Source organism: Pipistrellus hanaki, assembly GCF_964339955.1.
Source record: "Pipistrellus hanaki genome assembly, chromosome: X".
NCBI classification, from domain to species: domain Eukaryota; kingdom Metazoa; phylum Chordata; class Mammalia; order Chiroptera; family Vespertilionidae; genus Pipistrellus; species Pipistrellus hanaki.
Genome location: NC_140524.1, coordinates 23113728 through 23174675, shown reverse-complemented (window position 1 = coordinate 23174675; position 60948 = coordinate 23113728). Strand labels below are relative to the sequence as shown.

General features: G+C 39.5%; 1 protein-coding gene across 3 annotated transcripts; it reads left to right on the top strand.

Moving 5' to 3' along the window:
• Window positions 1-428: 428 nt before the first annotated feature.
• Window positions 429-38939, top strand: HPRT1 (hypoxanthine phosphoribosyltransferase 1). 3 transcript variants are annotated; one of them, XM_084870263.1, is made up of 9 exons: window positions 429-585; window positions 14342-14448; window positions 15959-16142; window positions 26433-26498; window positions 30551-30568; window positions 34847-34929; window positions 36619-36665; window positions 37623-37699; window positions 38226-38939. In XM_084870263.1, the coding sequence occupies exons 1-9, from the start codon at window positions 559-561 to the stop codon at window positions 38271-38273; spliced, it is 657 nt and encodes a 218-aa protein (XP_084726389.1). In that variant the 5' UTR covers window positions 429-558; the 3' UTR covers window positions 38274-38939. The 3 variants fall into 3 exon arrangements, with proteins under 3 accessions (XP_084726389.1, XP_084726390.1, XP_084726391.1); XM_084870265.1 differs by lacking the exon at window positions 429-585 and adding an exon at window positions 1214-1303; XM_084870264.1 differs by lacking the exon at window positions 30551-30568.
• The last annotated feature ends 22009 nt before the right edge of the window (window positions 38940-60948 follow it).

Sequence of the window (60948 nt, the reverse complement as noted above, 5' to 3'; positions counted from 1 at the left end):
TGATAACCAGCTAAACATTTTTGTGACATTCAGGCAAGCCAGGAAAATGGAGTCCACCGCGCAGTTCAAGGTGATGGGAAGAGGACGCCGGGCAAGAGGCACCACGTGGTGACTGACCCCGTTGAGCTGGATCGGGTCTATAGGGCCACTGGGAAGACATGCGGGCGGCGGCTGGTTTGCAAACGTGGGAGCCATCTAGACGGGGGCCTGGGGGAAAGCGGGTCAAAAGTTGCACGTGCAGAGAACCCGCTCCACTTGTTCCGCAGGAGAATTCCCAGGGCCGCTGCATGACCCTGACGGTGAGCGCGGCGAGGGGCAGACAGAGGCGCGCAGGGAGCGCGGGCCGGGCGTGCGAGCTTCATTGGGGGCGGGGGCGGGGCGAGGGGCGGGCGCAGGGGCGGGACTTGCAGGGCTGCGGGAGGACGGTTGACACGAGCATTGGGCAAACCTCCCCGCTTCCTGCAGGCACCGCCTCCTTCGCCCCCGCCCCCTCTTCCGCGCTGCGCCGGTTCCTTCCTCTCCAGCCTGCCCTCCGCCGGTGCATTTGCCGGCTCCGTTATGGCGACTCGCAGCCCCAGCGTTGTGGTGAGCGGCTTGGCCGGCCCTGCCCGGGCAGGCGGGGCCAGCCCATGGGGCACGGGGCTGCAGTGCGGGCGTGGGGTAGGGTGGCCCAGGGTGACTCGGAGAAGCCCGGGAGCCGGGTGGGTGGTGGGGTTGGGGAGGGGGGGCGGCCTTGGCTTTCTGGGTTCAGTTTGACGTCACCCCAGGGCGGCGGGGAACCGAATGGGGATGCCGGTGGGGGTGCGTCCTCTGAAGGGTCCTGGGATCGCGTGTGGGAGAGTGTGTGTGTATGTGGGAGGTGAGGGTGGCGTGTTGGAGGACTTGTGCCATTTGCGATTGTGCTGGGGGAGAGGGGCCATGGGCCAATTCCAGAATGACCCGGTGGGGTGAGGGAGAGGCCCTCTTCTGTACATTTGGGGGATGGAAGTGATGGCTTCCGGGTACCTCTTTGGGGGGCCCAGACAGGAAACCACCACATGGGGAGACACGTGGGTACCGATGCTTTAATCTAGTTCAGCAAATATTTGTGCCTCCCTGTTCCCGACCGGACTCTGGTAGCGGTAACCATGTTTACATTTTGACGCACGAAGGAGATAAGGAAATGATACTAGGTGATTTTGCTTGCGTAGAGGTGGCCGACCTGGACTTCAGATGTGCTTGAAACTGTATCCCATGCTCTTTGAGGTTGCAGGAAACAAAAAGAAATGTCAGTCTGATCCTTATCTTCGGGCACATTCATTCCGTAAGCAGCCTCTCACGATGTCTTCAACCTCATTGGTTCTTTTTCTTATTTCTAGAACAAACCAAGCTGCTCCCCTTCCCACCTCACCTTTCTGATCATGCTTGCTAAAATAGCCAACCCCTTCCTACTCTGAGCCTGCATCATTATCAACTTTATTGTTCAAGCAGTTTCCTGATTATCTGTTGATGGTCTCCTATTAAAACAAAAACTTTATAAGGGAAGGAATCACCACTGTAACCCCACCTTTATAGTACAGCGTTTGACATGTAAGACATTCTCAGTAATGGTTTGTTGAACGAATACTTCCAGTAATGTTTAACAATTTTTATTGATTTTTATAGAGAGAAAAAGAGAGGGGGAGAGCAAAACATCTATCAGCTGTCTCCTGCATTCTCCCCAACCAGGAACTGAACGGAAACCCTGGCTTACGCCCTGAATGGGAATCCAACCAGTGATCTTTTGGTAACCTTTTGGTGCATAGGCAGTGGCCCAACCAACTGAGCCACATCCACCGGGGCAATAAATAAAATAATTAACCATTTGAGCCCTAAAAAAGAAAGGATTCTATTTCTTACTAGGCATTGTGACTTCAGGTAAAGAGCAGAGTTCTTTTTTTTTTTTTTTTTTTTTTTTTTAAATCACTTGAGGACATGTTTATTTTTAGAGAGAGAAAAGGTGGGGGGAGAGAGTGTTAAGAGAGAATTACCAATCGATTGCTTCCCATACGAATCTGGACTAGACATTGAACCCAAAACCTAGGTATGTGCCCTGACTGGGAATGAACCTGAAACCTTTTGGTGCATCGTAGGATGCTCCAACTAACTGAGCCACCTGGCCAGCTAATGCAAGAGCAGTGTTCTTTTTCTTAAAATTTATATTTTATTTATTTTTTACAGATAGGAAGGGAGAGGGATAGAGAGCTAGAAACATCAATGAGAGAGAATCATCCACCAGCTGCTTTCTGCACACCCCCTACCAGGGACGTGCCCACAACCAATGTACATGCCCTTGACCGGAATAGAACCTGGGAGCCTTCAGTCCGCAATTTATTTTACTTTTTTGGCTTAAGTGTTATAGAGGAGGAGAAATAATTTCCCTTCTACCTTCTAAATTCTTCTGGCTGGACTAATAATCAAATTAGCATGAGGCAGATTAACCGGATTTATTATGTATGTACATACATGGGTTCCATAGTAATTGAGGCTTATATGTGATCTTGAGCTAAGGAGAAGAGGAAGTTGTGGTTTGGGACTTTAAAGTAGGACAGCAGTTTTCAGGAAAAGTAAATGTTTGGTAAAGAAACACATGCTGGGCCAATAACATAGAATCCTATTACACTTAATTCATATTAAACTGTAGCTATCTATGATGATTGCTCCCCTCTATCTAAATTCTTTTAGGTAGTTCCAGGGAAGGCCAAAGGTTTTTTGTTTTTTTTCCTGAGTCTTTTTTTTTTTTTAAATATATTTTATTGATTTTGTACAGAGAGGAAGGGAGAGAGCTAGAGAGTTAGAAACACCGATGAGAGAGAGTCATAAATCAGCTGCCTCTTGCACACCCCCTACTGGGGATATGCGATATGCCCGCAACCAAAGTACATGCCCTTGACCGGAATCGAACCTGGGACCTTTCAGTCCCCAAGCCGACGCTCTATCCATTGAGCCAAACCTGTTTCGGCTTTCCTGAGTCTTTTGATTCTTGAATATAAGGATATACTTTAAAGTAATATCCCCTAAAGGTCTATTTTGGGGTGGTAAATTCTGTTTCCCCTTGGTGTCTTTAGGTATAACTGACGTGTTAGCTACCTCATGTTTTATTGAAAGAATTATAAGATGACTTATGGGAATCAACCTTTGTGTGGGCCCTGACTGGTAATAGTAATAATGTTACCATTGTGTTTACCTACATAGGCCTACCCTCAAAACAACTCTATAGCAGTAATATGATTATTATCATTTTACAGAGGAGGAATCTTTAAAGCTTCAGAGAGGTTAAGTAATTTGACCTCAACATAACAGCCACATCACACAGTTATTAAGAGGAGCTCAGACTTAAACCCAGGTCTCTTTAGAAGCCCATGCACTTCAGTGTTATACTAGTAGTAGCTACTCAAAAGATGGTGGGGGTCGTTTTTATTCAGTTGCTGAAGAAGTTAGATGCTTTTACTTTTGAGTATGACGCCTGCCCCAGCATAGGGTGAATTATTCTGGCTAGAACTGGCTGGTGCTAGTTTTGTTTGTCTTTTTGGTTTGCAAATTCCTGTTCCTTTTTTTTAATTTCCTTCCTAGAAATTGTCTACATGTTAGCAATATTGCTTGCTACATATATTGTTACAGTTTGATATTTAGACAATAATTTATGAGGCTCAAGAGAGGTTTGAGTATATTGCCCAAGATCACTCAGGAATGCTAGGATATGAATCTAAGTTATCTGGCCCCAGAGTCCGCTCTTAACATCTCTACTTTTAGGTTAGTAGTGACAGTTGTGACTAATTATTTATAACTAGAGGCCTGATGCACGAAATTTGTGCAAGGGGCTTGGCCCTCGCAGCCAAGCCTTGGTCCTTGCAACTCTGACTTCATCCAGAAGGATGTCCAGTCTAATTAGCATATTATTCTCTTATTATTATAGATTATTTAGTCAGACATTGAGGTAAATATTTTGCAGACATTATTGATTGTAACTGTCCCAAAGTTACATAATAGGTACTTTATGATGTAGGTAAACGCTCGCTAGTATGACCTTGGTGACACAAATTGGTGAAGTAACAAATCCAACCGCACTTCAATGAAATTGTCCCCAGATATGCTTAATATAACCCATGCTGCTCGTAATTATCATTAACTGCCAGGATGAGTTTGGATATATTTGAACTAAGAGCAAACTTCTGGAGTTTTGCAAATTAATGTGAAACATCAAATATGCATTATGTGGATATTATGACTTCTAAATTTCAGGATGGTAATGCTAGAAATTAATTCTGTACTAACCATATTTATCTTACACTGTCAATAATTTTCACAGAATTGATAAAATAGTGCATTTTTGATCCATAATCCTATCTTTTTTTTAGAGAGAGAGACAGACAGAGATTGATTGGCTGCCTTCTGTATGCACCCCAACCGGGCATTGAACCTGTAACCCAGGTATGTGCCCTGTCTGGGAATTGAACCTGCAATTTTTTTGGTGTATAGGATGATGCTCCAACCAGCTAAGCCACCTGGCCAGGGCTACCCTATTTTATTTATAACAGGGTTTAGATTGACAATAGTCTAGATCAGTGGTTCTCAACCTTTCTAATGCTGTGACCCTTTAATACGTTTCCTCTATTATGAATTGTAATGTAAATATCTGTGTTTTCCGATGGTCTTAGGCGACCCTGTCACAACCCACAGGTTGAGAACCACTGCTGTAGAGCCTAAGACCATCGGAAAACACAGATATTTACATTACAATTCATAACAGTAGCAAAATTATAGTTATGAAGTAGCAACAAAAATAATTTTATGATTGGGGCACACCACAACATGAGGAACTGTATTAAACGGTCGCAGCATTAGAAAGGTTGAGAACCACTGGTCTAGACCAAAATTATTCTTTGTGACGACCAAAAAATGGAGCAGATCACTTGGAGGGTTTTATTCTGCAAATTGAGTAATATAGCACACTAGTGAATTTTATGCACATTAAAAGGGGATTAATTAGCTGAAGCCGGTTTGGCTCAGTGGTAGAGCATTGGTCTGCGGACTGAAAGGTCCCAGGTTCGATTCCGGTCAAGGGCATGTGCATTGGTTGCGTGCACATCCCCGGTTGGGGGTGTGCAGGAGGCAGCTGGTCGATGTTTCTCTCTCATCAACGTTTCTAGCTCTCTATCTCTCTCCCTTCCTCTCTGTAAAAAATCAATAAAATGTATTATATTTAAAAAAAATAAATAAAAAGGGATTAATTAGAGGAAATATTTTAATATTTCTATTTGACCTTTCTCTATAATAGAAGTATCAGAGATGAAAGAAAATTAGTAAAATGTATAGGAAAACCTTCCTCCTGTCAGAGTCCGGGGCACCCCGTGGTACCCAGAGTCAAGTCCCTGCCCACCTGCAGCGCCTCAAAATCATGTGAAACCCAGATCCAGCTGGCCCCACCCTCGTCAAGCCCCACTAGGCGCAGCCTCAGGTCCACTGGCCCGGTGCCGGGTTGGGGTGCAACCTCAGAGGCCCAGTAAAGCCCCACAGGGCAGGGAGCACAGCCTGAGGTATCCCGTCAAGCCCTGCTGAGTGGGGGACATGACCTGAGGTTCCCTGGCCCAGCACCAGGGCAAGGGGGTGCACCTTGAGGTCCACCGTCAAACCCTGCCCGGTGGCGGAGGGCGGTGGGGGGCATGGCCTGAGGTCCCCTTTCAAGCCCCATGGGGGGTGGGGACCGCTGTCTCAGGTCCCCCTGCTGATTGCTCGTTAAGGCTAGTTACAGGCCTCCGCTGTGGGTGCAGCCATCTTGTGTTACGGAAACCCCTGCCTCTGCTATGGGCACCACCATATTTGTGTCAGAGTGATGGTCAATTTGCATATTCCTTCTTTATTATATAGGATAGAATAGTTATAGATCCATTTTAATTGTTTTCCATTGTTTGTATATGTGTACTCGTATTGCAGGAGGTCCTTTGTAAGGAGGTTGGGAAAAAGACAAAAGGACCAATCACATTAGCAGAGAAGAGGGGCCTTGTAATTTTCTGTAGTTCATTAGGCAGTAACTGGGCCATGCCATTTCCCCCTGTGTGCAGAGATGCTAAAGATGAACTATATATTCTTTGTCCTTTCTGTAATTTTATATTGTGTGGATTCAGTAAATGTATATGTTCTGAAATTATCAACCACCATTATTAATATCAGTCTGTTTTCTTGCCAGTGGTGACCAAATTGCTAGCATTTAGAATAATTTGCAACTATTAAGAATTCAGACAGATAATTCAAATTGCTATGGAATTACTATCTTCCACACTGTGCTTCTGATAATTGATAATAAATGAATATACTTATTATTCCACAGTGCACACTAATAAAAGGAAATACTATAGTGTTGTATAAATATATGTCTTTGCACATATAGTAGGTATGAGCCCACTTATCTAGGAGCAGGTAATTATTTATCCCTGGATTGAATAGATAAGAATGCTGATTTTAATTTTATAATGCTTACATTGTTATAAAAATTTTAATTCTTTAACCATTAAAGGGAACGCAAGCAAAGTTATATGTGTAACTTATTTGTAACATTCATAAAATTGGAAAATGAATACACTACTAGCTTAAATTACTTTCACATTTAGGAATATGTGTATCAGTAATTCATAATTTTGTTTTTATGATACCCTGGGTATTGCATATTATCTTAAGGGGATGACATATCGACTTTAGTGTGTTTTGAGAATTTTAAAGCATTTGAATATAAAAGGGAAAAATATAAAAATAAACCACCTAGCAATTTCTGTCCATTCTAGCTTATTTTAAGATTCACTTCTTCACTTCCATTCAGCCTTATTTGGTCCTGTAAACATTGTCATTTTTTTTTTTTTTTTTTTTTTTTTTTTTTTTTTACCACAAAGAGACTTAAGCAATCTAGTCACAGATGATAAATTGATGTTGCAAGTGTTATCTTAGCTTGAGTTAAATTCCTTGCTTACTATAATTTTATATATCTTTGTAATTAGAATTTTTATGTATATTTTTCAATCTTTTATATTAATAAAAGTACCTGTCTGGGTTTTATTACAAGTGTATTACAGGTAGGTTAGAATTTGAGAGCTGTGTTCTAAAGCTCTGAAGAGATGCATTCAGGTTTCTGAAATATCTGGGTAAATGTTAAGTAGCTCAGAGCTATTAACCTATCCTTTGACTTCCAGTTCAGCCAGAAATGGCAATAATGGGAAAGGTGGATCTGGAAAGAAATTGCATTTTCATTTGTCACCACTTGTGGTACCTCCAGAGCTCTCTCCCCAAATATTTTAGGGTTGGGTCCTCCCCAGAGCCATCCAGAACCTTCTTTGTGATCTCTAGCCATTTTATGTTGTTTTTGTTATGGAATAAATGTTTGTTCCCAACCCACCCCCCAAATGTCTTGAAGCCCTAACATCCCCAACATGATGATATTTGGAGATGGGCCTTTGGTAGAAAATTGGGATTAGAAAAGGTCATGAGGTTGGGTCCCTTTTTATTTTTTTATTTTTATTGATTTCAGAGTGGAAGAGAGAAGGAAAGATAGAAACATCAATGATGAGAGAATCATTGATCCGCTGCCTTCTGCACACCCCCTACTGGGGATTGAGCCCTCAACCCAGGCATGTGCCTTTGATTGGTATCATCAACCCGGGACCTTTCAGTCTGCAGGCCATATCCATTGAGCCAAACCAGCTAGGGCAAAGGTCCCTTGTCTTTTAAGAAAAAGGACTCCCTCCCTCAACCCCATCCTCCAACCCCAGTCTGGATTTATAGGAAAAGGTAGCCCCCAATGTGACAGGTAGCCACTTAAAATTGAGAAAAGAAGCTTCAGCCCTAGCTGGTTTGGCTCAGTGGATAGAGTGCAAGCCTGAGACTGAAGGGTCCCGGGTTCGATTCCAGTCAAGGGCACATGCGTGGTTGTGGGGGGGTATGCAGGAGGCAGCCAATCAATGATTCTCATCATTGATGTTTCTATCTCTCCTTCTCCATTCCTCTCTGAAATCAATAAAAATATATTGGGGAAAAAACCCCCAGGAGATTTCAGAATGAAACCTACTTTGTTGGCACCTTGATCTTGGACTTCCCAGCCTCCAAAGCTGTGAGAAATAAATTACTATTGTGAAAGCCCCCAGTCTATGACATTTTGTTATGGAATCCTAAGCAGACTAATACTATTCTTTTAGAACGTATCAATAATAACCACATGCTTAGATATATGACACCAAGTCACAAATAATAAAACATGTGACTTACATTCATACAGAATGTGGATACTGCTGTTACCTAGGTGACTTAGAAGGCTGTGCTAATTCAGTGTCAAAGATATGCCAGTCTACTCAATTTACAACCTAGGCAACAGAATATAATAACTTTGAGCTTGATATTTCTTTTGGAAGGAGTCACTGGTGTTGGGTGACCTTGGGTTCCAGGTTTATCTTTAGTGTACATATAACTGTTTTGATAATCACAAGTTTCCGGGCTTGTCAAATTAGATTTGGGTACAACTTACAAGCTTTATTGTGCCATATAGTTAGTCCCATGTATGTATGTATGTATGCCTTTTCTACTACATTTCAAGCTTTTTTTTAGTACTGTATACAAATTAATAATCTTTTTTAAAAATATATTTTATTGATTTTTTAGAGAGGAAGGGAGAGGGATAGAGAGTTAGAAACATCCATGAGAGAGAAACATCCATCAGCTGCCTCTTGCACACCCCCCCACTGGGGATGTGCCTGCAACCAATGTACATGCCCTTGACCGGAATCGAACCCGGGACCCTTCAGTCTGCAGGCCGATGCTCTATCCACTGAGCCAAACTGGTTTCGGCTAAATTAATAATCTTTGTATCCCTCTACAAATATTGCACAGTGCCTTAATCAAGGTGGATACTGAATGCCATTTAGTATAATTGAGTATATTGAAATCCCTTCCTATCAAAGCAGCCACTGTACTGTTAACTAATCCATATTATATAAGATTAATTAATATCAGATACTAACCAATATCAGATGGGACAAATAGCTTATAAGATTAAAGGCCACCAAATATATTTCTAGCTCTTGTAGAGATTGAGGTTATGGGCCTATTTAACCAGAAGCTTCGGTATTTAGGATGATTAAAACAAATTCCTGTTTATTGGATTGCATCTTATGTTATTTCTTCTCTTTGGTCTAGGTGCAGGTGAGGCTTCTGAGTGAGTTTGAGTACCCCTTTAAACTCCCACAATGCTTAGCGGTTTAACACTCACTCTTATGATTATTCATGTACATGTCATGTCTTACTACACTGTATGCTTTTTGGCAGTAGCTTTGTCAATGTTTACTAATTCTCTCTAATATGTAAAACATAGTAGGTACTCAGATATTTGAGTATTAGTAATAATACAGGTCTGAGTAAGGACCTCACCATTTAAAATTAATATTCTACAGAATATGTGGTGGGGTGCTTCTCCTTCTTCCGCATCCCGCACGGAAGGGGAGAAGGACAGGTTCACGAGTGGAGGAGCTGGGGATTGAGAAGAAAAAAAAAGAAAGAGACAAGAGACAGAGATAGGTTCAAGCTGGGTGCCGGGTGGAGGTTGTCACTCTGATGAAAGGACAGCCACCCCCACCACAGACAACACAGCACATTTGGGGGGTTAAGGTCAAAAGGAGTTTCGGGTGTGCCCAGGTCCTATTCATCGAGACCTGGGTAAGTTCCTCATTTTTTGGTACAAGGACGAAATTTAGCATATCAAGACCTGGGTAAGTCAAGATCCTATTTGTTCCTCATTCCAAGCACATGGATAAAGATAAGAAATTGTACTGATTACAGTCTCCAACATTTTGGGAGGCTGTTTCCTGGGGACGGCTATGCCAGTCACCTCAGACTCAGCTGACATTAATATAAAGGTCATCCATGTGCATTCCCAAAAGGCCCTCTACAACAATATTTGATCATTAACTATGAATTTATTTATTTTTATTTTTTGTTAATCCTCGCCCGAGGATATTTTTTTCCCATCAGTTTTTAGGGAGAGTGGAAGAGAGAGGAAGACAGAAAGTGTGAAATGGTACTTCGTCATCATTTAAATAAGTTGTTTCTTATTTAACTTGATTTTTGAAACATCCACAGATTAGCAATTAGTATAGGGCACCATTAATGTACCCATTGCCCAGTTCAGACAATTATATATCCATGGACAATCACATGCTTCTGAAATTAGGACTCCCATAAACATACTCTGTTTATAGTGAATTGTAACCAAGTTGTTGATTCATGCCTAAAGTACTTCAAGTTATGCAAGATTTTTAAATTCTTGTTTTTGCCTTTTAGGAAGAATTATATGAACATGTTTTTTATGCTTGTTCTAATAAATCAGCCCTTTGACAGTGAATGTGATATACAGGGTGTCCCAAAAAATCTATATAACACACTTTGTGTAATTATAGAGTCAGTGTTTATTAAAATACATTTCATTTTCATTTAGCAGCTATCAGCTATTAAAGTGTATATACATTTGGGGGGGTGTCACCCTATATAAATATAATAACATTGAAAATAAGAAATTTTTTAAAAATTTATTTTATTGATTTTTTTACAGAGAGGAAGAGAGAGGGATAGAGAATTAGAAACATCAATGAGAGAGAATCACTGATCAGCTGCCTCTTGCACACCCCCTACTGGGGATGTGCCCGCAACCAAGGTACATGCCCTTGATCGGAATCGAACCCAGGACCTTTCAGTCCACAGGCCAACGCTCTATCCACTGAGCCAAACTGGTTTCGGCGAAAATAAGAAATTTTTGAATTGTAAATTAACTTGGTATGTTGACAGAGATAGAATCCCTACTTTGGGATATATCCCTGCTGGTCTGTCTGTAATAGACTAATAGCTGGGGTGAACTCTGGGCAGAATTCACATTGACTTTGATTGAGATAACTAAGACTCTAAAAGTTCTTAAGCTGTTTGCAAAACCTGTAGTCAGACACTGAGCCATTTTCATAGAAGCAATAGTCTTTACATGTGTTGCATATTTCAGGTCCTGGGTGGGTCCTGGTTTATGCTTGTGTCAGAAGCAGTAACTGGGAGCAAGGGGTAAGCTTCAGGGAAGCCATTTTGGCACTCTGGATCTTGATTTTTAAAGCACTGTGAAATGGTGCATTTTCATTTATGTCAGGTAGTAGCAGATATATATGATGAACATGAAATGAATGTTTATTCTTTCATCTATAGGATCTAACAAGTTCTTTCTTTTCCCAAAACTTGAACTAAATTTCAGTTTATAAAATTTATAAAAGTAGTACTTGTTATAAGGTACTCTTAAAATACTCGTGTAGGTGACAGAAATGTCCCATTTCCATTCTTTGTGTAGTGAATGTTTTGAAATAAACATGATATATTAGAACTTCCTCTATGAGGATCTGGCAAAACCTCCCTTCCCCCAGTGGAATTTTTTCTGCTTATGAAAATAATACATGTTTGTTTAAAAACAAATCGATATTGACTTCCAACTGCCCTCAGACCAGCTGCTGAGCCAGTGTCTGTGCACTACTTGCTGTTGTCAGACCATGCCCAAGCGGCATGAGCTGGTTTACCTACCTGAATCATAGTCAGCCTTCTGGCCCTGTGTGCAGACTGAAGTGGTGTGTAGATACTACCAGCCTGACATCCTTGTACCTACAATTCCACCAGAATCTGGAGGACTCAAAACAGAATTTTTGAGACTGAAAGTGAGAAAACATGAACCTCAAATTTCTCAGAATAGAATTCTGAATTCTGTGAATAATATTATACATCTTAAATATAAATGTTTTTTAATTTACTGAAAGCCAAGCTACTTGTCCGTAAGCACCTACCTAATATGATGCTGACTGAAGGAGAAGAGATGCTTAATAGGTATTAACAGATACATTGAGATTTAATGATGATCTGACCAATATTTCTTGAAAACTGCCTCTTGAATGTATTAGGAAGTTATTTAGTCTTGAATATCATGTGAGATAGAGTATTATAATTCTGGTTTATTTCTTTGAATAAACATCAAGTATTATGGTAAATGAGAATTATAAATCAACTACTGTATAATAAAAAACTGAAGTTGAAAAAAATAAGTCAATATTAAAGTGTACAGAGTGGCAAGTACCCACTTGTATTTGACTATTGTGTGATATATTCCTCCATACCCACCCACCTATCCTTTCCCCATCTTTCCCTCTTCCTTTTATATCTTGTATTAGTTTTTTGTTTGTAGATTTTATTTTAATATACCTTTAAATTTTCCCCATACTTTTTGCATATATGTATAAAAACACATTGCCAAAATGATTTATAAGAAAGACTATTGTATTTTTAAAAAGCAATATATATATATTCACTGAAGGAAATTTGGAATATAATGTAAGGAACTAAGTGAAATCTCTGTAACTCCCCTCCCCAAGATAATAGTTTTCATGGTTTTGTTATATATTTTCTATGAGTATAGATGCACATATAATATTTATAAAATTAATCATTGTATATTTTACCATTGCAGGTTCAACATCATTAGTGTTATTATTAAATATTTTGTATGCTAAAGGCTGGGCATACCAAAACAACCAATATGTAGTCCTAGTCAAACCATCTTGGAGTTTCTACTATGAAGGCACTACTATGAAGGCACCTCATGAGTGGGTTATAACAATTTCAGACTTCTAGGAGTTTGGGTCTTTAAGAAATCACTTCCTATTTTTATCTTCATATTTATTAAATTGATTGGGTGACATTGGTCAACATGAACATTCAGGTTTCAGGTGTGGGTTTATGTTACAAGATCTGTATATTGCACCATGTACCCACCACCCTAAGTCAAATGAAATCACTTAAATTTTTTTTCCTGCCCTAGCCAGTTTGGCTCAGTGGATAGAGTGTCAGCCTGTAGACTGAAGGGACCTGGGTTCGATTCTGGGTTCAATTCTGGTCAAGGGCATGTACCTCAGTTGCAGGCTCCTCCCCGGCCCAGGGCCTGGTCGGGGCACATGCAGGAAGCAGCTAATCGATATGTTTCTCTCACATAGATATTTCTCTCGGTCTTTCCCTCTCTCTTCTACTCTCTCTAAAAATCAATGGAAAAATATCCTTGGATGAGGATTAAAAAATAATAATAATAATAAATAGTTTTTCCCTATTGTGAGATTGCAAGAGGGTATTTGAATTTGGGATGGGAAATAGCACTTTTTCTTTGTTCAGTGATATTTTAATTTGATAGACTATAGTTTTTTAAAAAAAATATTTTTTATCGATTTTTTCACAGAGAGGAAGAGAGAGGGATAGAGAGTTAGAAACATAGATGAGAGAGAATTATCCATCAGCTGCCTCTTGCACACCCCCTACTGGGGATGTGCCCGCAACCGAGGTACATGCCCTTGACCGGAATCAAACCGGGGACCTTTCAGTCCGAAGGCTGACGCTCTATCCACTGAGCCAAACCGGTCCCGGCTATAGTGTATTTTTTAAAACTAAATTTTCAAACATATTAAAAAATGGAAAGAATATTATAAGTCTCCATATACTCATGACTCATATTTAAAATATTATCAAGATCGTCGGGACCGGTTTGGCTCAATGGATAGAGCGTTGGCTTGGGGACTGAAGGGTCCCGGGTTCGATTCCGGTCAAGGGCATGTACCTTGGTTGCTGGCATATCCCCAGTAGGGGGTGTGCAAGAGGCAGCTGATCGATGACTCTCTCATTGATGTTTCTAACTCTCTCCCTTCCTCTCTGTACAAAATCAATAAAATATATTAAAAAAATAAAATAAAATATTATCAAGATTTGCCACATTTGTCTTAGCTCTTCAATTTTTTTTCTCTTTAACGAGCTAAAGGAAATTTCATATCATGTCATTTTACTTTTACAACCTTAACTATTCATCTTTAAAACATATGGTTGAGCTCTAGCTGGTTTGGCTCAGTGGATAGAGTGTTGGCCTGTGGACTGAAGGGTGCCAGGTTCTATTCCAGTCAAGGGCACATGCCCGGGTTGTGGGCTCGACCCCCAGGAGGGAGCATGTAAGAGGCAACCGATCAATGGTTCTTTCTCATTATTGATGTTTCTATCTCTCCCTCTCCCTTTCTCTCTGAAATCAATACAAATAAAAATAAAAACATTTTAAAAAATAAAACATATGGTTGATGGTTGATTTCTGATATAAGTATAATTCATTATCCTACTAGAAACTTACTGGAAGTTCTTGATATCTGATACCTAAATTTCTCTGATATGCTGTTTTTTAACATCTAAATCTAATTAAATGTTTGTATCTTGTAATGCTCTTATCAAAATAGCCATATTTCTTTTTCAGATTAGTGATGATGAACCAGGTTATGACCTAGATTTATTTTGTATACCTAATCATTATGTGGAAGATTTGGAAAAGGTGTTTATTCCTCATGGACTAATTATGGACAGGTTAGTAACAGATTTTAAATTGAAGTTTGTGTCTTATATTAATTTCAGGTGTCAGCAGCTGTTTTAAGTAGTTGATATTTGATCATAAACTGGACCAGCTTGTAAAAAAAAATAGATTTAAAAAAATTTAAAAGCCTTTTTTACAAAAAAAGGCAGGGAGGGCTTACTAATAACACAGCATAAATTATAGTATACTGGGAATCTGTAGGGAGTAGAATAAAGTAAATATTGAAAGGAGATTGGAAGAATGAACTTTAGTCACAGCCTTTGATTTCTCAACCCTGAACAGGGTAATGGACTGGGGCTGAATCACATGAAGGCAAGGTCAGATTTTGATTATTATGCACATCTAGCTTGAAATTTTCCCCTTAAATAAATTGCTGTGAGAAACTTTGGTATTTAAATATTTGCCTTGTGTATCAGGTTATTTTGGTTTTTATTTCAAATTATAATATCGATACATGTATACTGTGAAATTTTAACTGTAGAGGCTTTAGATAAGAGTAGAGTTCTCTCCTTTCAGCCTGAAGAGCATATATCCTTCCTACATATGGGCTAATCACATATATGTAAATGTACACATATATTTTAACACATGGATGTGTACTATCATGTAGGTCAAAAATTTGTTGGACACTTTTTCATGTTAGTATATCCAGAGCTATCCTAAATATTTTATTTTTTATTTTATTTATTTTTTAAAATATAGTTTATTGATTTTTCACAGAGAGGAAGAGAGAGGGACAGAGAGTTAGAAACATTGATGAGAGAGAATCATCGAACAGCTGCCTCTTGCACACCCCCTACAGGGGATGTGCCTGCAACCAAGGTACATGCCCTTGACCGGAATCGAACCTGGGACCTTTCAGTCCGCAGGCCTATGCTCTATACACTGAGCCAAACTGGTTTCGGCTATCCTAAATATTTTAAATGTTGCATAGCATTACATTTTCTAGCTGTATCATAATTTACTAGCCCACTATTGATGGACATGCAAGATTTGTCCCTTGTCTTGCTATTATAGACCATACTAGAAGGAGACATCCTTTTGTAGATATTTGAATGCTTCCTCAACTTGATCCATGTGGAAATTTTGGGTCACGTGGAAGGTGTTTATTGAATGTTTTGATACTGCCAAATTATCCTTCAGAAAGTTATGTTAATTTATACTCCCAATGATATATGCAAATACTGTGTTTCTCACAATTTCTTCTTACATTGTAGATTGTCAGGTAAATTTTATTTTATCAGAATTTGTCAATCTGATAAGCGAAAATGGTATCTTATTTTAAATCGCATTAAAAATTTATTATAAATGTTACAGCGAACCAGGCTTTTGAGGGTTTTTGCAATGTTCTCTTTGCTTTATGAAACAAGGATATACTTCATGGGGACAAAGGATGTATTTTGTGGAAGTTAGAGGTTAAGAGATGTTTGTTGTAAAGTTTACATGTATTTCTATTACAGTATAAATTACTTTCTATTTAAGTTCCTGATTTTATTTCTGTAGGACAGAGCGGCTTGCTCGAGATGTGATGAAGGAGATGGGAGGCCATCACATTGTAGCCCTCTGTGTGCTCAAGGGGGGCTATAAATTCTTTGCTGACCTGCTGGATTACATCAAAGCACTGAACAGGAATAGTGATAAATCCATTCCTATGACTGTAGATTTTATCAGACTGAAGAGCTACTGTGTAAGTATATTTAATATATGTTTATTCAATAACATGTTTAAAATAAAACATGGTAACTATAGGTTTTCTGTATGTTTTTGAAGCTTTGCAAACTAAAGTCACATGTTTATTTCAGTTGGTTACAGTGAGATTTTCTGATATATTCACCAGTACTTTATATCCAAGTGAATTTTGTCTTTTTTTGGGGGGGTTAATCCTCACCCAAGGATATTTTTCCATTGATTTTTTAGGGAGAGTGGAAAAGAGAGGGAAAGACAGAGAAACAATAATGTGAGAGAAACATATCAATTGGTTGCCTCCTTCATGAGCCCTGACCAGGGCCTGGACCAGGGAGGAGCCTGCAACCAAGGTATGTGCCCTTGACTGGAATCGAACCCGGGACCCTTTGGTACACAGGCCACTGTTCTATCCACTGAGCCAAACTGGTTAGGGCAATATTGTCTCCCCCCAAATTAGTCACCTTAGAGCAGGGGTCTTCAAACTACGGCCCGCGGGCCACATGCAGCCCGCAGAGGAGTCTGATCCGGCCCGCCAGGTTTTTTGGGCAGTGAGCGCAGCCGAGGTGTTACAGTAGGAATTAGTAGTTCATATAGTCCGGCCCTCCAGCTCTCTGAGGGACCGTGATCTGGCCCCCACTTTAAAAAGTTTGAGGACCCCTGCCTTAGAGGTTATATACTTATTTTAAAGGTATTTTATTATTTTGGGGTTTTTTTTTTAGTTTTAATTTTAATTTTAAAAATAATATTTTTATTTCAAAGAAGAAAGGAGAGGGAGATAGAAACATCAGTAATGAGAGAGAATCATTGATTGGCTGCCTCCTGTATACCCCCCACTGGGAACCAAGCCCGCAACTGGGGCATGTACCCTGACCTGGAATCAGCCGTCATCTCCTGGTTCATAGGTTGATGCTCAACCACAGACCCACACTGGCCAGGCTGTTTTTTGGAGTTTTTAAAAAACCTTTTAAGAATTGCTGTTGGGACTTGAGTGTTACTCTTTTGACTATATTTACTGGTGGCAAATACCTTCTCTGGAGCTAGATTGGTTTGCGGGGAAATCGAAAGGCATTTGGAACGAGGTCTGATAAAATAAAGTGGGTCCAGAATTATTTCCTAGCCCTAGCCAGTTTTGCTCAGCAGATAGAGTGTCGGACTGTGGACTGAAGGGTCCCAGGTTCAATTCTGGTCACGGGAATATGCCCAGATTGTGGGATTGATCCCCAGTGTAGATAAGTGGTCTTCTTCTTCTTTTTAAAAAAATATATATTTTATTGATTTTTTACAGAGAGGAAGGGAGAGAGATAGAGTTAAAAACATCGATGAGAGAGAGTCATCAACCAGCTGCCTCTTGCACACCCCCTACTGGGGATATGCCCACAACCAAGGTACATGCCTTTGACCGGAATCGAACCCGGGACCCTTTGAGTCCGCAGGCCGACCCTCTATCCACTGAGCCAAACCGGTTTCGGCATGTGGTCTTATTCTTAATGAAATAAAACATTCACATCAAAGAAATTGTGGGTGAAATTCATGTGTAAAGATCACACTGAGTCCTAGCCAGTTTGGCTGTGGCTAGAGCATCAGCTTGAGGACTGAAGGGTTCCAGGTTTGATTCCGGTCAAGGGCATGTACCTTGGTTGCGGGCATATCCCCAGTAGGGGGTGTGCAGGAGGCAGCTGATGGATGTTTCTCCCTCATCGATGTTTCTAACTCTCCCTTCCTTTCTGTAAAAAATCAATGAAATATATTTTAAAAAAAAGAAAAGAAAAGAAAATACCACTTTTGATTCACTGTCATTATGCAGTGTTACACTATCTCAAATGCTTCAGAATATTGACACTGGATGGACCAAGATCCAGTGATCTTTTTGTTGTTGTTGTTGTTGTTATTCACCTGAGGATATTTTTCCATTGATTTTTAGAGAGAGTGGAAGAGAGAGATGGAGAGAAATATCGACATGAGAGAGACACATCAATTGGTTGCCTCCTGCACACACCCCAACCAGGGCTGGGGAACCTGCAACCAAGGTACATGCCCTTGACCAGAATCAAACCCAGAATCAAACCTGGAACCCTTCAGTCCTCGAGCTGATGCTCTATCCAAACTGGCTAGGGCTCTGTGATCTTTACACATGAATTTCACCCACAATTTCTTTGATGTGAATGTTTAATTTCATTAAGAATAAGACCACTTATCTACATTTAGCTTTCAATCTTCATTGTCTTTGTTAATCATCCATTTGACTAAGTCTTTGACTTTTGTCACATTTTTATCAGTCTAATAGGTGATAAGACAACCACTTAAATATTATAGACATTTTCCCTATTCCACCAAAGCCCTTTATGCTCAAACATTATGATGTTACTTTGTATTTATAAGCTCCTTTTAACTTGTCAGTCTTGTTAAGCCTTGTTTAAATATAAAATTTGGATTTTTACTTAACACAAGCTATTTATTTGTTTGTTTGTTTATTTATTAATTTATTTATTTTGCTGGTTTACACTCAAATTTAATGTTAGGCAGCATAGCTGACAACAGTATAGCTGCCCAGTTTTTATTTTATTTTTAAATGATAACCTTTTTATGTTTTTATTTTGTTAAGCCTCACCTGAGGATATTTTCCCATTGATGTTTAGAGAGGGTGGAAGAAAGGGAGAGAGACAGAGAGGGAATCATGGATGTGTGAAAGACACATCTTTTTTTTTATTTCTAGTTGATCCTTTATTATTTCTAGTTGATCCCTTTTCATATCTTCATAGGTCTTGTTTATTTTATCGGCCTTTTCTAGGAGATTCTTGAAAAACCTTATAAGCGTGGTTTTGAATTCTATATCCAGTCGCTTTTTGTCCTCCGTTTCTGATCTGTTTCCTTGTCTCGGCATTTTCGCTGCTTCCCTGAGTTGGTAGGGTGTGAGGATCAGCTGTATCTATGCCAGGAGACAGCCTTATTAGACTAGACTTGGAAAACTGCAAGAGCCTCTGTGCTCAGCTTGGATGGGGCAGAGTTTCAGGGTGGAGCCTACAGCCTTGGCTTCCGATTAGGCCCACCCTATGAGGCTCCTGAGTCTCAGTGTTCCTCAGTGTCCTTTGGTACTCCAGTTTAGTCTCTCCCCCAATGAGCCTGCAACTGGGGTTCAGTGCAGTTGGAAGTGGGGTTAAGAGCAGTCCGGAGCTTATGTCTCCTTCCCGAAAGGGCAATCCAGCGGCTCAATCAATAGTCTGTCCTCTGTGCGAAATGTGCGTGACACAGGGCCTCTGCCTTTTGCTGCTCCCTTGAGCTTCCGCCTTACAGCCCAGATTTCCTCTGTATGAGTCTGGGGCCTGAGGGTCTCACCCAGAAGTGGGGTTCAGTGCAGTCGGAACTGGGGCTCAGCACAGTCCGGAGCTTTTGTCTCCTTTCCGCTAGGGCAATCTAGCAGCACAGTCAGCAGTCAGTCCTCTGCGCGCAATGTGTGTGCCTCCGGGACTCTGCCTTTCGCTGCTCCTCTGAGCTTCCGCCTTACAGCCCAGGCTCCCTCTGTATGTGTCTGGGTCCCCAGGGTCTTGCTCAGAACTGGGGTTCAGTGCTGTCGGAACTTGGGTTCAGCATAGTCTGGAGCTTTTATCTCCTTCCTGCCAGCCAGGCACTTAGCCGCCCCTCCTCTGGCTCCATCCTCTCCGCGCTTGCAACGTGTCTCCATACCTTAGGCTTTTATAGCTTCTCTGATTTTCCTTCTGGTTTTCTCTTTCCTTCTCGTTGAATTTCCAGTCAGTCAACTTTCCTGTAGTTCTGGATAATGTCCACTTTATATTTTAGTTGTTTTTGAAATTGTTATGTAAGGCTGCAGATAGGCGGTTACCTATGCCGCCATCTTGGTTTCCCACCGACACATCTTTTTTAAATAATATTTTTTATTGATTTCAGAGAGGAAGAGAGAGAGTGATGAAAACATTAGTGATGAAAGAGAATCATTGATCAACTGCCTCCAGACACCCCCCACTGGGGATCGAGCCTACAACCTAGGCATGTGCCCTTGACTGGAATTGAACCTGGGATCTTCCAGTCCTCAGGCCTATGCTCTATCCACTGAGCCAAACCAGCCAAAGCTGTATTTTATTTTTTTGAAAGCTGCCCAGTTTCTAATATATTGTTGCTTAAGTCAAAACATGTACTTAGTATTGCCCATGGTATGATTTCTCTTTGATCTTCTTAAGTACCCTACCCACCCTCCCACACAAACACACACATAAAAATTAATCTTGTTACTTTATGGCTGATAATTCATTCCTCTGGGAATTTAGGCAGAATGTTCTTCCTTTGAAAAGAAAACTCGTAAAAACAAGTGAGGGGACTTTATATTTTTTTTTAAAGTATTTTATAGCTGTAAGAGCAATTTGAAGCAAAGGAACATTTTGACATTTTAATTTAATTTTCTACTTTTAGTTTTTTCTTATTCATTTTAGATCTTAGAGGATTATTAAGCTGAATTCCTCAACTGATAAAAAAATATGAAAATTTAAACACAAGCAAAGTGAATTTTAAGATTTTCACTTAGACGAAAATAATATCCATTCTGTTTTATGTGAAATTCTGTGTAGGTTTACTGTTAAGCAATAGAAATTAAGAATGCCATCCATATACTTTAATTTTTCAGTTTGTCATGGAAAATATTCACACGTCCATATAAAATATAGGCAACTTAATTTGATTAAGTTGTAAAATGGAAATTTAAAATTGTTTCAAGTATCAGTAACATTGATGTTACTATAATTTTAAATGCTATCTTGACCAGTTTGAAATAGTGAATTAAACATTGATCTGTACTAATCCTAAAGGAATGCTCAATGAACTGTTATATATTCCTAGAATATATAGAGAGCCAAGAATGTCAACACGCCCCATCTGGTTTTTCTCCAAAATAAAAATTGTATTTTTTTCTGATTAAAAAACATGTTTAATATAAAAACATAGAACCTCAAACATTACCAAGGAATTGTCACACTAAATTTCACTACCATTTTTATTTCTAATATTTTAAAGAAGTTTTTCTTTGAATATACACACATGTATATTACAGTTTACCTACTGTTTATCAAATAAGCTAGGCAGGATTTTCTTTGCTTAGTGCCTAGATGGGAAATTGACTGGGGATTCCAAATACCATATTTCATTAATTCTAAATTAAATTAGTTTAAGACCACTATTTTTTGTGCTTCTAAAGAAAACGACACTGTCAATTATGGTAGTAAGTTGTGATCAGTTGTAATATGTTGATTTCTGAGGTATAAAAATATAAATGTGCATCTTAGAAAAATGAAATATTAATACAATATATTCAATTCCCTTTTCTATTCCTAAACGCTGTGGTTTTCAGAAAAATTAAACAGTTGATAAGTATGCAAACATATTTTCTCTGTTGTGAGTTCAATTTTGTAGTTTGTTTTTGTTTTTTGTTTTTTACTAAAATAGTTGAATAAAAAATAATGAAGCCTCAGTAGGAAAAGTTGTCAGACAAGTTAATTTTTAAAAATATATATATTTTATTGATTTTTACAGAGAGGAAGAGAGAGGGATAGAGAGTTAGAAACTTTGATGAGAGAGAATCATCTATCAGCTGCCTCTTGCACACCCCCTACTGGGGATGTACCCAGAGTCATCTATCAGCTGCTTCTTGTACACCCCCCACTGGGGATGTGCCCATAACCAAGGTACATGCCCTTGACGGGAATCGAACCTGGGACCCCTCAGTCCACGGGCCGATGCTCTATCCACTGAACCAAACCGGTTTTTGCAGACAAGTAAATTTTTTATGGGTATATTTTTCTGTGGGCCTTAAGCAAAGAGAAAATTAGCCTGATTTTTGATATATGAGTTATTATCTCCATGTACATGTAAGAATAATGAGGTGTGAAGAATTTAAGTTACTTGCCCAAGATCATACCAGTCTTTGATTTGAACCCAAGCCTTTAACTGTACAGAACTCATTCATATTTGGGAAAACTTTTAACTGACTTGATTCCTCTAATATGGGCTTCCTTTTATTTCTTCATTCTCTTATACTCATTAGTTTTACATGCAAATTAGTTTATAGTAAATTATAAGAAGGTGGCTATTTGAATGAGCTTGTTCAAGAAAATGCAGAAAAATTGCAGTAGTTTCTTTTTTTTAAATATATTTTATTGATTTTGTACAGAGAGGAAGGGAGAGAGATACAGAGTTAGAAACATCGATGAGAGAGAGTCATCGATCAGCTGCCTCTTGCACACTCCATACTGGGGATTTGCCTGCAACCAAGGTACATGCCCTTGACCGGATTCGAACCAGGGACCTTTCAGTCCCCAGGCCGAAGCTCTCTCCACTGAGCCAAACCGGTCTTGGCTACATTTCTATTTATACATCGCAATCAAAGGAGGAACATAGGTGGGTTACATGAAATTCATTGGTGACGGATTAAGGAGGTGGGATAAAGCAAAGCAATGGGAAACCCCTAGGATTGGATAAAAAGTAAAATGATGGAAGTGTACTTAGGTGAATGCAGGAACAATTAACATGATAAAGAAGGAATTTGAGGCATCTGTCCTGGCGCCCACCAGGTTCCCACCACGTTTGGTTGTGCCCCAGGGGCTCCAGGAAAAGGGAAGTTACTAGTTAACCAGACATCTCACAGATATGTTATTTTAGAGGCAAAAAAAAAAAAAAGGCTAAGGGGCTCAGTAAAGAAGATCTAAGTTGATCTTTGTCAGGGAAAATATGGGCCTAGGACATGACTACCCACTCTAACCTGTTTGTAATTTAAATATTTAATTTCCAAACCATCTATCATGGTTATTTTAGGTCTCTGAGTTTGCAAGACTGCCACGCAGGCCTCCCCTGAGCTTGTCAGGTTAGCATGTGGCTCCTTTCGTTCACACCCCTCTACTGTGCCAGTCCTATTATCTCAAGATGAGGCACATATGCCAAAACCAGTTTGGCTCAGTGGTAGAGCGTCAGTCTGCGGACTGAAAGGTCCCAGGTTCGATTCCGGTCGGGGGGCATGTACATTGGTTGCAGGCACATCCCCGGTGGGGGGTGTGCAGGAGGCAGCTGGTCGATGTTTCTCTCTCATCGATGTTTCTAGTTCTCTATCCATCTTTCCTCCTCTCTGTAAAGAATCAATAAAATATATTTTAAAAAAAAAAGATGAGGCACATAAGGATCACTTAGTAATGCAGTGAAGCAGGGATACAGTGGGAAGCTTGTTCCAGACAGGAAGGGAGAGAGGTAAATTCTCCTGGGGGGTTAATTGGTCCATGGGTGTCATTTATATGTAATTTGGGCACTTATTACTGCACATTGAACTGACAACATTTTTTCTTTCTTTAAATATATTCTTATTGATTTAAGAGAGGGAGAGAGAAATAGAAATGTCAGTGATGAGAGACAATCATCCATCAGCTGCCTCCTACACGCCCCCTTCTAGGGATCTTGCCTGCAACCCTGGGCATGTATCCTCGATCAGAATCGAACCCTTCAGTCCACAGGCCAACACTCTATCCACTGAGCCAAACCAGCTAGGGCTTTACACATTTTTTTCTTAAATGAATCTTCTTTATTTGCCTCTGTTGAAAGGATGGCTATGCTTCCATGAAAAAATGCATCAGAAGAGATTTGATTTAAGCTAAAAACCTTAGGGCAAACAGGAATATGGAGATATGGGTGCTAATGGAGCAGCGGTGTCTTGAATGCTTAGAGTTCTCTTATCTCTTATTGTTTTACCATAGCCTTTACAACAGATATTTGTTTGTTTCTGTCTCCCTGCTTTTTATTTCTCAGGTCTTTTCTTTGTAAAAGAGGGTCAATTGAAGTTGGACTGTAATACCAAATTTCTACAGAAGATGTCACTGTTTGACTTGATTTACAGTGTAAATCATTTAGTATGAGTCACATTGAAAGATTCAGGTTTTGTTACTTTTTTGCTATTAATCAGTTCTCTGTATTTGAAACTCTGGGTTTTAAGTTAGCTAGCATAAAGTGTGTGCATAACTTCCTTAAGATGAGAAGTAATAGGCAAGATTTTTTAATATCATTGGTCAAACACCTTGTCTATAATAGTTTGCAACACTGAACAGTATTGGGTACATTGGTGTTTTTAAAAAAATAGCAATAAAAAATGGGCATGCATATAGAAGCATATAATAAAAATAGAAGTAAATAAAAATAAAAATGTTTTATTATCCCCATTTGGATACAATTGCTGTTATAAACTTTAAAAATGCTAAACAAAAGTGTGTGTGTTTTTTTTTTTTAAAATATATTTTTTGATTTATTACAGAGAGGAGGGGAAAGGGATAGAGAGTTAGAAACATCGATGAGATGCCTAAACCGGTTTGGCTCAGTGGATAGAGTGATGGCCTGCGAACTGAAGGGTCCTGGGTTTGGTTCCGTTCAAGGGCATGCACCTTGGTTGCGGGCACATCCCCAGTATGGGCTGTGTAGGAGGCAGCGGATCGATGTTTCTATCACTCTATCCCTCTCTCTTTTTCTCTGTAAAAAAAAATCAATAAAGTATATTAAAAAAAACAAAACAAAAACAAAACATGGATGAGAGAGAAACATCAATCCGCTGCCTCCTGCACACCCACTACTGGGGATGTGCCTGCAACCAAGGTACATGCCCTTGACTGGAATTGAACCTGGGACCCTTCAGTCACAGGCCGACGCTCTATCCACTGAACCAAACCAGTCAGGGAAAAAGTGGTTTTATAGGTAGTACTTTGCTCTACTATTTGGTATTTTTAATTATCATCGTTCCATGTCAATTTGGATAGATTATCAGATTCTTTTCAGTAGGTTCATGGTATTACTTGTGTGGACTATTACTTATTATAAATAGTTCCCTGTTAATAGACATGTTGGTTTTCTCCAGTACTTCTTTTTTATAAACAGTTGATAACAGTGAACATCCTTATATGTACCTTTGCATACTTGTGTTTTTGTAGCATCAATTTTTAGAAGTGGGATTGCTGGGACAAAATGGCATGCATAATTACAATTTTAATAGTTGTTGCTATAGAATTTGCAACATTATAAATTGGTGCTTTCACTAACAAGAGTGCTTTTTTTTCCTCTCACTTTTGCCAACATATATTATCAGGTTTGAGTTTTGCCCGTGTGAATGGGTGAACAGTAGAATCCCATTATTTTAGTATTTGTTTCTCAGGTAGATATCATTTTATATGTTATGCCTTCTCTTCTATGAATTGTGTATGTGTATTTGTTCTCCATTTCCCCATTCGGTTCTTATCCTTGGTGTCTAGTGTATAATAGGAATATTTGTTACAGATCTTTTCTTTCAGATTGGGTTCATGTCATACCTAGGTTTTTACCTTTTCTAAAGAATGTGAAAATATTCTGTTTTCTTCCATTCTGCTTATGGCTTTATTTTTTACATTTAGATTTTAATCCATCTGGAATTTATTTTTGTGTATGCTGTGAGGTAGGGATAATACTTTACTTTTTTCCCAAGTGGATAACTAGTTGATCAAGCACCATTTATTGAATAATTAATCTGTTTACTGACTTAAAATACCATCTTTATCATATACTAAATTCTCATATATTCCTGGATCTGCTTCTGGGCTCTGTTTTGTTCACCTGTTCTTTCAACCTAGTTTTCTGTCTTGAATCCAGTGCAGCCAAATTATAATCATTATCACCACCCACTACAGTGGGTGTAGAACATTCTCTTTTGATACTCCTATAAGAGTTTCTACTGGATTCTGTGATATCAGAAAACTGGGAGTCTTAAGAGGTATGCCTTAAAAGACTACTGATCATACCTCATTTCCCAGACTTTGCTGACAATGAATTGGACCTGAGCTAGACTTTTCAGGGAACTATCTTTGGGGTTGAGTGTGATGTAGACCCACCCTTTAGCTTGCTTGACTCATGGGAATGGTTCAGGGCCAGAACCAGACACCTGCCATGCTAATAACTTCCCTCGTGGTTCAGAATTTACTGTGACTGAAGATGGGTGGTTGCTATAATACTGCCCACTTGAACCTGGTGGTACACCATATTTTTAGGGCTCCTAAAGCATCAAATCAGTAATGGCCAACTAGGACTTGTTAATTTTTACTAATCTCTAATTAAAAGTTACCTAGTCGTTCATTTCTAGAAACAATTCTTACACTGTGTTCATTTAGAATTTCATAATGCTATGACATTAGATAGCTAACTTCTTAAATCTTCTAGTTCCTGTTTGGTAACATGAGATATAGATATATATGTGTATATAGGTATACATATATATATATTTATATTTTTTTTCTAGAATGACCAATCAACAGGGGACATAAAAGTGATTGGTGGAGATGATCTCTCAACATTAACTGGAAAGGTATGTATGTATCTTGAAGAAGGCCCATTATACCAAGAGTCATTAGTAAGACTATGCTGCCAATCAATCACTAAGAGGCAGTTTACATAGTTATTTATGCACATAGGTATCTTTCTCTAGGTCATATAGCAAAGAGACAGTTGAATCCAACATTAAATTTAAAAGTTCGTGTTGCCAAGTACTGCTATCTGCCACTGTGTTGATCTAATTTGGAATCCTTCAATATATATATATATATATATATATATATATATATATATATATATATATATATATATAAAGGCAGTCTTTTTTAAAAAATATATTTTATTGATTTTTTACAGAGAGGAAGGGAGAGAGATAGAGAGCCAGAAACGTTGATGAGAGAGAAACATCGACCAGCCGCCTCCTGCACACCCCCTACTGGGGATGTGCCCACAACCAATGTACATGCCCTTGACCGGAATCGAACCTGGGACCTTTCAGTCCGCAGACCGACGCTCTACCACTGAGCCAAACCGGTTTCGGCAGAAAGGCAGTCTTTTTAAAAAATAGAGTCACGGGTGTTTCCCCCTCTCCCCCCCACCCCCCCCATCTATTTAAAATTGATTGTAGAGAGAGAAGGGAAGGAGAGAAGAAGAGAAAAAGAGAAAGAAACATGAATTTGTTCCACTTATCCATGTATTCATTGGGTGATTCTTGTATGTGCCTGATGGGTTCAAACCCAAGACCTTGGCATATTGGGACAGTGCTCTAAACAACTGAGCTTTCCAGCCAGCACACACATAGTTTCTGAAAAGATAGAGGAGCAGTAACATGTAGTGGCTGAAAGTATGGGTTCTGGAGCTGGACAGCCTTGATTCAAAGCCTGGCTCAGTACTTCCTAATATGTGACCTGGGACCGTTTTTTTTTTAACCTCTCTATCTCCCATATGTAAGGTAAGGATGGCAGCCACGTCATAGAATTAAAAGAAGACTAAGTGAAATAATGCATGTAAAGTTCTTACAACAGTTTCTGGAGTTAGAACACTCAGTAAATTCAAGCATAACTATTATTTTAAGGAACCTCAAAGTTTTTTAAACATCAAAATTCTTGCAGTATTATCAATTGGCTGACTAAAAGAGATATTAAGATGTTTGAGCATTTTTCTTCTGATACATGAAATGATTTTTTAATAACCAATAATAGAGCTATGGTTTTAAGCTGCCATTTATATTGTGCCAAATATAAAGGGATAATCTCAAAAGTTTCACACGTTTCTGTGAGGTGTATATTATTAGCCCTATTTTACAGATCAGGAAAATAAGACTCAGCAAGATTGAAGGATTTACTCAAAGTCTCACTGCCAGTAAGTGGTAGAGCTTTTTTTGAATCTAGGTCTTTCATTCTCTAGAACACTTTATCATCTGGCTTTTACATTTTTAAAAAATATATTTTTATTTGTTTTTTTGAGAGAGGAAGCGGGGAGGAAGAGAGGGATAGAAACATCAATGAGCATGAACATTGATCAGCTGCCTCCTGCACATCCCCTGCGGGGGATGGAGCCTGCAACCTGGGCATATGCCTTGATTGGGAATCTTGTGACCTCTTGGTGCATGGGGCAGTGCTCAACCACTGAGCTACACAAGCCAGGTGGCTTTTAAATTTTAATGTTCACAGCTCATTTGACTGAGTATCTGTAAGGAGACTTTAGCATACAGCACTTGTGTCAAATTCTGTGGTCCCACCCTGCTGGTGTGGCTCAGTTGGTTGAGTGTTGTCCCATGAACTAGGAGGTCATGGTTTGATTCCTGGTTAGTGCACATAGTCAATGCACGTGCCCGTGTTGCAGGCTTGATGTTCAGTGAGGGATGTGCAGTGCAGGAGGCAGCCGATCACTGTTTCTCTCTCATTGATGTTTCTATTTCTCCCTTTCCTTTCCTCTCTGACATCAATAAAAACATATTTAGCCAAAACCGGTTTGGCTCAGCAGTAGAGCGTCGGTCTGTGGACTGAAAGGTCCCGGGTTCGATTCCGGTCAAGGGCATGTACATTGGTTGCGGGCACATTCCTGGTGGGGGATGTGCAAGAGGCAGCTGGTCGATGTTTCTCTCTCATCGACATTTCTAGCTATCTCTCTCCCTTCCTCTCTGTAAAAAATCAATAAAAATATATTTTTAAAAAATATTTTAAAAATTCTGTGGTCCCATAACAGAGTCATGCCAAACTAATGTTCTCTTCAACATCTTTGGAAAACTTTTAAAGGAGAAATTATAATCTATTGATCCTTTTCCCTCTCTGTCCATCTTATACATCACTGTCAGACCTATTCTCCTTTCCTTTTGCCCATATTTTGAAGTAATTTGAAGCCCTTACTTCCGCAGTCAATTTTTAGTGCTGGAAGGGGCCTAGCCTTCACAATCTGTGCTTTTATTTGACCTTGCCTTTCCCACTTAATGGCTCTGTCCCACTATGTAACTATGTGACCTTCAAACATATCTTTCTAAAATAACTTTTCTTTTCATGATAGTCACACTAAAGCACATTTGTTGTGGAGAAATATAAGGACATAAATTGGATGAAGTCATTTCTTGGTAGTTAGATTATAGGCTATTTAGACTTTCTATTTTAGTTTATCTTTTTGAGACAGTGTGTGTGCAGATACGTATTCCACAACCCCCTTTTTGCTCTCAGTGGATTAGAATATGTGAAAATAGCTCTTCAAATCTCTACTCTTTGGCTATTTTTGTGACTTTAGGCAACTAATTGATCTCTTGAGCTTCAAATTTTTCATTTAATAAGTAAGGATGTAGCTATTTGACATAAAATAAACTCTCAATAATGGTGCAATTCTCATTCTTTTATTTTTTTAAACAGTATTGATGTCTCTGGACTTTTATTTGTATAAAATGTCTCATACCAGTTAAAGTCTATAATTTTGGCCTAACCAAGGTTCTGTATCTACTTAGTATTAGAGCCAAGACTAGAATCCAGTTTCTCTGTCTCCTAATTCAGTGATGTTTTCAAACTACAACTTCATCCAATGGTGCTCATTGCTGCAACAGTGAGCCAGTTACTGGTAGGAAAATATTATCCTTCAGATGTGCTAGCTATGGTAAGGTAAATGTTGAGAAAGAACCACATGGTAGGTGGTGAAAAAATGATTGGTCAGTTAATTATTATATTCAATTTTATTAAATATTTGGGTTGAAGTATCTATTGAAAGACAAATTAGTTGTGATATGAAGAGAGAGAATAAATATGTACTGTTGTAGTAATATATATTGTAAAGTATATGCAAAATTATTGATTATACAAAGTGAGGTTTTTTAAAAGTCCTAATATTTCTTTCTTGCAACCCAATGGATCTTGTGCGCCCTACTTTGGTAACCACCAAGTTAGAAGAATACATAGAACATTAAATTCTAGTGCCATACGTATGTGAAAGAGAAATGAGAACTAAAATAAACAATATAGTATGGACCTATGACAATGATGATAACTAGTATGTGAAATGCTATTATACTTTATTCCTATAACTAACACAAGAACAAATAGGACTATTTTCTACATTGATAGTAGTTAAATGGTATTTTCTCTAAAGATTCTTTCAGCTATAAAATCCTGAGGGGTAGAAATTGGCATGGAGGTTTTTGGTGGGAGTAAGCAAAGATTGGTACCTTTTTTAGTTTAGTCTAATAATAAGAGCATATCCAGAAAATGTAGAACAATTTTAGTTAATAAGTAAATAGGTTTTGAATTGGATTCCATATGCTAAGTTAAATGCATGGTTTTGGAGTTATTTTCAAGTTAGATAGGTACTCATTCAAGTCCCTCATTTTACACATAGGAAATTGAGGCTCAGAGAAATTTTATGACTTTCCCAAGATTAGACCTCTGTTTAAGCAATAAAAACTTTTTAAAAATGAGCATATGGGTCAAATTTTATTTTTAAAAATTCTATTGCTGTGAAAATTTTATATTAAAGAGTTCTAAATCCCAACAGATGGAATTTGTTATGATGTGATTTGAGTTATAATTAGAAACACTGTCTGATTCGTTGTACTGATTTTCATTTCTCTTTTTCTTCTAGAATGTCTTGATTGTTGAAGTAAGTTCTACATACTTTTAATATAGTGTTTATTATTGTCTAACTTAGTATGCACAGTTCTGCAGGTAAGCTGGGGAAAGAAATTCCTCTTGATCAATTTTAATGGTAGGTTTGTGTTATAAGAGAATGAGATTTTTTTGTCAAATTTGTACTGGATAATGGAAAGTTTTGGTATATTTCTCTTTTTGACTTGAATTTTTCCTTTTATTTATTTTTAAACACACACACATTTTTAGTATATCTTTATTGATTTCAGAGAGGAAGGGAGAGGAGAGATAGAAACATCAGTGATGAGAGAGAATCATTGATTGGCTGCCTCCTACATGCTCCCCTCCCCCACTGGAGACCAAGCCTGCAACTTAGGCATGTGCCCTGACTGGGAATCAAACTGTTGACCTCCTGGTTCATAGGTCGATGTTCAACCACTGAACCACACTGGCCAGGCTTTCCTTTCTTTTAAAGTTAATGTATATTAGCCCTGGCCCTTGTGGCTCAGTTGGTTGAGCATAATTCCAAGCACTGAGAGTAGCCGGTTCTATTCCTGGTCAGGCCACTTCCCCAGTTGTGGGTTTGATTCCCAGTAGGGTACATGTAGGAGGCAGCCAATCAATGCTTCTATTTCTCTCCCTCTCCTTTCATCTCTCTCTCTAAAAAAATAAAGTTGATGTATATTCACATGAATGTTTTTAATTCTATTGCATACATCTATCTAGATACAAATAAAAGCCAAGTGACTGGAACAACTGGTCGCTATGATGCCCACTGTGGCCAGCCAATTGGCCTAATTTGGGGGGGGGGGCGGCCCCTCCTTCTGGCCAGCCCCCTGGCTGGCCCCACCCCAGATCGCGCCCCCCCCCTAACCCCAATCAGGGGCTGGCCTGCCAACCATCTGCTTCCCCTCCCCCCCTGACAGCCCAGCCCAATCATCCCCCACCATCTGGTGGGCTGACCAGAGCCCACCTGTGCACGAATTTGTGCACTGGGCTTCTAATACACACACACACACACACACACACACACACACACAGTGTGACATACATATATATTAAAAATATTTTTATTGACTTTTAGAGAGAGAGAAACATTGATGTGAGAGTTAAATATCGATCGGCTGCCTCTTACATGCCTTCTACTGTGGATTTAGCCTGCAACCGAGGCATATGTCCTGACTAGAAATCAAACTGGCAACCTGTGGTGCATATGACAACACCCAACCAACTGGACCACATCAGCCAGGTCTACAATATATATTTTGATTAAAAAATTTATATAGTGCCACATTATACATACTGTCTCTTTCAGCTTGTTATTTTTACTCAAAATTGGTTTTGAGGTTATTCATTTTGACATATATAGAGTCAGTTGTCCGTAAAAGTGCCACATAGCATTGCAGTGTATAAATCAACCAATTTATGCCCTATAAATAGCGAGATTGCTTGCACTTTTTCCTACTACTATAGGGCTGCTAAGAGTACCCTTTTCATGTCCTGATCACATTTGTGTGAGTTCCTTCTAGATACAGGCACTTAGAAGTAGAATGATTGGGTTGTAGAATCTGTACATTTTCAATTATACTATTACTAGAGTCTTAGTGCACAGATTCATGCACCTATGTGGTCCCTTGGCCTGGCCTGTAGGGATTGGGCCGAAAACGGCTCTCCAACATTCCCCAGGGGGTCCCAGATTGCAAGAGGGCAGTTCTCAAGTGACGCACCCTGGAATTGGGCTCCCTCCTCTCTGGTTCCGGGAGAGGAGGTCAGTGTGCGTCATAGTTACTTGCCTGTTGGCTGGTCGCTCAGGCTTTTGTATATGTAGATTGCCAAATTACTTATCAAAGTAGTATATACTTTATACTCCCACCAATGGAAGGAATTCTCATTCTTTTATGTAAAACGGTTTAAGGCTTAAGAGCAACAGTAAACCTGAATTTATTTTTGTTGTTTTTAAGGTTATTTAGAAACTTTAGCTCATAGATTAAAAGATAAACAAATGATAATTTTTAAAAAATATATTTTATTGATTTTTTTTTTTCCAGAGAGGAAGAGAGGGATAGAGAGCTAGAAACATTGATGAGAGAAACATTGATCAGCTGCCTCTTGCACACCCCCTACTGTGGATGTGCCTAAAACCAAGGTACATGCCCTTGACCGGAATTGAACCTGGGACCTTTCAGTCCGCAGGCCGATGCTCTATCCACTGAGCCAAACCGGTTTTGGCTAAATGATAATTCTTTTTTAAAGTTTTGTGCACATGAATACCCCTGGGAATGGTTCGCTTTCTTAAAATGAAGATTCATTAATTCCACTTGAGATTGATTTATTTTCTCTGGGGTAATGCTGCCTAATAAATTACCACCAATTTAGCAGCTTTAAACAACACAAATTTGTTATATCAGTTTACGTGGGTCAGGAACGCAAGTACAGGTTAGTTGGGTCCTCAGCTTGGGGTCTCACCACTCTGAATCAATGTTGATGCTCCTGTGGCTTATGATCCTCTTCCTTGTTCATTCAGGTTGTTGGCAGAATTTAGTACCTGTGGTTGTAGGACGGCTCCATTTTTTTGCCGAGTAGGAGTTGTTCTCAGCTCCTAAAGGCTATCTTCATGTCGTAGCACATGGTCCTCTCACATGGCAGTTGACTTCAAAACCAACAGGAGAATTGCTCTCCAGTCTCTTACATTATCTTGCCCAACATAACCTAATCACGGGAGTGACCATCCTATCATTTTCACGGTTCTCTCTCTTTTATATATATATATATATATATATATATATATATATATATATATATATATATATTTTTTTTTTTTTAATTGATTTTTTACAGAGAGGAGGAGAGAGGGATAGAGAGCTAGAAACGTCGATGAGAGAGAAACATCGACCAGCTGCCTCTTGCACACCTCCTACCGGAGATGTGCCCGCAACCAAGGTACATGTCCTTGATCGGAATCGAACCTGGAACTTTTCAGTCCACAGACCGACGCTCTACCACTGAGCCAAACTGGTTTCGGCAACAGTTCTCTCTTTTGTGAGGGAATTATTCCTGGTGTGTACACCTGGGGGCAGGAGTGTCTTGGAGGCTATCAGAACAAAATTCTGTCTGATGCAGCTCAAAAATATGCATTTTTCACTAGTCTCCAGCTTTGATATTTCTGATGACTCACAGACACCCCCCCCCCTTTGTGAAGCATTGATTTACACCATTTGTAAAGAGTATTTTTCATTGAAGAGTATTAAGATATGGTTTAAGAAATATTTTCCCAGCCCTAGCAGTTTGGCTCAGTGGATAGTGTCGACCTGCAGATTGAAGAGTCCTGGGTTCAATTTTGGTCAAGGGCCATGCACCTTGGTTGCAGGCTTCTCCCTTACCCAGGCCCTGGTAGGGGCATATGCAGGAGGCAACCAATTGATGTGTTTCTCTCACATAGACTTTTCAATATTTTTCTCTGTCCCTCTCTCTTCCACTCTCTCTAAAAGTCAATGGAAAAATATCCTCAGGTGAGGATTTAAAAAACAATAGCCCTAGCCAGTTTGGCTCAGTATATAGAGCATCTGCTTACAGACTGAAAGGTCTCAGGTTCGATTCTGGTCAAGGGCACATGCCCGGGGTGGCAGCTCAATCCCCCATGATAGGTGTGCAGGAGGCACCTGATTAATGATTCTCTCTCATCATTGATGTTTCTATCTCTCCTTTCCCTTTTTCTCTGAAATCAATAAAAATATATTTAAAATTTTACATATATATATATTTTTTTTTTTTTCTTCTCCCCAATTAGAGATGGGCTTGTTTTGAATAATGTCCTAGTTTTGATGACCTTACTAAGATTCACTTCCACATAAAGACATTTTATATAGTAAAATCTTATTAATTTGGATATTTTTAAAATGGTATAAAGCAGTTTCTAAAAGTGTGCATCTGAGAGAGGGGAGAGCATCCCAGTCTTGAATTTTTTTAAAAAAATCAAATAATTTTTATAATGGAGGGCAGCAGCATAATTCTCTAATAAAACATGCGTGTACATATATATACATAAAAATTTTTTCATTGACCTCTTGGTGTCTACAAAATCCAGTCCTGGGGACTGGCATTCCTACTGCTTGCTGAAAGCCAGGCTATTTACAGATTCTAGACTATCTAGTGTATGAATTGTGAGAATTACTGTACTGAAAAAATGGCATTGTTCCAATTATACATGAAGTTTGGGTATGTTGTGTTTATAGAATGACTGAATTTAAAGTTATGATGGTTTTATTTACCATTTAAATGTCTTTTTTTAAAGGATATAATTGACACTGGCAAAACCATGCAAACCTTGCTTTCCTTGGTCAAGCAGTATAATCCGAAGATGGTCAAGGTCGCAAGGTATATATATTATAACATTTTGTCATAGGAAATTTTCTTTATTTGAAAGAGGATTAAGGAATTGCTCCTGTGTTAGGGTAAATGTTCTCAATGGCCATTTTATCTTTAAAAAATAATATAATCTCAAACTCAGTATCCTTTGTAAATAATTGTACATTTCTCTTATGACTAATGATCTTGAGATTCTTTTTATTTGCTTATTGACTCTGAGTATCTTCTCTGGAGTGGTTATCCATTTAAAGCATGGAAATTGCTTAAAAAACGAACTACAATCATGCCTTACAGATGGAGCTTCATTAAAGATTCAGATCTATAGGCATTATGAAGTGCCAAGTTCTACTGAACTCTTAGCATAGCTGGCACTGAGTTTGCTGATACCATTTCTGGAATGTTCCTGAGTAAGTGCAGTTAGAGGGATGGGTTTTGCTGTGAATGACTGTTTTAAATTTGTATATAGAAATTGAGTCCAAACATATCCTCTATTTCAGTGTTTCCCAAGCTTTTGACATATGTGTATCCCTTTTATAATTTTCGTAACGCTGAGTACGCCTCGTACGCATGAGAACGTAGAATTAGGCGCAGCTAAGCACGGTGCAGTGCATATCCCCACCAAACTCTGGTGCAACGCGTACGCCCACCAAACTCTTCCCGTACCCCTGGGGGTACGTGTACCACACTTTGGGAAACAACACAGTCTATTTAATGACTGGAAGAGAATCATGAAGAACTTGAATAGATGATTCCCTTGGAGGCTAAGGCTTAGGCTAGTGATTCTCATTCAGCTTCACATTGAAATTATCAGAGTTAAAACAAACAAACAAATAAATAAAACACAACCTATGTCTGTGTCCCATCCCTAATAATTCTGATATCATTGGTCAGGGGTGTGGCATGAATAGTTGAGGGTTGTTTTTTTTTTCTTTATTTTTTTTAAGTTCTGAGGTGCAGCTAAGGTTGAGTATTACTTTAGGTCCTCTCCAGCTCTTTAAATATACTTATCTAGGAAGGCATGAAGTCATAAGTTTTATTGGGACTTCCTTTAACACACAACAAGGCTTTCAAAGTACCATCTACTGCTTTTTTTAATGGCTAAAAATTTCAGCACGAAGCACTTGAGTTACAAAATTAGCTTTTGTTCGAGTTGACTCATCCTACCTGCAGTTTTTACTCTCAAAGATAAATACTGCCTCCTTTAGCATGCTAGTTACTTTTTAACCTAAAGTTCCTCTTGGTAAGCAAACTGTTAAAAGTCTTGAAAGGTGATGCTCACCACTCCTACACTCCTTGTGGCTTAGGGATTGTATTTCTAGGGATTCTGGACTAAGAGCACTTATCTTTTCTTTGCTCATTGGCACTCCCCACCCATTTATCTGCCTGATTAGCTGTCCTTCGGTGGGTGCGTGGGTGCGTGGGTGCGTGGGTGGTTGGGATGCAGTTCTCAGAACAGTCTATCACGTTCCAGGTAGAGATCAATCCAAGGCCTCATCTGTAGCGTGAACTCATTGCTGCCCCTGCCCAGTGATCCTGTGATTTATTTAGCTCTCTGTTTCATAGTCTTTCTTTGGGTATGTTAAAACTGACCACGACATGCTAATTTCAGAAGAAACCGTGTTTCAGAACATTAATGTTCTCTTTTGTAATGCTCTGTAGTGTCTCTATATGTCACATGTCACATTTTAAAATTAACAGCTTGCTGGTAAAAAGGACCCCTCGAAGTGTTGGATATAGACCAGACTGTAAGTGAATTGCTTATTGTCATTTAGACATCTTTAACCCAACTAATTTTATAAATGAAACTAGAGGCCCGGTGCATAAAATTCATGCACTGGGGGGTGGGTGGTGTTGGTCCCTCAGCCCGGCTTAGGCCCTGGGCGGGGAGAGGTGGGGAATATCCCTATGGGGAATGGCCTAAGCCATAATTTCCTTAGCGCTGCTGGGCTTACCAGCTGTGAGCCTGGCTTCTGGCTGAGCGGTGCTCCCCCAGTGGGAGTGCACTGACCACCAGGGGCAGCTCCTGTGTTGAGCCTCTGCCCCCTGGTGGTCAGTGGGTGTCATTCTCATTCTGCCATTCAGTTGATTTGCATATTAGTCTTTTATTATATAGGATAGGGTGGTTTAGAGTTACATTAGAGAATATTTGTAGAGAAGGCACATTTGATTTGAAAGTGATGTTTTCTGGCCCTTGCTGGGTAGCTCAGTGGGTTGATGTGTCATCCCCATGCTCCAAGTTTGTGGGTTTAATCTGTAGTTAGGGCATGTACAGTGGTTAACCAATAAATGCATACATAAGTGGAACAATGGAATAATGGCTGGGTGTTTCTCTGTTTTTCTCTCCCTCCCTGTCTTCCCCTCTCTCCCTCCTTCCCTCCCCATCCCTCTCCCGCTCCTCTCAAATAAGTAAAATTTAAAAATATTTTTAAAAAAATATATTTTATTTATTTTTTACAGAGAGGAAGGGAGAGAGATAGAGAGCTAGAAGTGTCGATGAGAGAGAAACATCAACCAGCTGCCTCCTGCACACCCCCTACCGGGGATGTGCCCGCAACCAATGTACATGCCCTTGACCGGAATCGAACCCGGGACCTCTCAGTCCGCAGACCGACGCTCTACCGCTGAGCCAAACCGGTTTCGGCTAAAAATATTTTTAAAGTGATGTTTTCTGTATCTAAATGATGAATTATGATTCCTTCTAGTTGTTGGATTTGAAATTCCAGACAAGTTTGTTGTAGGATATGCCCTTGACTATAATGAATACTTCAGGGATTTGAACGTAAGTAAAACTTCTTTTTCTCACTCACTATCATTTTTCAGACCCCATATAAAAGTTTATGAAAGAGAATTGTTTTCTCTTTCCAGCACCTCATAATTTGAACAGACTGATGGTTCCCATTAGTCACATAAAGCTGAAGTCAAGTAAAGACGTCCTTAGAGCTGGAACTTGGCCAGGCTAGGGTGACACTTTTTCTGGCTGAAATAGTTGAACAGCTTTAATACACACTAACTATCCCATTATTTCAGATGATAGATGCGCTCATAAGTAAGAAGTAAATGAACTAGTTTAAGTCTTTTAATTCAGTCTCCTTCAAATACCCGCCTCCTACTTTAGAGGCAGGAGTCTTGAGAATGAAAGTATGAGCATAAGTGAGGAAGATTAGGAAGACTGCACAAACCTCTTTTGGTTTAGTAAAAAAGCCCGCAGGATAATACTATTCTTATAAGGTATGCAAATTGCTGTTCTTGCCTTTCACTTCGGAACACACTTTTCTAATGTGCATTTCTGGATTTTTATTTTTTAGCATGTTTGTGTTATAAGTGAAACTGGAAAAGCAAAATACAAAGCCTAAGATGAGAGTTCAAGTTGAGTTTGGAAACATCTGGAGTCCTATTGAAATCACCAGTGAAGTTATCTAATGTTCTAGTTCTGTGGCCAGCTGCTTAGTCGAGCTTATTGCATGTATCGTATAAGAATTTTTTTCTGTTTTGTAATTTAGAAATGTCAGTTGCTGCATTCCTGAACTCTTTATTTGCACTATGAGCCTAAAGACTCAGTTTTCTTTGGGTGGATTGTTATTTGACTAGTGAATGAAAAATCTCTTAAACCATACCACTATTGAATGAAAATATTGAAATTGTATCTGTAAGAAACATTTAAAGAGAAGATATATTAGTTTTTAATTGGTATTTTAATTTTTATATATTCAGGAAAGTACAGAAGTGATTGAATATTGTTAATTATACCACTGTGTGTTTAGAAAAGTAAAAAGCAGTCAGGTTTTGTATCTAAGACAGCACTTAAGAGATATTGTTATATAAACCAAATGTCCTGGAATTCTTTAAGTAGTGTTTCAGTATTATTAACTGCATTTTCACACTTGTTCATATTATTTTCCGTGAACCTTTATCAGTAGTTCCTTTTAAATACAAATCAATAAGTTCCAGAATAACATTACCACTTTTTGAATTCATCCGTGTAAAAATCCTTAAAATAAAGGCTGTCTCTTTAAAAGAAACTGTGCATACCTATAATTTCTCTACAAATTAACCCAGTATAGTTTTCTTTTTGTTTCCTTTTGCTTGTCAAGTTTTAGTAACTAGTTTAATTGTAATCTTTACCAAGCATAGGGAACAATAATTATCTGGTAGAAGGGATAAGTGGAACTGGCAAAATTCTTACCCACTTCAGAGACATTAACTTTCATACAAATGGTATACCTTACTACATTTTACTGTGCTAAAATGATATGACTTTCTCTTGGAATTCTGTTAGAAATTGTTTAGATTACAATCTCATCTGCATCACAACAATTTGTTTTCAGACATGTAAACAGACGATTACCTTCTTTGAATAATGGATAATACTTTATTGAGTAAAGAATAACAACAACAAAACCTTTTGTTTTCTGGGAGCAGGAAGAAAAGTTGTTGTTTTTAAAAAAACAAAAACAAAACACACCTCTTAATTGCTTCTCTGTTCCATGTAAGGTATAAACTAGCAACTTTAAGCCATCTACCTATATTTATGGCTTAAAAAGTTTACTGCAACTCCCAGCAGCAAAGTAGGGAACTTTATTTATTTTAAAAAATATATATTTTATTGATTTTATACAGAGAGGAATGAAGAGGGATAGAGAGCTAGAAACATCGATGAGAGAGAAACATCGACCAGCTGCCTCCTGCACACCCCCCACCGGGTATGTGCCCACAACCAATGTACATGCCCTTGACCGGAATCGAACCTGGGACTCTTGAGTCTGAGCCAAACCGGTTTCGGCAAAGTAGGGAACTTTAAATAATAATTTGTTATAGTCCTAGAACTTTCTAGTTAACAAAACTTTTTCATTTTAGTTATCTCATTTGATCTTAATAACCCTTTGAAGTTGAGGTCAGTGTTACCACATGTGAGTGTAGTATCCAATATAACTCCTGATTCTTCCCTCCCACCCCTGTCTCAATATGTCACCTCACGGAGGTGATTTACAACTGTAATCTTCCTCCCATTGCTAATCTTCCTTACCCAATCTCTTTTCAATTGCATTCACCATCCTTATTAGGCTGAACTATATGAAATTATCATTTTTGTGGGTAAAAGTAGTTGGGTATTGGCAATTTTGAGTGGTAACCTAATAACATGCTGTATAACTTACATTTGTATTTATTGCTCACTGTCTCTCTCCCCCTCCCCCCCCTACATCTTAAAATGTAAACTCCATAAGGAAGGCAAGAATTTGTATGTCTTGTTCACTAATGAATGTTTACCTAGTCTCTCAAAGATAGTAGAAGCTCAAATTGTTGAAATAATGAATATCTAAGTGCTTGGTTTTTAGACTGTCCTGACCGTGGCTTATATAGCTATGTGACATTGGGTTACTTAACTTTGGAACTGGTTTACTCCACTGACTAATGGGGATAATGCTGTCTCCTTCACAGACTTATTGTGAGAATTAATTAGATTAGATAGCACAGGTAAAATAGAACAGTGGCCTAGGATATACCAAGTATTTCATAAACATTAGTTGCTACTATCAAAAATAAATGTTTTAAGATGCTAGGTACACAACTAGTAAGAGGCAGAGATTTAAACCAAAATCTGTCTGATTACTGCTGCAGTATCATGAAGAAGCTGAGCTGTTTCTCCTTCGGATTCACCTAAGCTCTTTAGTTTCTGGTTAAGTAATGTTTTAGCTGGTTGGCAAACTCAACAAGAAATCTAGCTAACAGCTAGGAAGGAACCATCTAAAGCTTATGTACTTTTCTAATAAGAATGTTCCTGCCCTAACCGGTTTGGTTCAATGGATAGATTGTTGGCCTGTGGACTGAAAGGTCCTAGGTTCAATTCCGGTTAAGGGTATGTACCTTGGTTGTGGGAATATCCCCAGGGGATGTGCAGGAGGCAGCTGATCGATGTTTCTTTCTCATCAATGTTTCTAACTATCCCTCTCCCTTCCTCTCTGTAAAAAAAAAAAAAAAAAAAGTCAATCAATAAAATATGTTAATAATAATTTTAAAAATAATGTCCCTCAGACCTCCCCTAACCTGATTTTTGGGCATACAACTAATAATTTTGTTTGTTTAACCAGTTTTCAACATAATATAGTCCCTTTATAAGATGAGGGAAGGGAGATGCTGACAAAAACAGCAGTAATTTTCAGAGCTGTCCATCAAAGGTAGAAAAAGATATTAAAATGAAAAAAGTTGTAGCCTCTTTGGGCCATTTTTTTCATTTAGAATAGGAGCAAATGGTCATAAATGTCGCACCTCAGTAACTCCTAAGGGCTATACTTTCATTACAATGCTATATAAAACGGGATGTTCATAAGGAAAGGAAAATGAAGTTTGCTTGATTATAAGAGATAGGGAAGCTTAGGATCTGTTTTAGGAATGTCACTATCCAAAGAAATGTTGGTGATTAAAGAAGAGGTAGTGACCTAGACAATTCATATGTATTGAACCCATCATGTTTTCTTGTACTGTGAATGCTTAGAATATTATATGTGTGCCATACCTATAAATATAGGTAGGTATCCATTTTAATTCCATGTATAAAGGATTTAGATAATCTGGCTACTGGTCTAATTAATTACCTTTCCTACATTTGCGATTCTATTATTATTATTTTTTAAATATATTTTATTGATTTTTTACAGAGAGGAAAGGAGAAGGATAGAGAGTTAGAAACATCGATGAGAGAGTCATCGATCAGCTGCCTCTTGCACACCTCCCACCGGGGATATGCCCACAACCCAGGTACATGCCCTTGACCGGAATCGAACCCGGGTCCTTTCAGTCTGCAGGCTGATGCTCTATCCACTGAGCCAAACCGGTTTCAGCCATTTGAGATTCTAGAAACACATTGAGCATCCTCTGTGGGCCAGGTACTGGGGAAGACAAGGAAAGGTGGTTTCATGAAGATTTCATTCTATTTGGGCAAAGGGGTAGTAAACAAGATAATTTCAAATAGAGGCAGGCTGTGCAGAAGCTAAAACAGCAATGCAACAGGACGGGGGTAGGATGAGGAGTAGGTACCATATGTTATGTGGATAGGGAAGGTCTTTCTTGAGCTTCAATTGAATGGAAAAGAAACCAGCCACATGAAGGGCTAGGTGTAGAAAATTCCTTGCAGTAGGAATCGCAAATACAAAAGGTGCTGAGATGGTGACTGTTAACTAAAAATAAAAAGCAGTTCAAAGTGAGAAACAAGTATTTATTTGAGATCAAAGAACAGCTATTTGGGAAGCCCTAATGCAAACAGAAACCCAAATAATGTTCCAATTAGGATACAAAGACAATGGATGTTTATGAGAAAGGGAAGAGGAACAATTATACCAAGACAACAGAAACATAGTGATGTTAATTCTAAACAGTGTTTCAAATTTTGAGTCTGGTAGCCATTGGCCTGATAGTCATATCTACTTTCTGCTTATTTTTGCAAACAGTTCTTTGGGACACAAGGTTGCTTTATGCCCAGTCCAGAGGTTACTTTGCCCTGTTTTTTTTTTTTTGTTTGTTTTTAAATATATTTTATTGATTTTTCACAGAGAGGAAGAGAGAGGATAGAGCTAGAAACGTCGATGAGAGAGAAACATCGACTAGCTGCCTCTTGCACACCCCCTACCGGGGATGTGCCCGCAACTGAGGTACATGCCCTTGACCGGAATCGAACCTGGGACCTTTCAGTCCGCAGGCCGACACTATCCACTGAGCCAAACCAGTTTCGGCTCCTTTTATTACTTTTTGACATGACAAGTCATCTGAGATGTTGGAAGGAGAGAGAAGGAAGGCCAACTTGCTGTTAAGGACAGTGGTAGGACTTGAGATTGGAGAGGAAGGCCAGGGCCAGACCATGGTCAGCCTGGTGGGGTATAACAAGGAGTATGGATTTTTTGCATTCCACCATGGGAAGACACAGATTTTTAAAAATATATATATATTTTATTGACTTTTTTACAGAGAGGAAGAGAGAGGGATAGAGAGAAACATTGATGAGAGATAATCATCGATCAGCTGCCTCTTGCACACCCCCCACTGGGGATGTGCCCACAACCAAGGTAAATGCCCTTGACTGGAATCGAACCTGGGACCTTTCAGTCTGCAGGCCGACGCTCTATCCACTGAGCCAAACTGGTTTTGGCAAAGACACAGAGACTTTTAATGTAGGGAGTGAGGAGATTGGGCACGTTCAGGGTGGTATGACCATAGACTCATGCTAAGTGAAATAAGTCAGATGGTAAAAGTCAAGAACCATATGATTTCACTCATATGTGGGATATAAAACTGAAAGCAACAATGAACAAACACAAAAGAACTCATAGACAGACAACAGCATGGTGATTACCAGAGGGAAAGGCAGGGTAGTAAAGGATAAAGGGGGACAAACATATGGTGACTGAAGGAGACTTCACTTTGGGTTGTGGGCACACAATGCAATGTACAGATGATATATAATTTTACTAACTAATGTCACCCCAATACATTCAATTAAAAATTAAAAATAAACAATTTGTGAAAATAAATGTAATAAAATTGAAATAAAAATGAAGTAAGGAGTGAAAAGATTTTCTTTGCATTTTTTAAAGCTGTTCTGCAAGTAGGTGCAGGTGTTCAGGAATAAAATTGACAATACCAATAGTAACCACTATTTGAAATACTTTTAATGTGTGTCAGATGCTGTGCTAAGTGCTTTATATACATCATTTTTATTCACAGCACGTTTCACAGAAGAGACCATTTTAGAGGGTCAATGGTCAAATTAGTGGAGGGAAGGCTACTATGATAAATTGGCCAGCATTTCTTTGGATTATTGCGGTAGCCTCTCACCAGATCTCTAGTTCTGCCCCCCTTTCTCTGACACACTCACAGTCTTAACACAGCAGCCAAAGTGATCCTAACTAAAACATTAGTCAGAATGAATCACTCTTTGGCTCAAAACCTTCCTGTGGCTCCCATATTTGGGATGAAAACCAAAGTCCTTCCAATGGCAAATAATGCACTCTTTCCCACCTCAATGCCTCAAGCACCTTGGCTGCCACTGTACTGCAGGCATGCTGAGCAAACTCCAGAATCACTCCCCTTCTGTGTGCCATCCCCTTAGTGGGAGCACTGGCACTGCTTCTGGAGCCTCCCATCTGCTCTCCCTGCTTCCCTCTTGACCCCACACTGCAGTTAAGGATGTTGTTTTAAGTTTTGTATTTTTTTTTAATATATATTTTATTGATTTTTTTTTTTTTTACAGAGAGGAAGAGAGAGTGATAGAGAGTTAGAAACATCAATGAGAGAGAATCATTGATCAGCTGCCTCTTGCACATCCCATACTGGGGATATGCCCGCAACCAAGGTACATGCCCTAGACCAGAATCGAACCCGGGACCTTTCAGTCCGCAGGCTGACGCTCTACACTGAGCCAAACCGGTTTCAGCTTAAGTTTCGTATTGTTGACACTATCTTTTTTCTTTTCTCTTTTTGGATGATTACCTTTGAAAAATATATTTCAGCTGAAACAAAAAAAAATCAACAAAATATATATCTTTTAAAAAGAAAATATATATATATATATATATATATATATATATATATATATATATATATATTTCAGATTATATCACTTGCCTGCCTAACACTTGAAATCTCCATCTGTCCTTTGGCCCATTTGTAAACTAGCCACTGCTCACCTGTCCAGCTGCATTTATCCTTCTCTACCTTGCTCACTTCAAGCACACTGCTGTTCTTTCAGTGCCTCAAACCTGCCAATCATCTCACCTTTGCCTTAGGGTCTCTGTAATGGCTGTTCTGTCTGCCTATCACTCCATCTCCCAGGCTCCCCCTGGCTGGCTCACATATCACCCTGGTGAACCTTTCCCTGATCTCCCTCTCTTAACTGCCTCCAAGTCACTCCCCATTACATTACCTCTGTTTTAGTTTCCTCGTGGTTTTTAGCAGTGTCAAGTGATCAAGCAGTCCCTAAATGACAACTACTACAGCTGCTAAGTTGGATTTGTCATAGATTACGCTGGGAAGGAAACGGGCCAAGTGAATACAGATAGTTTATTACTTAGTGTAAGCAAGATCCTGATGTCAGCTTCCCTCATCCTCAGTCCCACAGGATGACCCCAAACCAGAAAAGACAGATGACACAAGTGGTGGGTTGTCCCGTTGGGAAGGAGCTGGCTCCGTATTCCAGCTAAATGATTTTATATTTGAACGTTGAAAGTCTCGTGCCTGCCGAAACTGGTTTGGCTCAGTGGATAGAGCATCGGCCTGCAGACTGAAAGGTCCCAGGTTCGATTCCGGTCAAGGGCATGTACCTTGGTTGCGGGCACATCCCCAGTAGGGGGTGTGCAAGAGGCAGCTGATCGATGATTCTCTCTCATCGATGTTTCTTACTCTCTATCCCTCTCTCTTCCTCTCTGTAAAAAATCAATAAAATATATTTTAATTTAAAAAAAGAAAGAAAAAAAGTCTTGTGCCTTACGGGCACCAGGGAGGCAGTTGAGAAACTGATCCATGGCAGCCCCCACAAGAGTGGGAGGTGGATGACAAATGGAAGTTTCTCACAAGGTTGCTTATCTTGCCATGTTTCTGGGAAGGTCATAGGGAATTCCTCTGAAACTTAGGTCAGACTGCAGTTGACCTTGTCTGTGTAGCCTGTCTGGAGATGTCCATGGCAGAGCTGTTCCCTTCCAAGCACCTGCCAAATTGGTCTTTTGCTTTATTTATCCCCTTACTGTCTTTTCCTTTATTTTTCCCCTAGTAAACCATCAGCTCCATGAGTGCAAGACCTTGCCAGTTTTGTTTACAGCTATATTCCCAGCACCTACAAGAATATCTGGCAAATTATAGTGCTCAATAACCATTGGTTGGATAGATGATAAAAAGTTAAAAAGCAGCCGAAACCGGTTTGGCTCAGCGGTAGAGCGTTGGTCTGCAGACTGAAAGGTCCCGGGTTCAATTCCGGTCAAGGGCATGTACATTGGTTGCGGGCACATCCCCGGTCGGGGGTGTGCAAGAGGCAGCTGGTCGATGTTTCTCTCTCATCGACGTTTTTAGCTCTCTAGCTCTCTCCCTTCCTCTCTGTAAAAAATCAATAAAATATATTTTAAAAAAAGGAAGAAAAAATTTATTAAAAAAAAGTTAAAAAGCAAATGTTTTGAAATTATATCTGAATTACTTAAAATTAGAAGCAAACTATATACAATGTAACTACTAAGCATGTTCCAATTTTTATGATAACCCCAGTGAAGTTTATTTTTTTAATCATCCCAATTTTACACATGAGAGAAATCAAGGCAAGAGAGGCTGCATAATTTGTCCAGAGTCACAGAAGTGGCAGGTGAAGAATTTGAATCCAGGTAATCTTATTCCAGAACCTGCCCTCTTATTTCATTGCCACTTAACCTTTAGTTCCCAGCTTTTGTGTGGAAACTAATACACTGATAGCATAGAGGAAAATATTAAGCTCTTTGAAGGTAATAATTCCAAACGACTTGTACATTAAACAACTTTTGAGGTCACAGATAATTGTTAAGAATGTAAACCGTCTTGCTCTGGCACTAGGAAGCATTTTCAAAGATAATTACAAAATTCCTCCAATGTGATGTTCAAATTTTTCTGCTGGCTTGTTTTTATGATCCTGTGGGCATCTTCAGACAAAATATCTTTCTGGCATGAAGGATTGTATGTGCTCTTTGCCATTTTAGAATATGACTTTTATAGATACTTCAAACCACTTGAAAGAGTAATGATTTTTTAATGGTTTTCCATAATTATTTGTAACTTCAAGCACTAACTGATAAAAACTGCCAAATGAAGTTTCAAGTTTTCTCTTTATACAATATGGGTATACTTCATAAGGAGCTTTCTCATGATTTATGTCTCAAGTGACTTTCAAACATGGTAGTTTTTCAGTAGAACCTCTTTCCTAACATTTTTTCTATTTTATTTTAAAGTAGCATTTCCATTGTTTACTTATTTTTAAAAAATATATTTTATTGATTTTTTTACAGAGAGGAAGGGAGAGGAACAGAGAGTTAGAAACATCGATGAGAGAAAAACATTGATCAGCTGCCTCTTGCACACTCACTACTGGGGATGTGCCCGCAACCAAGGTACATGCCCTTGACAGGAATCAAACCTGGAACCTTTCAGTCCACAGGCCGATGCTCCATCCACTGAGCCAAACCGGTTTCAGCATTTTTTCTATTTTTCATTATGACAATAGTTGAGGGCTCTGAACATAGATCAGCGGCTCTGTTATATTGTGCATGGCTTTCTCTGGAACACTTTCCTCACATCTTCCCATAACTCCTGTGTTATGCCTCCTCCCTTTTTCAAGTGCTTCTCTATTTCCTGATATTACAGGTTCACCTTGTATTTGCCCTGCTCTGGTCTGTAAACAACCATGACTCCATGGAGCCCTGGTTCCTTTACTTAAGAATGGTATTGGAAACCAGGATCTAGGAGCTATGTGTGCTTATTATTGGGGTATTTGCTTCTATGTCCTTCCAGTGGATAGAGCGAGGAAATATAATCAACCCATGTACATACACACCTATATCTATTTCTGTATCTATCTGTATTCATATGAAAATGAACATACTGATTTTCCACTTTATTTTTTATTTTTTTAAATATATGTTATTGATTTTTTACAGAGAGGAAGGGAGAGGGAGAGAGAGTTAGAAACATCAAAGAGAGAGAAACATTGGTCAGCTGCCTCCTGCACAACCCCCACTGGGGATGTGTCCGCAACCAAGGTACATGCCCTTGGCCAGAATCGAACCTGGGACCCTTGAATCTGCAGGCCAGTGCTCTATCCAGTGAGCCAAACCGGTGAGGGCTGATTTTTCACTTTAAACCACAAGATTCTTACTAGCCTTCTCCTTTATTTTGTTAGACAGCAAGAATGTGGCTCTATTATTTTTTCACCCCAGTATCATAAAGTAGTTACATATGCCTATAACAGATTTACTAACTAGAGTTTAGTATTTGCTGACAGATCTTTTTGTCATAAGCTTTATTAGTTATTTTCGTATCCATCCCTTTCAGTGAGGTTGTGTTATTCATCTGTAATGCAGTTTGAATTATTTGTTAGTTTGTATTCCATTTAGACTCCTGGCTTCCATTTCCTGGTTGTAATTAATTAGTTATGCTGAAACATACTAAGAGTCAGACCTATATAAAAAAATCTACTCTAAGACATTTTGTTCCCTCTAAATCGTTTCTACTACCCCTACTTTATACTCTTTTTCCCACTTAGCTTATGAATGTCATCTTCCATTTTAGTTTGTTTTGACAGTAATTTAATTTATTTTCCATTTTAAAATATATTTTCATTGTTGACTAGAGGCCCAGTGCATGAGATTTGTGCACTTGGTGGGGGGGAGGGTCCCTCAGATTGGCCTGCACCCTCTTGCAGTCTGGGAACCCTCAGGGGATGTCAGACTGACGGACATCTTTAGCACTGCTGCGGAGGCGGGAGAGGCTCCGGCTACCCCTGCTGCACTCGCCTGCAGTGAGCCTCGCTTCTGCCCCCTGGTGGTCAGTGTGAATCATAGCGACCAGTTGTGCTGCTGTTCAATTGAATTGCATATTAGCCTTTTATTACGTAGGATAGTATTACAGATATCTCCCATTTTCCCCCTTCCCCTCCTCTTCCTCATCTTCCTTGTTTCTTTTAAAATATATTTTTATTGATTTCAGAGAGGGAGAGGGAGAGAGCAATAGAAACATCAATGATGAGAGAAAATCATTGATTGGCTGCCTCCTGCATGCACCCTACTGGGGATCTAGCCCACAATCCAGGCATGTGCCCTGACTGGGAATTGAACCTGGGACCCTTCAGTCCCCAGGATGATGCTCTAACCACTGAGCAAAACCATCGAAGGCTTCCTTGTTTTTAATGGCAGCTATTGATACATCTTTATTGAGTACATACTATAGATCGGCACTTTGCACACATTGCTTTATTTCGAGTTCACAACAACCCCTTGAGGTAGGTACTATGACTACCTCCATTTCCTTAGATGAGGGAGCTGAGCCCCAGAAAGTGTAGAGAACTTGTCCAAGGTGACATATCTGGAACATAACCAGTATTCAAACCAGGCTTTGATGACAGGGTCAGTGTACAAACCGTCCCTTTCTTAAAATTGTTTGGGTCCTCCTCAGTCAGCTGTTCCTGAAGCCCGGCCCTTCCAAGTCACCTTTCTGAATACATTCTGTTGGCTGTTGGGACCCTTATTCGAGTTATTCAGATGCCATTAAACAAACTCAACAAGGGGCCACCTGGCCTTTGGTTGGAACCCAGGGAAAATTGTCACCTTCAGTTGATTTTGCCCTTCCCAGTATAAAAATATATTTACATGTGATATTTGTAAATTTGGAGACATACATTTTTTTAGAATATGTTTTTATTGATTTTTCAAGAGAGGATAGAAGAGGGATAGAGAGTTAGAAACATCAAAGAGAGAGAAACATCAATCAGCTGCCTCCTGCACGACCCCTACTAGGGATCCAGCCCGCAACCAAGGTACATACCCTTGACGAATCCAACCCAGGACCCTTCATTCCGCAGGCCAACACTCTACCCACTGAGCCAAACTAATTAGGGTGAGACACAAATTCTTTAGAAGGTCACAGAGCCATCAAGTAAACCATTGTCTGGGATCACATAGATTGAAAGGAGCAACCACATCCATCATTGTTACTGTTCAATTCAGGAGACAGTTAATTATAGGACCTCTCTGGGACTCAGACTCTGCTAGGTGCTTGGGGGGATAAGATGAATGAAAATTGTCCTTGCCTTCCAGGCCTTAAGACCTAGTAAGGGAGAGTGGTCTAGTATACAAATGATTCTAATGCAAGGCCAGGCTTCCCTTAGTGCTAGATGAGGAAGCATAACTAATGTAATGGGAATTCAGCGAAGAAACTCAGAAAAGGGAGGAGAAGGTAGGGTACATTCTAGGAGAAGCTTCAAAGAGAATCAGCATTTAAAATGGGACTTTGGATAATAGAAAGGTTGAATGGTTAGATATAGAGGAAAGAAGGCTAGGGGGAAAGTTTTAGCTGAAAGGTCAGCTTAAGCAAAGGCATAGGTAAAGAAAAAATTGCAGGCATTGTGGGAAATGGTGAGTAGTCTATTGGGTCTAGTAATAATTAATGTCGTTTTTAAACATTCGTTTAAAATCTTGCTTGGCGTTGACTTGTATTGACATAACCTTCAAACACGTGGTATCTACAGAACGTGTGAAGTGCAATTAACAAGTTTTGCTTGAAAAAGTTTGTGTTTGGTTTGGTTTTTGTTGCAAAACTAGGGCTAAGAAGATGGCTGATGAAGAGCATATTCGGCACTGCATGCTTTACGAGTTCCAATTAGGAAGAAAAGCAAGTGAGGCTGCAAAAAACATCTGTAGTGCTCTTGGTCAAGATGCAGTTAGCGCCAGAAAATGCCAGCGTTGGTTTGAGAAATTTCGCGAGGGAAATTTTTCGTTAGATGACAAGAGTGGTCGAGGCCGTGTGTCCAATTTTGATCAAGAAGCTCTTCAAGCTCTTTTGGTGCAAAATCCTCAAATTACCCAACAAGAGCTTGCGACAACTTTAAATTGTTCACAAAAAACAATTTCCAATCAATTGCGTGCACTTGGCAAAGTCCAAAAGTTTGGAAAATGGGTTCCTCTTGAGTTGACAGACAACAACCATAATCAAAGAGTCACAATTTGCAGTTCGCTCCTCTCTCGTCAAAACTGTTTGCCATTTTTAGAGCAAATTGTTACCGGAGATGAAGAATGGGTGCTGTATGTTAATTTGAAAAGGCGGCCTCAATGGTTGGACAAAAATGAGGCTCCGCAGCCCACGCCAAAACCTGATTTGCATGCGAAAAAAGTGATGTTGTGTGTTTGGTGGAATTTTAAAGGAATTCTTCATTATGAACTTTTACAATCTAACCAAACCATTACAAGTGCAGTGTATAGTGCCCAATTGGAAAGGTTAGCCCAAGCTTTAAGAGAAAAAGAATCCGCGCTGATTAATCGGAAGGGCGTAATTCTTCACCACGATAACGCACGACCGCATACTGCAAGAATCACTGCTGAAAAACTGCGCCAGTTGGAATGGGAAGTTCTCCCTCAACCTGCATATTCTCCTGATATTGCCCCTTCCGATTACCATTTGTTTCATTCTTTGCAAAACTTTCTTCTTGGAAAAAAATTTAATAATGAAGAATGCCTCAAAAATGCATTGACCAAATTTTTTGCATCAAAATCACAAGAATTTTACAACAGAGGGATTAAAATGCTTCCTGAGCATTGGGCACAAGTAGTAGAAAACAACGGCAACTATATTGTTGATTAAATTTTGTTGTATTGTTTAAATAAATTTGATTTTCAAAAGTATTAGAAAACGACATTAATTATTACTAGACCTAATATTTTGGGTGTGGCAGAGAGGATGTCGAGGGGAGTGATTATAGAAAAGTCAGACCGGTAGATAAGGGTCATTTTAAGGGCCTTTGTATCAGTTAAGATGTTCTAGGTTTCCAATCAGTTTTCCCAGTTCAAACTGGCTTAAACAATGAGGAGGTTTATCAACTATGTAATGGGAATGTCTAGAGGTAGCACAGGCCTGAGCAGTTTGATCCTCTGCTCCATTATGAAGCTAAGGACCCACATATTTCTATCTCACTACTGTGTTGTTTGTAGTGACAGTTTCATCCTAAAGCTGGTCTTCCTTGTAGTCAGGTGAGGGCTGCCAATAGTAATCTGGTTTCCTCGAGAAAGGCTTTCTGTGTAAACTTTCTCTTAAAAGTGGTGAAAGCCAAAACCAGTTTGGCTCAGTGGATAGAGCATCGGTCTGCGGACTGAAGGGCCCCAGGTTCGATTCTGGTCAAGGGCAGGTTCGATTATAGTCAGGTCAAGGACATGTACGTAGGTTGTGGGCACATCCCCCGTGGGGGGTGTGCAGGAGGCAGCTGGTTGATGTTTCCCTCTCATCGATATTTCTAGCTCTCTGTTACTCTCTGTAAAAAATCAAGAAAATATACTTTGAAAGAAAGTGGTAAAAATCTCTAAGTCTTATTAGCCAATTGACTCAACCGTCCATTTCTTAACAGTCACTGGCAATTGGGGGTGGGATTGCTCTTTGCCCAATCAGTCCCACTTTAAGAGCTAAGATTAGAGTCCATTTCCCTTGGGACACATTGAACAAAATATGGATTCGATGAAAAAGAAGCAGGGAATTGGAGGCACCAATAATAACCTCTGTGTCTCAAGTGCCAGGAAAGTGTAGCATTATGCTTGTTAAGTGAAAAATGAGGAACATGGGAAAAAATTTAGGTTTAATAAACCAAAAATATTTCTGTTTCATTGAATCAAAGATGCTATCAATTGTTTGTCTACAAGACAAACAACCTGTTTCTTCAACAACTTACAAGGAAAAAGGACATGAAGGAGGAACCTATAGATTAAAAGAGACTTAAAGAAATATCAACCAGGAGTGATGTATGGACCTCATTTGTATCCCAATTCAAATAAACTTGAACACGCACACATTTTTGGCACATCTGAGACAACTGTAAATTTGAACACTGGCTTGAATATATATTGATATCAAGGAATTAATGTGGTTTTTAAAATGTGGTATAATATTTTGTGGTCATGTTTTTTAAAGTTCTATCTTTTAGTAATACATACTAAATTATTTAAATATAAAAATGGCTGATTTCTGGGATTTGTTTCAAAATAATACAGGAATGGGTGGAATTGGGTAGGGATATGGTACAAAATTCGCTGTGTGAGCTGATAATTATTGAAGCCAAGTGGTATATTCTGCCTTTTACATGTTTTAAATTTCTTTTTTTTTTTTCACTTAATTAAATTTTCTTTAATAAAAAGTTTTTTAAGAAAGGTTGAAAAACAAGATCAGGATAAGAATAATTGATAAGGTGACATTTGCTATGGAATGCTCAGCATATAGAAGGTTGCCACCACAATCTGTCATTCAAAATACTATAAATCATATTGTCTAAGGGTTGCGATGGGCAAAAATTGCATTAAAAGTGGCCAAAATTCTTTTCTAATCCTTCCATTAAGAGGTAGAGCAAATTCCCTTCTGCTTGAATCCAGTCTGGCTTTAGGGACTTGCTTGACCAATAGGCTGCAGCAAAAGGAACATTCCAAGACTTCCAAGGCTAATTCATAAGTCTTATAGCTTTGTTGGCTCACTCTGGAAGTCCTAAACTACCACATGAGAAGTTTGACCACCCAGAGTCCATCATTCTGGTGGCTCTGCTCCAATAAACAGGCCCAGTTAACTCAGTCTTCTATCCATCCCCACCAAGGCTCCCAACTTGAATGTAGCCCACATGGACCAGTCCATCTGCTAAATGAAATAGAAGAATCACCCATATGAACCTTGCCGCAATCCCTGACCCACAAAATCATGAGCTACAATTAATGGTTGATACTTTAAGACACTAAGTTTTTTCAGGCAGCAATAAGAGGCTAGAACAGAGGTATATATACTACATATGAGAACTTGTGTTTTTTTAAAATCATTGTTTAGATTATTACAGTTGTTCCTCCTTTTTCCTCCCCATAGCTCCCCTCCATCCAGATCCCACCCCACCCCATGCCCTTACTCCCCCTTACTGTCCTCATACTTAGTAGGTATATGATTTTTGTCCAGTCTCTTCCCGTACTCCCACAACCCCACACCCTCTTCCCCCCGAGGATTGTCAGTCCACTCCCTTTCCATGCCCCTGATTCTATTATATTCACCATATTATTCTGTTCATCAGATTTTTTATTCACTTGATTTTTAGATTCACTTGTTGATAGATATGTATTTGTTGTTCATAATTTTTATCTTTATATTTTTCTTCTTCTTCCTCTTCTTACAGAATACTTTTCAGCATTTCATATAATACTGGTTTGGTGGTGATGAACTCCTTTGGCTTTTACTTATCTGTGAATTTTTTTTTAAAATATATATTTTATTGATTTTTTTTTACAGAGAGGAAGAGAGAGGGACAGAGGGTTAGAAACATCAATGAGAGAGAATCATCGATCAGCTGCCTCTTGCACACCCCTTACTGGGGATGTGCCCGCAACCAAGGTGCATGCCTTTGACCGGAATCGAACCCAGGACCTTTCAGTCCGCAGGCTGATGCTCTATCCACTGAGCCAAACTGGTCTTGGCTATCTGTGAAGTTTCTTATCTGACCTTCAATTATGGATGATAGCTTTGCTGGGTAGAGTAATCTTGGTTGTAGGTTCTTGTTATTTATCACTTTGAATATTTCTTGCCACTCCTGTCTGGCTGCATAGTTTCTGTTGAGAAATCAGCTGACAATCTTATGGGTGCTCTCTTGTAGGTAACTAATTGTTTTTCTCTTCTGCTTTTATTATTTTCTCTTTGTCTTTTACTCTTGGCATTTTAATTATGATGTGTCTTGGTGTGGTCTCTTTGGATTCCTTTTGTTTGGGGTTCTCTGCACTTCCTGGACTTGTAAGTCTCTTTCTTTCTCCAGGTGGGGGGAGTTTTTAGTCATTATTTCTTCAAATAGGTTTTCAGTATCTCTCTCTCTTTTTCTGTGACCCCCATAGTTCTGATGTTGGTATGCTTGAACTTGTCCCAAAGGCTCCTTACACTATCTTCATATTTTTTTATTCTTTTTTCTTTTTTCTTTTCTGGCTGGGTGTTTTTTGCTTCTTTGTATTTCAAATCTTTGACTTGATTCTTGATATTCTCTAGTCTGCTGTTGGATCTCTGTATATTATTCTTTATTTCAGTCAGTGTATACTTAATTTCTGATTCGTCCTTTTTCATATCCTTGAGGGTCTTGCTAAATTTATTGGCCTTTTCCAGGAAATTCTTGAAAAACCTTATAACCATGGTTTTGAACTCTATATCTAGTCATTTGCTTTCCTCCAGTTCTTTCATTTGTGACCTGTTTCTTTGTCTCCATATTCTAGTTGTTTCCCTGAGTTGATAGAGTTGCTTTGTGTGCTAGGTGTCCTATCTGGCCCAGTGGCTCAGCCTCCTAGTTACCTGAGGTGGACACTCTTGGTGTACCCCTTTGTGGGCTGTGTGCACAGTCTTGTTATAGTTAAGCCTTCATTGTTGTTGGTATCACTGAGGGGAATTGACCTCCAGTCCCATTGGCTTTAAGGATCAGCTGTGTCTATGATGGGAGAACTTCTGGGCTGGAGACACCCTATGAGGCAAGACTTGCTTCAGTGGGGCTTTGGTGCTTACTGAGTCTGCCCCCTGAGTATGTCCCTTATGGATCTGAGGAGTTGTAATCTGGATGGTCCTACTCTGACCACTGGGTGCACTGGCTCTTGGATCTCTAAGGAGGTGTTAATTTAGCCTCTGCCTGAGGCCACCCAGCAGGAGCTATGGAGAGATCTGCAGATTCCTCTTCTTTGTTTGGGTTTTGGAGGAGCCCAGATGAGGCCCAGATGTGAAGCAATGCAAGCTGCTGTGGGACCTTGGGCCTTCTTTTAGATGTTCTGAGTCTCTGACTCAGCTGCAATTTGTTAGGTAAGTTTAGATTTCAAAGGACTAGGCCATTCATATGCAAAAGCCTCTGTGCACAGCTTGGATGGGGCGGAGTCTCATGGAAGAGTAAACAGCAATGGCTTCCCATCAACCCTGTGCTAAGAGGCCCCCAGGTCTCAGTGTGCCATGGTGATTGCTGCAAGCACCTCAGAGAGAAAGCCGCCCTCAAGTTCCACCCAATACCAAGTAGTCCAGTTTCTTTCTGTATGAGTCTGGGTCCCTAGAGTCTCATCCAGAACTGGAGTTCAAAGAAATTGGGAGCTTGTGTCTCTCTCCAGCTTGAAAAAGACAGCCATGTACTCAGTTGCCAGCCCTCTCAGCGTGGGCACCTCTATACGTCTGTCTTTACTTCTGCACCTCCTCTGAGTCTCAGTGTGCTTTTCTCTTTACTTCTAGTTGTAGAATTTCCACTCAGCCAGCCTTACTGTGGTTCTGGATGATGTCTGTTTTGTCTTTTAATTTTACTTTTAAAGTGGTTGTGTGAGGCAGCAAGTTCAGGTGTTTACCTATGCCGCCATCTTGGTTTCTTCAGAATTTTTTTTTTAAGCATGGGAATAATAAACATAAGAGTCAGGATAGTTTTTGTGGGGAGGGAGATGTAGGAAGGAAGAGGCAGGAGGGTAAGGTAGGGAGTAACACAGGTAGTGTCAAAGGTATCTATAAGGGCCTAGTTTTGAGTTAGGGGGTTGTGGTGGTTTTTCAGGTGTGCGTTTTTATTTTATATCCACATTAAATATATATTATTATAGGTGTGGAATATTACATAATAACTTTTATTAAAGATCTCAAGCAAGCATGGATAAAATGTTAAAATTCATTAAAGCCGTATAGTGTTTACATGGGTGTCTGCATTATTCTATACTTTATGTTTGAAATATAAAATATTTTAAAATTAACAAATAGGAATTCTATGAGGACAAAAAGGAAACATATAATGTGTGTATACCTTTCTAAGTATAGGCAAATGCATGAAAAGATGAGTCTCTAAAATTTTAATAATTATTATCTCAAAAAAGTTCTTGTACTAATAAAATTTACTATTTTAATAATTTTAAGTTGCAGTAAGTACAATCACACTGTTCTACAACTATCAGTACCATCCATCTTCAAAACTTTTCCATCTTCCAAAACTGAAACTCAGTATATATTAAAAATAATTTTCCAATATAACCCTTACCCCAAGCTCCTGACAACCACCATTCTACTTTCTGTCTCTATAAATTTTACTACCCTACGTACCTCATTATAAGTTGAATCACATGAAATTTGTTCTTCTGTGACTGGTTTATTTCACGTAGCATAATGTTTGCAAGATTCATCCTTATGTAGCATATGTCAGAATTTTTTTCTGAAAAGAAATACCACATTTTGTGTGTGTGTGTATGTATATATATATATATATATATATATATATATATATATATATATATATATCACATTTTGTTTAGCCATTTATCTATTGATGGACATTTGGTGTTATGGACTAAATTGTGTCCTTCCCCAAATTCATATGTTAAAACCCTAACCCCCAATCTGACTATATTTGGAGACAGGACTTTTGAAGAGGTAATTAAGTTTAAATGAAGTCATAAGGATGAGGCCCTAGACTGATAGGACTGGTGTCTTTATAAGAAGAAGAAGACACACCAACGATGTGTAAAAACGCCTAATGAAGACATAGCAAGAAGGCAGCCAGGAGAGGTCTCAAGAAGGAACCAACATGTTGGCACCTTGATCTTGGACTTTGGCTTCCAGAACTGTGAGAAAATTTTGTTTTTTAAGCCACCCAGTCTGTAGTGGTTTTGTTATGGCAGCTCAAACAAATTATTACATTTGAGTTATTGTGAATAACTTTTGACTGTTGTGAATAATGCAGCTATGAACATCCTATCTAATAAAAGATTAATATGCAAATTGACCATCACTCCAACACACAAGATGGCTGCCCCTATGTGAACACAAGATGGCCACCACAAGATGGCCAGCAGGGGAAGGCAGTTGGGAGGGACCAGGCCTGCAAGGGAGAGCAATTGGGGGTGATCAAGCCTGCAGGGGAGGGCAGTTAGGGGTGACCAGGCCGGCAGAGTAGGGGAAGTTGGGGGTGACTGGGCCTGCAGGAAAGGGCAGTTGGAGGGGACCCAGGCCTGCAGGGGAGGGCAGTTAAGGATGACCAGGCCTTCAGTGGAGGGCAGTTAGGGGCAATCAGGTTGGCAGGAGAGCAATTAGGCATCAATCAGGCTGGCAGGGGAGTGGTTAGGGGGTGATCAGGCTGGCAGGAAGAAGTAGTTAGGGGCAATCAGGAAGGCAGGCAGGTGAGCAGTTGGGAGCCAGCAGTCCTGGATTGTGAGAGGGATGTCTGACGGCCTGTTTAGGCCTGATCCTCCTGGGATCGAGCCTAAACAGGCAGTCTGATATCCCTTGAGGGGTCCCAGATTGGTGAGGGTGCAGGTTAGGCTGAGGGACACCCCTCTCTCCCGCCCTGTGCATGAATTTCATGCAATGGGCCTCTAGTAGGTATATAAACATCTATTTGAGTCCCTGCTTTCTATTCTTTGGGATATATATATATATATATATATATATATATATAGAGAGAGAGAGAGAGAGAGAGAGAGACAGAGACAGAGACAGAGACAGAGACAGAGACAGAGAGACAGAGAGAGGAGGGGAGATAGAGAGAGAGAAACATTGGGTTATATGATAATGCCATTTTTGAGGTACTGTCACATTGCTTTCCACACTGACTGCAGTATTTTACATTCCTACTAGCAGTGCACAAGAGTCCCAATATTTCCATATCCTCACCAACATTTGTTATTGTCTGTTTTCCTGATAATGGCCATCCTTATGGGTATGAAGTGGCATCTCATTGTGGCTTTAATTCATATTACCTTGATAATTAGTGATGTTGACCATCTTTTCATGCACTTAATGGCTATTTTTATGTCTTTTGTGGAGAAATGTTTATTCAAGTCCTTAGTCTATTTCTAAATGAGGTTCTACCTATTCCCACCAGGGCTCCTGACTTCCTAGTTGATTCCCTCTAATGTAGAGTCAGACCTTAGTTCTTGAATGTCTCCCATCTCAAACAGTTCGATTCTTTAAAAAAAAAAAAATATATATATATATATATATATATATATATATATATATATATATATATTATTGATTTTTTACAGAAAGGAAGGGAGAGGGATAGAGAGAAACATCTCTATCTGCCTCCTGCACACCCCCTACTTGGGATGTGCCCACAACCAAGGTACATGTCCTTGACCGGAATTGAACCTGGGACCCTTCAGTCCACATGCTGATGCTCTATCCACTGAGCCAAACCAGTTAGGGCATCAGTTTGGTTCTTGACCAAGTTGTTCATACAAAAAGAAAAATGTCTCATGCCCTAGCCAATGTTACATAGTGGTTAGAGCATCAACCCACAGACCGAAACATCTCAGGTTTGATTCCCAGTCAAGGGCATTCACCTGGGTTACAGGTTCAATCCGCAGCCCCGGTCAGGGTGCATGTGGTAGGTTACCAGTTGATGTGTCTCTCTCACATTGATGTTTCTCTCTCTTCCTCGTCCTCCTTCCCTTCTACTCTCTGAAAAAGTGATAAAAAAAAAATATCCTCAGGTTAGGTTGTGGAACAAAACTTTGGTTTTCAACCTGATAACCCTTTCATGCTGATTCCTCAGCATGACAAAAATCATCTGTCAGGCAACAAACAAAGGAGAGAATTATTTCATTGCTGGCAAAATTGATGATTAGCACAATTTTAAAACCTAGAGAGGCCTTTAGAGTGCTAATATTGTGAAAGTGCTCATAAAACAACAATCACAGGCAATTGAATAGGTAGAAAAATTGTTGATTTGGATAAACAGCAGTTAGCTGATGACAGCATTCTGGAGGCAGTGATATATGAAAAAAGGAAGATACCCCTGGAATGAGTGGTGAAAGTGATTCATTTAAGGCTAGTAGGGGATGGTTTGAAAAATTTAAGAAAAAAAGTATTTATAGATTAAACATTACACATAACATGTACTATATATAAGAAAGGTTAAAACAGGGAATCATTTGGGGACCTAGAATGAATTCAATTTACATTATTTCTAATGGGAAAAAATGACTCATTTTCAAACAGCCTTCCAGAACATATTAAGTTAAAGAACTGAGGTTCGTTCCACTGTATTCTTATTTCAGTTATTATCTTCTTTATTTGTGACTGGCTTATTTTAATGTTTTCTATCTCCATTTTTACGTTTCCTATCTCTGCTGAAGTTCTCTAAGTTCATCTACTCTAGCTACATTCATTGAGCATCCTTATAACTAGTGTTTTGAACTGAACACTGCATCTAGTAGAATGAATGTCTCCATTTTATTTAGTTGTTTTTCTGGAGTTTTGTTCTGTTCTTTCATTTGGGACATGTTTTTCCCCTCTTCATTTTGGCAGCCTCCCTGTGTTTGTTTCTATGTATTAGGTAGAGCTGCTACATTTCCTGGGCTTGGTAGAGTGGCCTAATGTATCAGGTGTCCTATAAGGTCCAGTGACACAGCCTCCTTGTTCACGGGAGGTAGGCACTCTAGGTGTGTCTCCCCCATATGGGCTGTGTACATCCTCCTGTTGTAGTTGAGCCTTGATTGCTGCTGGCACGTCCATGGGAGTGATTTATCTCCAGGCTGATCAGCTATAAGAAATAGTTGTAACCACTGTGGGAAATTAGCTTTGCATGGGGCCCATCCCATGGAACAAGACTTATTCTGGTGCCCGCTGAGTCTGCCCCTTGAGTGTGTCATTTGTTGAAATGCTTTGATATGGTCTGAAGCTGCCCACTGGGGCCTACCAAGAGATGCAGGCTAAGGTCTTCCACCACCTGTTCTGCCTGGTGTCAGCTGTCATGAGCTACAAAGTCATCTGCAGATGACTGCTTCTTATGTTGGGCTTGGAGATGCCAAGAAAGGCCAAGCTGCAAACCAAGTGCTCGGCCGGGAGCCACTTGGCAGGAGGTACGGGGCATGCCAAGGCCAGATGATGCTTATTTGAAAGATTTTAGGAACATCTGGAGCATGAGCCAAGACAGGTCATTCTCATGGAAAGCCAGTGGAATCACCTTAGGTGGGCCCTAAATTTGGTGGGGTATGGTCTTAGGGAATCACCAGCATGAGACAAACAGTGGTAGCCAGTTTGATGTTTCACACCTGCTGGTTCTGTGGGGGAGGACTCAACAAGGGCTCTGCCAGCACTTCTGGGAGAAAGCTGCCCCCTTAGCTCTCATGTTGGTGCCAGACACTTCAGTTCCTCCCCATATGTCCCCAGTGCCTTTTGAGCTGCTATCACAGCTTTGGAGCTCAGAAAGAGTAAGTCCATATGTAGGACCGTCGAGAGAAACTGCCTGGGACTACAGCAGCCTCTGAGTCATTCAGCCTCAATTCCCACTGGTTTTTACAACCAGAAGTTATGAGGATTTCTCTTCTTGGC

Coding starts and splice junctions, on each gene's coding strand:
- HPRT1 (XM_084870263.1), top strand. CDS start 559: ATGGCGACTCGCAGCCCCAGCGTTGTG. Junction 586..14,341: donor CTCGCAGCCCCAGCGTTGTG/GTGAGCGGCTTG, acceptor TTTCTTTTTCAG/ATTAGTGATGATGAACCAGG. Junction 34,930..36,618: donor AAGATGGTCAAGGTCGCAAG/GTATATATATTA, acceptor TAAAATTAACAG/CTTGCTGGTAAAAAGGACCC.